Source organism: Panicum virgatum, chromosome 8N (genome assembly GCF_016808335.1).
Source record: "Panicum virgatum strain AP13 chromosome 8N, P.virgatum_v5, whole genome shotgun sequence".
NCBI lineage: Eukaryota > Viridiplantae > Streptophyta > Magnoliopsida > Poales > Poaceae > Panicum > Panicum virgatum.
In genome coordinates this window covers 22018160-22085338 of record NC_053152.1, presented here as the reverse complement: position 1 = coordinate 22085338, position 67179 = coordinate 22018160, and the positions used below count along the sequence as shown (strand labels likewise).

The 67179-nt window shown below is 47.1% G+C and overlaps 1 protein-coding gene across 2 annotated transcripts; it reads right to left on the bottom strand.

The window, feature by feature from the left end:
* Positions 1-26702: 26702 nt before the first annotated feature.
* Positions 26703-55827, bottom strand: LOC120685451 (2-(3-amino-3-carboxypropyl)histidine synthase subunit 2-like). 2 transcript variants are annotated; one of them, XM_039967373.1, is made up of 10 exons: positions 55628-55827; positions 55321-55517; positions 54441-54549; positions 53317-53713; positions 52966-53035; positions 52821-52888; positions 28007-28122; positions 27824-27930; positions 27539-27675; positions 26703-27421 (listed from the first exon to the last, which is right to left on the bottom strand). In XM_039967373.1, the coding sequence occupies exons 1-10, from the start codon at positions 55712-55714 to the stop codon at positions 27135-27137; spliced, it is 1575 nt and encodes a 524-aa protein (XP_039823307.1). In that variant the 5' UTR covers positions 55715-55827; the 3' UTR covers positions 26703-27134. The 2 variants fall into 2 exon arrangements, with proteins under 2 accessions (XP_039823307.1, XP_039823308.1); XM_039967374.1 differs by having other exon boundaries at positions 26703-27385; positions 55628-55825.
* Positions 55828-67179: the final 11352 nt, after the last annotated feature.

Below are 67179 nucleotides of genomic sequence, written 5' to 3'. Positions count from 1 at the left end.
TCTTGCCTTTATCTTGGTATTACTCGTACTGAAGCGTTTTTTATGGCAAGTAGTACTAGTTATCTTGATGTTCGTAGCATGACCTTTAGTAGATTCATTATGCTTTTGTTGTTTACCATCTACGAATATCATGTTTTCTCTATGTGTTCATGCTTGATCTTAAGCTAGTTCTCATCGTAGAGAATTAGTTGCATAGAGTTAACACCTTGCTTCTTTTCTATCTAGTAGATCCAATCTGTTACGGTTTGTTCTTATTTTATAAGAATTAGCTCAATATCTGCTAGGTTAGGCCCTGCAAACGGATTGGATGTTCCGGTGATGTAATAGATGCTTTACCTTAGCCTTGATAGGGATTGTTCCGGGAATCGGCTCTTGCTAGTTCTTATGCCTCTGTTTTTTGTTATGGTTTAGTTATCTGTTATGTTCGCTAGGCCTAGTTACATGTAGAATGTTCCGATCTAGCAGTGAAGCTTTTACTGTCGTGGATCGAATCAGCTAGGTTTAATTGAAGCAAGTTTTCATAATTATTTGCTTTATTCACCAATATCCAGATAGATGCAGATCCAATCTGATACCAGGACTCGATTGGCTCTTTAAAACTGATGCAAGAGTCGTCCCGGGGAGCCAACCATGGCTCAGACTTACGTTTCCACGTGTTTGTGTATGTAGGCAAATCGTTGCAAGCACGTTCGTACCTTCCTGATCGAGTATAGGTCAGGTGGCACGCCTTACATTCTCCGAAATCTTTGGCGTGTGCCGAATTGCGGGCTGTTGTCCGAGGAAGCAGTGCCTGCCAGCGCCCCGGCGACCTCCCGGCTCTTCGTGTTGCCTGTCGCTACTTGCCGGTGGGTTTTGACCGACAACACATTCTGGCACACCCGGTGGGACCATCATCAACAACAACGCCCGTCGCAGAGATGACTGGACCTCAAGACCAAGTTCCTGTTCCGCCGGTCACCAAACCTATCACGTATGAAGAGCTAACTCCAGAACATAAACAAAAATATGATGAGGTCAAAGATCAGTTCGAAGCTGATCTCATCGGCTCTTTTGAGAGGACCCGCAACCATGGCATCAGGTGGAAGGGGTTCTCACCAGAGGGCGCTCTCGACAACGTTGATCTGTCCATGCCGTCAGAGGAGTGAATCAGGGCCCTACGCCAGGAGATGAACTATATGGTGGCTCATATGCTCCATCGGCACTCAGAAAGCCTGGTGAACGAGCTTGAGTGCGTGGCACATCGCGTTGTCTAGGAGGTGATCAAGAACCAGTACTCCCCATCGGGACCAATTCTGGGGAGTCACAGGGGGGAAGCTGCATTGCAATCTAGGCCGCCAGTGTCCTACTCGCTCGCAGCAGCAGGACAGCAGAGTTCGCCGATCTATGTCGTCCACAAGATCAGCGGTGACCCCGGGGAAGGACAGTTCGAGCGAACCGCCCAAGGAGATCCCACACGACTACACGTACGTGTACATACCTGGCAATATCAGTGCAACGCGCGCGGGACAACTGGTGAGTACTGGAGCCTCAGGAGCAGATGCAGAGAAACAGGCATGGCTGGCAAAGTACGCTACCGGGCCGAGTGCTGAGCCCTCGGCCCCAGGAGTTCTTAGTGTGGAGCAGGTCAGTGCAATACTAAGGGACCAATTTGGCATCCTGCCCAAGAGAAAGGCGATCGGCTATTCCAAGCCGTATCCAAGTGATTACGATTTGATCCCGTTGCCACCCAAGAATCGGCTTCCGGAGTTCACCAAATTCAGCGGATCAGAAGGGGCCAGCTCTATTGAGCACGTGAGCCGATACCTAACGCGGCTCGGGATGATCTCAGTATCGGATCCTCTAAGGGTCCGTTTCTTCTCCCAGTCTCTCACGGGTTTAGCTTTTCGATGGTACACATCACTGCCTCCAGATTCGATCCAGACTTGGAGGCAGCTGGAAGATCAGTTTCACACCCAGTATCATTCAGGGGCTGCTGAAGCTGGGATTACCGACCTCGCTCAAGTCAGGCAGAAGCGAGGGGAAAGTGTTTCAGAGTACGTGCAGCGCTTCCGAGAGGTCAAGAACCGATGCTACACGTCGCGCATAACAGAAAAGGAAGCGGTTGATTTGGTAGTTCTGGGACTCGCTAAGCCGATCAAGGATCTGGCTTTTCAGTTGGAATTCACCTCTCTGGCACACATGGTGCAGAAGCTTACGGCATATGAACACTACCACCCTGATCTGTACCAAGAAAAGTTCAAGCGCCATGTTAATATGGCCCAAGCTGGTGTTTCCGATGATTCTGGCGAGGAACAAGAAGTGGCTGTAGCAGAGTGGACCCGGGGGGCGAACCCCATCCCGTGCAAATGGGTCAAACAGAAGGGGCTTGTGAAGGGCTTTGACTTTGATGTGGCCAAGGCAGAGAAGATATTCGATCTACTACTCAACGAAAAACAGTTGAAGCTCCCAGAGAGTCACAAGCTACCGACGGCACAAGAGCTGCAGGGGAGGCTGTACTGCAAGTGGCACCACTCGTTCACCCATGCCACAAATGACTGCAAGGAGCTACGTCGGCAGATCCAATCGGCTATCGAGCAGGGCCGATTAATTCTGGCCCAACACACGATGAAAGTGGACAGTCAACCATTCCCACAAGCTAACGTGGCGGAGCTGTCAGATTTTGGATCCGAGGGCCAGAATTTGGCATTCCAGATCAACATGGCGGGACCCATGCGCCGCCGTGACGAGCAGAGGAGAGAGGCCGCTTCTGGCAAACGGCCCCAAGATGAAGACAAGCCAGAGCAGCAACATGTCACTGAAGAACAAGTGCATCACATCCGCAAACCAGCTCCCAGCTTCCAATCGGCTTCTGGAAAAATTCCAGTACAAGTACAAGTTGCGCCGCCGATATGAATCGGAAGAGGAGGAGTACGAGCACCGCACAGGGAGGACGCTGGGGAGGCACCAGGCTATACGCGATCACTAGCATTGCCCATTCTTCAAGTACTGTTGGAACTCCGGCATGAGTCGATTGCCTACTATAGATGATTGCTTGGAGTGCAGGCCTCGGGAACGCCAGCAAGGCGAGACATCGGTGTTCCAGCGCTTGGGGCGCATAACACATCGCGATGACCGTGTGAGGCGGCCATCCAGGGATGATCTCGAGACAGAAGAAGAAGATAAGTATCATCATCCACGATGGTGTCCTAACGGGCTCAGCCGATATCAGAAGCGCAGAGTGCAGCGCCTGCGCAATCTCGAAGAGGCGGAAGCAAGGTACCTCGACGTGCTGAGGAAAGCACGTCCGGATCTCGCGGAGCAAGTCAGGCGACCGCGAAGGGAGAGAGGCGTCCTCCAAGGAGGGAGTGGCGCCCCAAGCAGCCAAGAGCAGATGAGAAGCCATCGGCTGATGTGAACATGGTGTTCGTGCTCCCGTCGGAGTTTCGGGCACCCCAACCGGAAGAATTGGCCATCGCGCAGCTGGATCTCGGCCCACAGCCGATCATCTTCGAAAAGCCTAAGGAGAAAAGCTACAAGCACCTGAAGGGATTGTATCTCAAGGGCCTCATCGATGGCAAACCTGTGAACAGAATGTTGGTCGATACTGGCGGCGTAGTCAACCTGATGCCGTACTCAGTGCTGTGCCGGTTGGGTCGTTCCACTGCTGATCTTATCAAGACCAATGTGATGCTCAATGATTTCAATGGTCAACCGTCGGAGGCACAGGGTGTCCTCAATGTGGAGTTGGCAGTCGGTCGCAAGACTGTTCCAACATCATTTTTCATCGTCAATAGTAAGAGTACATACACAGTGCTGCTTGGGAGGGATTGGATTCACACGAATTGTTGTGTTCCTTCCACAATGCACCAGTGTTTGGTCCAGTGGGACGGCGATGAAGTGGAGGCTGTCCGTGCAGATGATTCCAGCGAGGTTTCGCTTGCAGACATGAATGCCTGGGATGCGGAAGGGCAAAAGCCGATCTCAGGGATCGCGCTGGAGGACTGTGATCGGACTGAAGTGACAAAAAACGGACTGAGGCTGGTCTTATCCACTGGCCTCACAGAGTAGACACATCCTGGCAAGCTACAGAATCCAGCAAGGTTAAAGAGGCCGGTCCCAGCAACCGGCCCCAAAAAATGAGTAATATGTACTTGAGGTCTCAATTGTTACATTATGTACAAACAATAGCCTTTGCTGAGCATTCAGTTTTGAATAATAATGGGAATATGGGAACGGCCAGCCCATGCGGTTGGCCGGAAAATTTTTCTTGTTATCTCCCTGTTTTTGCTGTCGATGTCAATCTTTCAGACGGCGGTAAGTTAGGGTACGGGTTTACGCCTGCTGACGATTTGGAGGAAGTCGATATCGGTCCCGGGGATAAGCCGCGACTGACATTTATCAGCAAAAAGTTAGACCCGATCTTGCGTGAACAAATGATAGCACTGTTGAAGGAGTACCGGGACTGTTTTGCATGGGATTATACTGAGATGCCCGGTCTGGATAGAAACATCGTTGAGCATCGGCTCCCGCTTAAGAAAGGGTATCGGCCATTTCAGCAACCAGCACGGCAAATGAAGGCCGAAGTCCTGGAGGAGGTTAAGAAAGAGGTGCAAAAGATGCTGGATGCAGGGTTCATCAGGCCATGTCGGTATGCGGAATGGATCTCCAGCGTGGTCCCTGTACAAAAGAAAGATGGCCGATGGCGAGTCTGCGTGGATTTCAGAGACCTCAACAGAGCAACGCCAAAAGATTAATATCCGATGCCTGTTGCAGAAACATTGATCAACGCAGCAGCTGGTCATAAGATGATGAGTTTTATGGATGGTAATGCCGGCTACAATCAGATTTTTATGGCCCCAGAGGATGTACACAAGACCGCGTTCAGAGTACCAGGTGCAGTCGGGTTGTTCGAGTACTTGGTCATGACCTTTGGATTGAAAAATGCCGGTGCAACGTATCAACGTGGCATGTATTACATTTTTCATGATCTCATCGGCAAGTTGCTAGAGATCTACATTGATGATGTCGTGGTAAAGTCCACATCAGCTGGGGGACACCTGGAAGATTTGCGTCAGGTCCTGGAGCGGACTCGGAAGTTTGGGCTCAAAATGAACCCAAAGAAATGTGCCTTTGGTGTATCAACCGGTCAGTTCTTAGAATTCCTGGTGCACGAGAGGGGAATCAAGATCGGTTTGAAAAGTCAAGAAACCGTAAGGACAATGAGACTGCCTGCTACGAAGCAGGAGTTACAAAAGCTCATCGGCAAAATCAACTTTGTCAGATGATTTATCTCTAATCTGTCTGGGCGCATTGAGCCGTTCATGGGTCTGGTGAAAATCAAGTCCGATGCTGAGTTTCACTGGGGGGCAGAACAACATAAGGCTTTTGATGAAATCAGGGAATATCTATCGAAGCCTCCAGTGTTGGTTCCACCCCAGCAAGATAGGCCTTTCTACGTGTACCTATCTGTGGGTGACACTTCCATTGCTTCAGTATTGGTTCAGAAGCACGATGGCCACGAGAGGGTGGTTTTCTACCTCAGTAGGCGCATGTTAGACGCCAAGACCAGGTACCTTGAAATCGAAAAGCTTTGCCTCTGTTTATTCTTTACATGCACAAAGCTTCGTCATATTTTGCTCTCGGCGGAAATGATTGTCATCTGTAAATCGGATGTCATAAAGTATATGATGTCGGCTCCAGTTCTGAAAGGCCCGCTCGGGAAGTGGATGTTTGCATTATCGGAGTTCGATATCCGATATCAGCCTGCGAAGGCAGTCAAAGGACAGGCACTGGCGGATCTCGTGGCAGACAGGGTCAGCACCGATATAGCTGCACTGTTTATATGTGTCTGGGCCATGTTTTTTGACGGATCGGCATGTGATGATGGATGCGGCGTGGGAATTCTATTGGTATCACCACAAGGGGTGACTTATTCTTTTTCCATCAGAATGACTGCTCCATGCACCAATAATTTAGTAGAATATGAAGCTGTGCGCTGAGGGATGGAATTACTCTTGGAAGCTAGTGCAGAGGCAGTGGAAATATTTGGGGATTCGAAATTGGTGATTTCTCAGCTCACGGAAGAATATAAATGTGAGAGCGAGGCTCTTTTCCCAATATGGATGCAATGCCGTGAGTTGATGTCACAGTTCAGGTACATTAATTTCCACTGGATACGCAGAACTCTGAACAATGAAGCCAATGATTTGGCATAGATGTCTTCTGGATACAAGGAAACAGCCGATGGAGTCGATGTACAGGTTCAGTTTCCAGAACCCGGAGACTGGAGAGCCGATATCTTCAATTATTTGAAGGATTCGGCTCAGGGGGCACCCAGAAGGATAAGACTTAAAGCCATGAAGTATGTTCTGATTGGGGACGACATGTTCTACAGGACTTTGGAAGGGCTGCTGCTTAAATGTCTAGGACCTGCAGAGTCGAATCGGCTTTTGCATGAGATTCATGAAGGAGCCTGCGGCACTCATCAATCGGCTCATAAGATGAAATGGCTGATTAGGCGATCGGGATATTACTGGCCTACCATGCTTGAAGATTGCTACAAATATTACAAGGGATGTCAGGCATGTCAAAGATTCGGCAAGATTCAGATAGTGCCGGCGTCAGTAATGAATCCTATTATTAAGCCGTGGCCATTCAGGGGTTGGGCCATGGATATGATTGGCCAGATTAACCCGCCGTCTAGCAAAGGTCACCAATGGGTTTTAGCTGTCACCGATTATTTCACAAAATGGGTGGAAGCGGCACCCATGAGATCCGTGGCATCAAAAGATGTGATCAGTTTCATCAAAGAGCACATTATTCATAGGTTTGGGATCCCTCAGACCATCATGACCGATGGAGGATCGGTCTTTATATCGGAGGAATTTATGAAATTCGCTGATGATAAGGGGATTAAGCTGATCAGATCATCTCCATATTATGCCCAGGCTAATGGACAGGCTGAAGCATCCAACCAAAGCCTTATCAAGCTGATCAAGAGAAAGATCGATGAATATCCTAGGCGCTGACATGAGGTGTTGTCAGAAGCTTTGTGGGCATATCGTATATCATGTCATGGATCCATCAAGACGTCACCGTACCACTTGGTCTACAGCCAAGATGCTGTGTTACCATGGGAGATTACAGCCGGATCAAGGCGTGTTCAGTTTCAAAATGATCTATCGGCCGAAGAGTATGCAGCCTTGATGAGCGACAACGTCGAAGATCTTACAGAGCTGAGACTTTGGTCGCTGGAGAGGATTAAGGAAAACAAGGCTAAAGTTGCTCGTGCATACAACAAAAAGGTCAGGCCGAAAGAATTCCAGGTTGGAGACCTAGTCTGGGAGGCAGTGTTACCATTGGGAACCAAAGATAGAAAATATGGCAAGTGGTCTCCAACTTGGCACGGGCCGTACAAGGTTGATCAGGTTTTGCCTGGAAATGCCTACATGCTTGAGGAGTTGGATGGTGTCAAGTTTCCTGTGGCTGTCAATGGCCAACACCTTAAAAAATATTTCCCGAGTATGTGGGAGGGCGAATGACAAAAGCCGATGAAATCCATCCGGCTGTATCAAGAGAGGCCAACACGTTGAGTTGGCCAGTAAAAAAATAATAATATATCATGAAAGGCCAACACGTTGAGTTGGCCAGTAAAAAAAATAATATATCATGAAAGGCCAACACGTTGAGTTGGCCAGTAAAGAAAAAAAATATATATCATGAGAAGCCAACACGTTGAGTTGGCCAGTAAAAAAAAGAGATGATATATGAGAAGCAAGACAGCCGATGTGTGACCATCGACTTAAGATGTTTTAAACAGTTACAAGTTTTCCGGTTAACAGGCAATACTAAATGTGTCTTGAGCCTATCTATTAGTTCAGGAATTCTTCAATGGCATGGATGGCTTCTGTACGGACGGCGTCTACTCGTGCTATGATTACTTCGTCATCCTTGTCATCACCTGTTACTATCTGCCGACTCAAGATGCTTATCTCTGTAAACTCTGCTTGTATCTGCTCGGCTATTTCCTGGGTTTCTCGCTTGGAGTTTGCAATAGAAGCTTCCTCGGCCTGGATGAGTTTCTTGGTGGTGCGGACCTTTTCTTCGAGTTCCGCCAATTCTTTCTTCAGGAGATCGAGTCGGTTCATGTTGGCAGACACGTCAGCTTTGATATCTAGAGTTGCCTTCTTCTAGTTGAGGGCCTTGCACTTTTGGGCAATGTCAACTTTCAGAGAAGTTTGAGAACGACGTGCTTCTATTCTTTGTTGTGCTCTATTCACTTCTACCCGGAAGAATGGAAGATTGCTGGCTGGCCAGAGCTTGATTTGCAATGGCTCCGGGAGTTGGAATTCTATTTGCTCGAAGTTGTTCTTTATTTCGCTGGAATCACCAACTAGAGCAGTAATTGGAGCAGAGAGCAGACGCTTGATATTCTGAAGCTGATTTGTAACTGTAATCGGCTGCTGTGGTGACTGCACCTCTGCATTCGGTCCATTCAGTCCCATTGATGCTGGGTCAAAGGAGAGCAGGTCTGAAATATTGAAGCCCTGCCGATATGATAAAGATTATTTGAGCAAAGTTCATTAATGGAGTGATCAGCTGATTTAAATCGGCTCGTAGAGTTACCTGTTCTGAACAAGGAGTGATGATCGGTTCAAGTGTGGCCGATCCAGTTGGATTGGAGGTGACAACAGGGGCTTCGATTATGTCAGCCTGTTCATCATGCACATCCGTCAAAGCATTGGGAGTTTCAGTTGCTCCAGTATCAGCTTCGTGAATGATGGCTTCGTGTTGTACTGAGCTACTAGTGTTAAGGTTGTCTTCAGTTGTGTTCTGGAAATAAAATTACAATCAACCAGAGTATATATGTATGCAATAAGGGAGAGGTTTTGGTAAGATGGATTACCTGGTTGGTGTTAGACTCTGATGGACTTGGGGAAGCTTGTGCTGATTTCTTGATGACTCGCCTCGTGATCATCTTCCTTTTCTTAGTTGGCACTCGGGGGGCAGCATTTGCAGAAGTTTGTCTTCGTTTAGAAGCCGAATGGAGTAAGTCTGGCTGAACAGCCATTATTGCTTTCTTCATTGATGGTGATCCCTTGCAAAAGAGGACATCAGGAGCAGTTGGAAGAAAGTGGAATGGTTCCCCGTTACTGGTCACAGGTACTGGACCATCTTATTGCTGTAAGAGAGGTGAGCAAGAATTAGACAAGTAAAAGGATAGAGGACTCAGAAGGGATAAATTGCACAGATTCAGTACCTCTTCCTCGGGGATTACATATTCAGGATCAATTTGCTGCACTCGAGGACCTAGAGCTTTTCTGAAAACATGAGTTTTCCACATTCCCCACCATGTGCAGAAGTCGATTGATGAGGAAGTGAAGGACAAATCGGCTGGTATTGAAATGTGAAGGTTGTCAAACATGCTGTAGCATCTTGAACTGGTGAGACTGTCAGGCAGATCGGCTCTACTCTCCACCAAGTGGTGAATATGGAAGTAGGGAGGGGCCTGTCCTAAGCCAAATTGCCGAGCTGCTACGACTGGTTGATAGGTTTCATAGCCTGGTTTGATAATTCTATTGGAATTACTCATGCCAAAAGGAAGGAAGTCAGGTCGAATCATCAGGGAGTATAGATGCCGAGTGCTGTTGTCATCGGCAAAACTATCTAGTCTGAAGGCAGTTGGGTTCTCAAAAGCTTCAGATTCAGTGAATGGGAAATAAAGGGGATTCTCTCAGCCTTTATAGAAAACTCTGAACCAGTTTGCTGCATCTGTTGGATTCAGTTTGCTGCCAGGAAGACTGAATAAGGCTTGGCCATAGCTAGTGCATCTAATTGGCTTGCCATTTTCGTCGGGAAAGGAGTTCTTGGTTAGGCTTTGAAGGTTCGGGATCTGATGCTGAAAGTAAAGTTGTGCTCATAACTGAATAAACCACCAAGGGCCTCCAGTTCTGAGTTTTCTTTGGTTGAGTAAATTGGTTGTCATCAAGTGGAGACATCTGTATGTTTCTCCAAGAAAAAGTTTGCCTAGGCCGGTGCGGTTGCCATGGGCCAGGTGATAGGCTAAAGAGAGGTAATTCTTAGTTGGAGCTAAAGAAGGACCACAGAAGATGAAATATTCTAACCAAAAATTTAAGAAGGCTGTGTGTTCCTCTTCAGTCACTGGACCTTTTGTTTTCATGTGCTGGTTCATGTAAGTGCCCTAGTTTGTGCAATTTGCCTTGGATAAAGTTTAAAGGGGACTTCTATCATTTTGTGGGCAGCTGAATTAGGGGATCATGGTGACATCTAGTAGAGTAGGGGTCATGGGACTGTGGCCAAAGAAGAAATAGTTCAGGGCATCAGACCAAAAATAGCCGATGGTTTTCAGAAGATTTTCATCTTTGTCAAGAGGTGATAATGATAAGCTAAGTGCATCGGTTATGTTCAATTCCTGCCACAAGGGCATATAAGCTTTTGCTACTCTGCTATACCATGTAATCCAGCTCTCAGGGGGGTTAGGCCAGGCTCTTAAGCAGTCGGCCCAGAGGTTCAAATCAATGTTTTGACTTACGAAAGGGATCCTATTTGCTTCACAAGAGATCAAATCTATGGGATTTTCGTAAGCTCGTGGGCCAAGACAGAAAGATTTTGGATTGGGAGGATGCGGCAGAAGGATGTCTGACACCTGAAGTTCAGAGATTCAGAAATTTACATATGGTGTCATGTTTCAGAGTTTAATTTGTTTAGAGGCTTAATAAGCTGAAGAAAGTTAAAAGGATTGGGCTGGATGTTACCTTCAGGCCGCAGATTGCCGCATCATCGATTGCAGAATTTGTTGTCTGAGCTGCAGAGTCTGCCATGGTTTAGATCTGTTGTCTTAGGGTTTGGTTGCTGTGGGCAATGATTCGAATTTCGGATGCTTAGAGAGTTCTTGCTCGAATTTGTAGAGCAGGATTTTCGAATTACGCTCGGATTTGGAAGTGTATTTTGAGTTGGGTTCGAAGTGGAAGTGATATTCTACTCTTATGCGGGTTGCTTCCAGTTTGAATTTCGTCGGCTCTTAGATATTAATGGAAGCCAGATGCGTTGCCATCGGCTTTTTGGGGAATAATCCAAACACATAGAATTGAAAGACAATGAATTTCATTAAAAGATGGTTTTTTACAAGCGAAAAGCCGATTTGACAAAGGATAATTCCTTCGGCTTTACAGTCTTAATTCTACTCTACCACCTACACCTACTGCTCGTAGGTACCTAGTACCTACGGCGCTTGGGGCTTCGGGCCGGCGCATCCCCGCCGTCGCTGTCATAGTCATCGTCGTCGTCGTCGCTGGTGCCGTCAAAAGCGCTGCTGCCGCCGTCCGTCTCGACGTCGTCGCTCCAGCCGCTGCCGCCGCCGCTCTCTTCCTTGCTGTCCTCCTCGGAGGACCCGAGGAAACGGAAGGACTTTCAGCCCATCGGTTCGTCGCTGGAGGAGGAGCCGATATCCTCTTCCGAGGAGGAATCGGCTCCATCCGAGGAGGAGTCTTCTTCGTCGCTGCTCTCCAACTCCTCCTGGAACAGGAGTTGGATGTCTTCTCCTTCGGTTTCGGGCTCGTCGTCTTTGGAGACGATCCCGAAGTCGAACTCCTCTGCATCCCAATGCAGAGGAGCCAGCGCCTTGTATGGCGCCACCGGGTTGTGCTCCGGCGTCGGCTCCCGACACTCTGGAATGGAGTCGAGGGAGGAGGCAGAAAGGTCCGAAGAAGAAGGGGAAGGAGGGGAAGAAGAAGAGTGGTCGATGGTGTTGGAGCCAGAAGAGGAGGAGGTCGCCATGGCTACTGGTTGCTGGAGGATTGGGGTTTTATGTGCTACTTGGCTTTGGAGGAAGATGAGTTTGCCGTGAAGAGAGCCGATTCGGGGTGAGATTAAATAGTAAAAAGATGAAAGACGAATCAGCAGTTTCACATTCTACGAGGAGCCAGTTGCAGAGACGTTGCGTCTTCCTTGGTGGTTGCAGCGGTTTTTAATGAGCACTAACGGGAAGATGAAGCGATGAAGTGGTTTTGGAATTATCATTGCCAAAACTAGGGGGCTTGTGTTATCGCTATAAATTAACAGGGTTAATTACTGGGCCGCGAGTGAGTTGGGCTTCATGAAGAAATTAAAGAAGGCTTACGAATCGGCTCCTGCGTGAGCATTTGGGCCCTATGGGCCATGTATCTTTAGATTCAGTTTAGATTGAGTTAGAGATAGAGTCCGATATGGACATATTAGTTTAGATTGTATCCCAAGTCTCCGGACTACAAATATGTACCCTATGATATTCGTAGAAGAGAGAACGTCATCATGTTTTGCAACAACACCTTGGCGCAACGCTGCCCCTAATTCTAGGGTTTCATCCAAATAAGCGCCATGCTGCCCTGATAGTCTTCTTGCGATCAGGGCAGCATTGTTCTTGCCTTTATCTTGGTATTACTCGTACTGAAGCATTTTTTATGGCGAGTAGTATTAGTTATCTTGATGTTCGTAGCATGGCCTTTAGTAGATTCATTATGCTTTTGTTGTTTACCATCTACGAATATCATGTTTTCTCTATGTGTTCATGCTTTATCTTAAGCTAGTTCTCATCGTAGAGGATTAGTTGCATAGAGTTAACACCTTGCTTCTTTTCTATCTAGTAGATCCAATCTGTTACGGTTTGTTCTTATTTTATAAGAATTAGCTCAATATCTGCTAGGTTAGGCCCTGCAAACGGATTGGATGTATCGGTGATGTAATAGATGTTTTATCTTAGCCTTGATAGGGATTGTTCCGGGTATCGGCTCTTGCTAGTTCTTAGGCCTCAGTTTTTTGTTATGATTTAGTTATCTGTTATGTTCGCTAGGCCTAGTTATGTGTAGGATGTTCCGATCTAGCAGTGAAGCTTTTACTGTTGTGGATCGAATCAGCTAGGTTTAATTGAAGCAAGTTTTCATAATTATTTGCTTTATTCACCAATATCCGGATAGATGCAGATCCAATCTGACACCGGGACTCGATCGGCTCTTTAAAACCGATGCAAGAGTCGTCCCGGGGAGCCGACCACGGCTCGGACTTACGTTTCCACGTGTTTGTGTATGCAGGTAATCGTTACAAGCACATTCGCACCTTCCTGATCGGGTATAGGTCAGGTGGCACGCCTTACATTCTCCGGAATCTTTGGCGTGTGCCGCATTGCGGGCCGTTGTCCGAGGAAGTAGTGCCTGCCAGCGCCCCGGCGACCTCCCGGCTCTTCGTGTTGCCTGTCGCTACTCGCCGGTGGGTTTTGACCGACAACACCCTTATACTACATATACTATATACCTATACTATCTTATACAACTAGCCAATATTTTAGTAGTACAGAATAAATCTCAACCGTATGATGTTTACATACGAGTCCTTTTCAGATAATAGTATTTGGTAGTATTGTTGTTGTAAAGACCTCATAATATTATAGATCTACGTAATACCGTAAACTTTATATTCTTTAACTTCATGTACATATCGTCCCGTGATTGTATAAGACATTGATTATTCGTATTCTAATTGGGATTCCGATTGATTTATCCATGTTCCGATTAGGATTCCGGTTGACGGACCAAAGAAACATTGCTTTCTTTATAAATAGTAGAGATAGAGATTGATCTCTTCATGATGATTACATATCCCAATTACAAACGCACTATATTTAAGAAAGCTCTTTTTTGGTATTTTGTTTAATAACAAATTAACAGTATAATACTTTTGTATGATCATGTCATATTTTATTTGCTAATTTAACAATATAAGTCTCAGATTCATTCGGCAAGGTTGTGCTTCACGCTAGATAGAGATGTCCAAGATTGTGGATTCTACAGCAATGAAGTGTCGCCGTGCCGTTGCCTGAAATAGATATCCGTACGTAACTGCTGCTCTAAGAGTTGTATTAGTTTCAACTAAATTGGATTGCGATAGTGCAAGTCTGAACAAATCCACTACACTAGAACAACACTAATAGGTCGAGTAATTATAGATAATCTGTACATGTTTTTTTCCTGTTTAGACTGTAGTTAACGGTGCTCTCTATACACCCGCAAAAATAAACAATGCTCTCTATCGATTAATATACAATGCGGGGAAAATCTGGCACGATATAGCCATGTAGGCACGGTTACTGTTATCCACAAGGAGGCTCGACGCGCCTCCGCATACGCACAAAGTCAAATATATATTCAGCAAAGTATACTACTGTGCCAGATGTCCTGTACCTAATATATACTTCAATGAGGCATAAGGACGATTGAGAAAATTCCCTTGTGTTTCAATTGTGTCCACCGACAGCGTACGGAAAAATAAAGTCAAGGACGGTGTATGAATGATTGTTGTCATCCGCAGAGCTTACATCAGTACTACTAAAAGTCAAGGACGGTGTATATATATATATATATATATATATATATATATATATATATATATATATATATCAGGAGCAGTACTTCACTGCTTGCATCATTGTACGCTTAGAGGCTCCGCGGATGACAACAATCATTCATATATATATGGTTGCTCCATATATTTTAAAATGTAAGTTCTTTTAGTTTTTATGCTTTATAGCATAGTACCCCGTGCGTTGCAACAGGTAACATAAATTTTATAAATTTTACCCAGATCAACATGAGACTACTAAAATTTTTGCTCTTTTACTATGTGCATATTGTGACCACTGCACGCGAGGTATTGATTGTCCCGGTTCCAATTGGAATTAAAGTTAATCTATTCTTGTTCCATTTAGGATTTCGATTGATTTGTCCGGGTTCCGATTAGAATTCTATTTGATGAACTGAGGAATCACTATTTGCTTTAGAAATAGTAGAGATAGAGATAGAGATGTACCCTAACTAAGCTTGACTACAAGTGTTTGTAGTTATATATTTAATAGTAGGATATTTAATTTACCTAAGGTTTGAATTTATTGATGCCTGTGTGTGGCTGACGTGTATTAATATGCCAGCATATTTAGACTGACGTCTAATTAATAAGACGCCAAACTTCATGATAACATATTCAATCCAGTTTGACATTCCGCTGTTTTAAAACAGGCCACGTTTTTCACACCTTGTCTCAAAACATTAAACTTGCCTAGTAATGGTGTTATCTTTTCAGTTCTCATAATTCTTCATGATAATAATGCATTCCAGTCTTATAACATATTCCAGGCCTTTTTGGCATCATGTTTCTAGAGAATATAGACTATGTGGTTCAATGGTAGACTATGTATACTAGAAATGGTGTTTTCTTTCTTATTTGGATCCCTATATAGGTTAACACGTTACTACAGAACATGCCTTTGTTCTAGACCATTTATCCCGGCTGCTTTTGGGATCGGGACAAAACGTGGCTTTTATCCCGGGTCCAATGGCTAGCTGGGCCAGCGGGGGGACAGGGGCCTTTTTTCCCGGTCGGAGCCACCAACCGGGTCCAAAGACCCCCATTTTATCCCGGTTGGTGGCTCCAACCGAAACAAAAGGACCCGGTTGGAGCCACCAACCGGGATCAAAAGTGGTGCTTTTATCCCGGTTGTAGTCTTGCACCGGGACCGAAACCATTTACTAGTTTTTTTTCTTTCTTCCGCGTGCGGCTCTGTCTATATCTCTCTCATCTCTCATCTCGATCTCTCCTCCAATCCTTCCGTCTCTATCTTATCTTCTTCCCTCTCCCGCTCTTCCTCCTCTAGTTGCGCAGCCGGAGAGATTAACTGAGCGGCGCGTAGCAGGCGGCGAAGCACCCGGAGGCGGGTTCGGGCACGGCGGCGGTTCGGCTCGCGTCGCGAGCGAGCGGCGCTCGCGGCCAGCGGCGAGCGGCGCTCGAGGCGAGATGCGGCAGCGGAGCGAGATTGGGCTCGCGTCGCGAGCGAGCGGCGCTTGCGGCCAGCGGCGAGCGACGCTCGAGGCGAGCGGCTGCTAGAGCTGGACTTAGCGGCGGGGCCGGCCGGATTGGAAGCAGCGAGCGAGCAGCGCTCGCAGCAAGCTGCCAAGTGCGGACGGCGGCGAGGACCTGCTGCGCGGCACGCGGCTGCGGCAAGGACCTGCTGCGCGGGGTGCGGCGTCTCGGGTGGCTCTAGCGCGGCGAGCGGCGTCCGCAGTCAGCGGCGAATGGCCGCGCACCTGGCCTAGCCGGTGAGAAATTACAGATGAGTTCGTCTTGTGTTTGTCAATGATTTGTGTTCGTGTTTGTGAATGATTCGGTTGGGAGTTTCTTGTGAAATAGATGTTGTACTATGAATCAATCCGAACTCATGTGTTGTATGTGTTGTGAAACAATTGTTGTACAATGAATCAATTTTAACTCATATGATGGGAATATTATGTTGTATTTTGTTCTCGATTTGATTGCATCCCTATGGCGGTCGAGGTGGAGTTGGAGGTCAAGAACGTGGAGCTCGAGACGAAGCTGCAGGGGTGGCATGGAGGATGAGATTTTTTTATTCCGAAAAATCATATCGATCCCGGTTTAATAGGTGCCGGGATAAAAGGGATACGTACATTTGTCCCGGCTGGCTAGTCCCGGTTGAAAAACCGGGACTAAAGCCGGTTGGGAACCGGGACTAATAAAAGGTTCTGTAGTAGTGACAAGACGGAACTAATAATTCCATCACACCTAGTATATGGTAGTATTGTGTGTTATAAAAGTTTTCATTCAAGACACCCTAAAGTTGAAGCTCGGCATCTCTAGTGTGTGTCACCAACGACTTGGGGGGTCTACTAAAAAAACGACTTGGGGGGTTGCATGACGCGGATGGATGATGGGATTGCACGATGCAAGCAAAAGCCCGCATGTTCAATGCACCAGCACGAGAGGACTAGGGCGTCCTGGCGCGCCCTTCCTGAGGTCACCAATGTATATTTCTTAGGGTATGGTCTATATCAGTCCATGGCTCATAACAGAGGTGAAAGTGATCCAGTCAGTATTTGATTTCCACATCTTGGGGAGTGTAGTGGATTGGATTTGATTGTTCTTCTCATCATATAAATATCAAATGTTTTATTTCATTTTGGTTCATCCACAAATTATATTTCAATACTAGTCAGCGTTATCTAGTGGAACCATTCTGATACCAAGTTTAACATAGTTCTAGGCTGATTTTTAATTCGATTTTGATTAAAAAATAACTCAATAATTAAATGGACAATGTAGGGACTTAGTGGGTCATATTTGCTTGCTCAGAATCGACCAGAACTATATTTTATACCTAGTTGTTAAAACAATGTTTGAGAATGTGGTATGGTAGTATGCTATTATAGGTAATAATGTTGATCTGATCCCTCCTCCATGAGTAGGATGAAACCACTATTAAAAGTAGTAAAAAAGTGTTTAAACTCTTACTTCAAAGTTCAATTGTGATTTTACTCCTACTTTTCAAATTTTGTGATTTTGCCCTTTAACAAAGCAGCCGTTTACCCCTACTATGCAACATTGTTTGCTTTGCTGGACTATATAGAAGAAAATAATAAAAAAGAAAAATCACCTAGAGAAAAAGATAGTTATGTCCATGACCTTATCTTCTCATAAACGAATGAGAATCTCACAAACCCGGAAGGGTTGGTAGGGTTTGGAGGTCTGGGCGGCGGCCACCCGGCAACTTGCGGCTCCCTCCCCATAGCGCTCCCCCTCCTCGTCGCCCTCCCCCTCCCTGTAACGCCCCAGTCCTAAATATGGCTAAGTTCTACTCTGCACGTTGAGTAAAACACGCACTCGCACCAATCCGCTTACGCTTTCGTTCTCGCTTCACGTAAAAGGGTTAACCCGGGGGTTGAAATGCACTTGGCACTTGGGTTTATATGTTGGTGAGACTCACTCTCAACTAGCAAGGGCATGTGACAAACACGTACCGGAACTACCGGATTTGCTTTCGTTTTAGGTGATTTGTATTGGTCAAGTGCCTCTAGATGTGGATTAGCACGTGGTGTGTCAAGAGACGGACACGTGCTAGCCACGAGGGCCGGCTCTGATACCAATTCTAACGCCCCAGTCCAAAATATGGCTAAGTTCTACTCTGCCGTTGAGTAAAACACGCACTCACACCAACCCCGCTTACGCTTTCGTCCTCGCTTCGCGTAAAAGGTTTAACCCGGAGGTTGAAATGCACCACGTGTATGTCACATGCCCAGGATTAAACACACGTACCGTTTACAATAGATACATCACTAATAAATCATAAAGAGCAATTTTAGTCATTACATGAATTCAACATTAGAAATACAAGTTCATAACAAGGATAGTTCAAATCTGAAATTAAAGGTTCAAACTTTCATTACAAGCCTTGGGCTCATGAATGACATAAAAGATATATGAAATTAAAATTTGGTGTTTCAATATGCTCTCACGAAAGATAAACTACGCAGCGGATAAATCGATAAAAGCTTAACAAGCAATGGCGTCTTGCTCAAGGGCACCATTGCGGCCACATCGATCGAACACCTTCTGGCTCACCTGCAACTTAGTTTAAATAGAAAAGCAAGATGAGTACAAAAGGTACTCGCAAGACTTACGCAATTATATAAATAAGGAGTATGCAAGAGGGCTCAAATGAGGCTTTAAGGTTAAGTTATTATTGCATATGCATGAGCTCTCTAACCAACATCTAGCCCTCTAGCAAAGTTAATTAATCTTGCCCAACCCACCATAAGTTTTAGTTGATTATGATAAGAATAAAATAATTCAATATAGAGATGCCATAAACCATTACCAACATAAATGAAACTTTCTACGAAGAGTTCATGGGATAGTGAGCGTGCTCATGTCCGAGAGCGCGATAATTCAAATTGATTATAACTTTGCAAGGGTGTACTACTTTACCCACACGACGCAAGGACCATGCGACTTACCCAACCGGCCAAAGTTGGATAAGGGGTACTTGCGTCAACCGTTCCCAACAAGGCTCAATCGATGAACATCACGCCTAGATTACGCGTGGAGTAACTTAGGTCCACCGGGGACACCTCTAAGTCTCCTTGCATAGCCCCTTTGCCACGTATCTAGGACCGTGCATCAAAGACCAAGTCAAAGAAGGTAATTGGCTCATCCATACCATTATTTAGGATATGTGGTAGCACACAAAGTTGCTCAAAACCAACGTCATCCACGGACGGTCCTTAATCAGTTCAAGCGGACTATGCCTCCGAGACTCCTTTCTCTAGGCCCTATCCTTCCGCCCAAACCACGAAACCAACTTTCCAACAAAACCAACCCAACCTTTCCAACATAGTCTAAACCGAACACGTGCGATCAAGGGTAACCAAGTGAGTGTGATGACTCTAAACCATTCTTTTCTTCTCTACCAAGTGATATATACAATACTCTAAGCATGGCTAAGCATCTAGTCAAGTTGAGTATTCAATTAACTATCATGTGACAAGGACAAGGATAAAATAATCTCAAGGAAAGGTAATGCATAAAGATAGGTACAAAAATGCAATATATAACATAATATGCATAACCCATAAATACCCAAATGAGATAACTAAATTAACTCAATTTAAATAGGTGCAAGGAATCATGTTTAGCTGCTTGTCTTGGTTTTCTTCCGGCTCAACAAGGAACTCAACACCGGGCTCGGCTTCGGCAACTTCGGTGGGCTCAACGGACTCGCTCTCCGACGGTTGAGTCACTAGAATGCATGAATGAATGTATGTATTAGAATGATGTCATATTCGTGCATGAAATGATATGTCATGAATAATGAATGATTCACCATGCAATGATGCACAACACAAACAACACCAATCATGCACATCTAGCACTTAAACAAGAACATCCTAACAAGAATTGACAAACGAATTCTTAATAGCAAGCATAAATCATGAAATAAATCTAATGCACAGAGGACATCAAAACAAACTCATGAGAGTTGGTTTTACAGCAAAAGCATTTTTCTAGAATTACTTATAAATATTACAAGTTTCATCTAGTTCAAACAAGTTAAATCATAAAACACATGCAAACTTCAATGAAAAAAATCTCAAGAAACTACCACATATAGTAGACATAAATACAAAGCTAACACAACTGGATTTACCATGGCCGCCGGCGCCTTCCACATCAGCCCCGTCACAGCAGCAGCCTTCTTCCTCTCCGCCGCCTCGTCGACGGTGGCAGCTTCTTCCATCCCGATTGATCTCTCCACGCTGGCTCCAACAGGATGGGGGGGCGATGCAGCTCATGGCGGGTTGACGAGGTTATAGTCTTGCGGAATGAGCTTCAAACGCTGGGAGTGGAAGGATGGACTTTTATATAAAGTTTCCTGGTTCTGTCTTTTCTCCCACAAGAAGTTTTGTTTTTTCTCCAATTAATTTAAGCAGTAGTTACAAGATTTGCATTGATATTATATTGTTGTGTTTTGCAAGAAAGAGGAGGCACGTGGCACATATATAATAGATAATATGGGAATATATTTAGACTGACGTTTAAGGGTCTATTTGGCAGGGCTCCAAAACCGGCTTCAGCTGGAGCCGTGCCAAACAGTTCATTTTGGAGCAGCTCCAGGCAAAGAGCTGCACCGCCTGGAGCCCCTTCCGGCTTCCACCGGAGAGGTGGTGCAACGAAATGTGGCTCCAAGCAGCTCTGTGAGTAGACACCAATACTAGAAGCTGTTTTCGTAAATGTTTTTCAAAACGGCTCCAGCTCCACCAGAGAAGCCACTCGACTAGAGTAGTCAAAGCTGGAGCTATTTTTGGAGGAGCCGGAGTCCTGCCAAACAGACCCTAAGCATAGATGATGTCAAGTTTCATGATAACATAATACTCAGTCTTGAGCCCAGTTTGAAGATCCTACTGTTTTAATTAAAATATATGGATGCCTCACTTTTGCCACCCTACATGTCCCAAAATAAGACTTGCCTACAGTAGTAATGATGTTTTATCCCTTTCTATTATCACTGTGCCCCACAATACTATCATTTGTTAGTATGTAGTATAGAAAAAGACCCAACCATCCATTAAAAAGAATAAGATTGTCATTATTAGTTTAATATAAATTGAGGACAACTTTTATAATTTTTGCAATTTAGCCCCCTCTCCTCTCCATGTGTCCTCTCCCTTCGAGGCCGCAGCCCCTCGCAACGACCTTGTCTGCCTTCAGCCTTCCAGTTCCCGGCTGCCGCCCCTTGCGCCGCTCCCGCCTCCTCCCTTCCAAGTTGCCGCGAGTCGTGGTCTCCTCGCCGTGCTGGACATCCTCGTGATAGAAACGAGGAGAGGAAGGAAAACAGGAGAGAAATAAAGAGATGAACAATAAATAAATTATAAAAAGACAATGTTAATTAAAAAGAAATAGGAATACAATCTTTTCATGTCACCCTTATACTACATAAACTATATACCTATACTATCTTATACAACTAGCCAATATTTTAGTAGTACAGAATAAATCTCAACCGTATGATGTTTACATACGAGTCCTTTTCAGATAATAGTATTTGGTAGTTTTGTTGTTGTAAAGTCCTCATAATATTATAGATCTACGTAATACCATAAACTTTATATTCATTAACTTCATGTACAGATCGTGCCGTGATTGTATAAGACATTGATTATTCGTATTCTAATTGGGATTCCGATTGATTTATCCAAGTTCCGATTAGGATTCCGGTTGACGGACCAAAGAAACATTGCTTTCTTTATAAATAGTAGAGATAGAGATTGATCTCTTCATGATGATTACATATCCCAATTACAAACGCACTATATTTAAGAAAGCCCTTTTTTGGTATTTTGTTTAATAACAAATTAACAGTATAATACTTTTGTATGATCATGTCTTATTTTGTTTCCTAATTTAACAATATAAGTCTCAGATTCATTCGGCAAGGTTGTGCTTCACGCTAGATAGAGATGTCCAAGATTGTGGATTCTACAGCAATGAAGTGTCGCCCGTGCCGTTGCCTGAAATAGATATCCGTAACTGCTGCTCTAAGAGTTGTATTAGTTTCAACTAAATTGGATTGCGATAGTGCAAGTCTGAACAAATCCACTACACTAGAACAACACTAATAGGTCGAGTAATTATAGATAATCTGTACATGTTTTTTTTCCTGTTTAGACTGTAGTTAACGGTGCTCTCTATAAACCCGCAAAAATAAACAATGCTCTCTATCGATTAATATACAACACCGGAAAAATCTGGCACAATATAGCCATGTAGGCACGGTTACTGTTATCCGCATACGCACAAAGTCACATATATATATTCAGCAAAGTATACTACTGTGCCAGATGTCCTGTACCTAATATATACTTCAATGAGGCATAAGGACGATTGAGAAAATTCCCTTGTGTTCTAATTGTGTCCACCGACAGCGTATGGAAAAATAAAGTCAAGGACGGTGTATGAATGATTGTTGTCATCCGCAGAGCTTACATCACTACTACTAAAAGTCAAGGACGGTATATATATATATATATATATATATATATATATATATATATATATATATATATATATATATATATATATCAGGAGCAGTACTTCACTGCTTGCATCATTGTACGCTTAGAGGCTCCGCGGATGACAACAATCATTCATATATATATGGTTGCTCCATATATTTCAAAATGTAAGTTCTTTTAGTTTTTATGCTTTATAGCATAGTACCCCGTGCGTTGCAACGGGTAACATAAATTTTATAAATTTTACTCAGATCAACATGAGACTACTAAAATTTTTGCTCTTTTACTATGTGCATATTGTGACCACTGCACGCGAGGTATTGATTGTCCCGGTTCCAATTGGAATTAAAGTTAATCTATTCTTGTTCCGTTTAGGATTTCGATTGATTTGTCCGGGTTCCGATTAGAATTCTATTTGATGAACTGAGGAATCACTATTTGCTTTAGAAATAGTAGAGATAGAGATAGAGATGTACCCTAACTAAACTTGACTACAAGTGTTTGTAGTTATATATTTAATAGTAGGATATTTAATTTACCTAAGGTTTGAATTTATTGATGCCTGTGTGTGGCTGACATGTATTAATATGCCAGCATATTTAGACTGACGTCTAATTAATAAGACGCCAAACATCATGATAACATATTCAATCCAGTTTGACATTCCGCTGTTTTAAAACAGGCCACGTTTTTCACACCTTGTCTCAAAACATTAAACTTGCCTAGTAATGGTGTTATCTTTTCAGTTCTCATAATTCTTCATGATAATAATGCATTCCAGTCTTATAACATATTCCAGGCCTTTTTGGCATCATGTTTCTAGAGAATATAGACTATGTGGTTCAACGGTAGACTATGTATACTAGAAATGGTGTTTCCTGTCTTATTTGGATCCCTATATAGGTTAACAAGACAGAACTAATAATCCCATCACACTAATAATCCCATCACACGTAGTATATGGTAGTATTATGCGTTTCATAAAAGTTTTCATTCAAGACACCCTAAAGTTGAAGCTCGGCATCTCTAGTGGTGTGTCGCCAACGACTCAGGGATGCATGACTCGGAGGGACGATGGGATTGCACGATGCAAGCAAAAGCGCGCATGTTCAATGCACCAGCACAAGGGGACTTGGGCATCCTGGTGCGGCATCTCCAAGAGTCTTTGCAAATTTCACTCTCTAAATCATTATTTGGAGAGTCATGTACATAAAAATCACTCTCTACACATTTTCACTATCCAACAGTTTTTCTATATCTTGTTTATACTCTAGAGAGCCATTTTTGTTATCTATCTTTGGCTAGCGAGAAATCTGGAATAGATTATGACTACATTTGGATAACCACTTAGAGAAGCTCTTGGAGACTATTTTTTCATCAAAATCTCTATTCTAACAATTAGAATGAATATAGAGAGTCTCTTGGAGTTGCTCTGAGGTCACCAATGTATATTTCTTAGGCTTGGCATGGTCTATATCAGTCCATGGCTCATAACAGAGGTGAAAGTGATCCAGTAAGTATTTGATTTCCTCATCTTGGGGAGTGTAGTGGATTGGATTTCATTGTTCTTTTCATCATATAAATATCAAATGTTTTATTTCGTTTTGGTTCATCCACAAATTATATTTCACTATTAGTCAGCGTTATCTAGTGGAACCATTCTGATACAAAGTTTAACATAGTTCTAGGCAGATTTTTAATTCGATTTTGATTAAAAAATAACTCAATAATTAAACGGACAATGTAGGGACTTAGTGGGTCATATTTGCACGCTCAGAATCGACCAGAACATTTTATACCTAGTTGTTAAAACAATGTTTGAGAATGTGGTATGGTAATATGCTATTATAGGTAATAATGTTGGTCTGATCCCGCCTCCATGAATAGGATGAAACCACTATAAAAAGAAGTAGTAAGAAAGTGTTTATACCCTTACTTCAAAGTTCAATTGTGATTTTACCCCTACTTTTCAAATTTTGTGATTTTGCCCTTGTAACAAAACAGCCGTTTGCTCATACTATGTAACACCGTTTGCTTTGCTGGACTATATAGAAGAAAAAAATGAAAAAGAAAAATCACCTAGAGTAAAAGATAGTTATGTCCATAACCTTATCTTCTTGCACCCTGAAACGAATGAGAATCTCACAAACCCGGAAGGGCGGTAGGGTTTGGAGGTCTGGGCAGCGGCCACCTGGCGACTGGCGGCTCCCTCCCCATAGCGCTCCCCCTCCCCACCCGTCGGCGCCCTCCCACACCCCTGCGTTGGCGCGTGCTCGCGGCCCCCCTACGGGCCCCCTCCGCCTACGGCCTAGCCTGGCCTGCTGCTATCTCCTGTCGGCACTAGCGGAGCAATGAGTAAACAGCATGAACCGCAAAAAAACTAGTCTAAACAATGGAGCAATGATTAATTCCTGAGTGCAGGAAATAAACGAGAGAAGTTGAAAAAAGCACATCCTTTTGCCCCAAAGAAGTAAGCCTTAGATTATCCAAACGCTAAGCTACATGTGTTACCAAGATATAAGGCATATATTATGTACATGTTAGTGTAGTCATCATGTACTTGAGAATTATCACAGCAATGAGTATTAGTAGAATAGGAATTCCAATATCGTGCTTGTCACCAAAACCATCCTCTTTGCTTAGAGTTCTTTCAACTTCTGCGGAACCAACGGCAGACCATTGTTTACGAGATTATTTAGGATTTCTGTACCTATAAAACTAGTTGAATACTCTGCGCGTTGCTGCGAAATTTTAGAGCAAAAATATTGAAGTTCAGTGTGCCGAAAAGATATAAAATTGCAGCTAATTTTCATTGGAGATATAGGGCATGGTTGTATATAAGAAATGCTTAAATACTGAAGTTGATGTATATATAAGTTCTAGTTGCTGAACCTGATAAAAGAGGAACCATAATAGTTACGACAAGGACGCTTCAATGTTGAAATGGAAATGTCTGCATTATTTTGCGAAGCAAGAGATTGGACTTTGCATTGATTCTCTTGGATAAGTGAAGTTTCTGCAAACTTTTAAAAAAAATTAAGTGTGGGCAACACAATTGTGTAAAATGCTGATAATTGGAAAGAATATATTTTGTTTAATAGTTCCATGGGATGAATGTAGTTATTTGAATTGGTTATGGATTCTCCACCATCGTGATCCACATTACTGTAGTATAATAGAATGTTAGAAATGGGTGTGATAAAAATGAATGATGGATGTTACCCCTTACATTTTTTTTTACGTTTTGTTTTCTGCAAACTTTTTTTAAAAAATTAAGTGTGGGCAACACAATTGTGTAAAATGCTGATAATTGGAAAGAATATATTTTGTTTAATAGTTCCATTGGATGAATGTAGTTATTTGAATTGGTTATGGATTCTCCACCATCGTGATCCATATTACTGTAGTATAATAGAATGTTAGGAGTGGGTGTGATAAAAATGAATGAGCGATGTTAGCACATACATTTTTTTTTACGTTTTGTTGCTAATTCCGTCATATGACAATAATAAAACCAAGTAAAAAGGTAAAAACTCTTAGTGGATTGTGGAAGGCCAGGATATGGGGTTTCATTCAGATCCAATGATGGAAATAAAATGATGATGTGGCTTCACCACGTGTGAGAGAAATAGCTATTAATGACTCTTAGTAGGCTGCACTTATATAAGATATATAGATGCATCAAGTACAACTTTTTACGACTTGTATATATACAACTGAAGTACTAGCCACCAAAATTTTTCTTGTGCTACAGTAACTTCAAAGATTTGACCACTAATTAGAAGTATTAAATGTGGATAACTGACAAAATCCATTCCATAACCCCCAGGTGAAATCACGAGACGAATCTAATGAACCTAATTATACAATGATTAGACAATGTTGTGCTACAATAAACAACCTCTAATGATAGATTAATTAGACTTAATAGATTTATCTCATGATTTTCCATCCATCCATGTAATTAGTTTTATAATTAGTCTATGTTTAATACTTCTAATGAACCTAATTATACAATGATTAGACAATGTTGTGATAGAATAAACAACCTCTAATGATAGATTAATTAGGCTTAATAGGTTGTCTCATGATTTCCCATCCATCCATGTAATTAATTTTATATAATCTATGTATAATACTTCTAGTTATGTTGCAAATGTTACCAAAAAATTTTGCCCAAATTTTTTTGATAACTAAACAGGCCCTTTATTTCTAACAAGTACGTGTATCAAGTGCGTACACGATCGATGTCAAAAACAGTTGTCACTTGTCAGCATGGACGCCTCACATCTGTTCTGGCAATAAATGCAAACAAAAGCAGGTGTAAAGGATTACCAAATGGTCCATTAAGAAATTGCCAATAAGAATATATAGGGCAAATTGTCTTGTACAAACATATATAGGGACAATTACAGAACGGGTGGCAAACCACGTATATCTTCTGTAACTTCTGAAATCATGCCAGTTTCTGGAATCTGCAAGGCTGTTTGACTATCAAAACTGACTCTCCGAATGCGCTAGTTTCTAACAGAAAAAGTGCCTCCTGAGAGAACTGCATCCAAAGGTTTGTTCCCCTTCCCCTTAGAAACAGGTATTGCACACCAACGATAAATGCACGGTCGTCTGTAAATCTATCTTTCCCAATAAAAATAAAACAGGTATTGCAGAATGGTGAACCTTTCAGGGTGCAAGTGAACTCTGTGTGTTTTCCTCACCAGAAACCTTTAGTAACTGATTAACTGCCAAATGCCATCATTGTGCACTTCGTGTTTTCTCGTCATTGTAACCAGCTGCCCTCCCCGTTCTGCCCACCAAGATTGAATCAGGTGCTGGACCCTCATAATCTCCAGTTAGACCACGGTATGAACGTGCCTTGAGGTAGTCGATTGAGGACATTGCTCTTCCTTGGTAAAGGACAGCGTCGTTGTTCTGGTTTTGGATGCTTAGTGCCTTTTCTGTTACCTCAGCTAGTGTAAGTGATGTTTCTGATTGTTCCATACATTCTGTTGGGGGCAAACAATTGAATGAAGAACATGTGACTAGCAAAATTAGTTCAAGAAAAATGAAAGATTATGAGCAAGCCACAGTCACAGAACTACTAAAGTACAGAACTTGTTCACACAGTGATGGATGCATAGACTAAGCATATGATGTACCTTGAGTGCAGTTATCTTCCACATAGGCACCTTTGATAAAGGAAAACCGTGCTTCTGTTGCGCTTGTAACTTCTTGTTTCTCTGAAGTGATCAAATCCTTGAAATCCAAAAGATATTCACCAGTCCACTCTCTTCCCCTAAAAACATTTTGCTTCTGGCATCAGAACCATAGTAAAATTCTGCAAACTGATGCCACATCTGGCACTTCATATAGATTTCTAATCAGGCTAGTAGAGTGACAAAATTAACTCAATGGTGCTAGTAGAGTACGTTAATGATGCATACCTGCTAAAAGCTAATACAGCTTCAAAAGGTGTAATAACTGGAGCTAAAAAATCTTTGCTATCCAGTAGAGCAGTTTGGGCACAAGAAACATAAACAAAAACTTCGCACTGCCAAAAGGAAAAACAAGTTGTCAGTGGAAATAGATGGGGACACAGAAAACAGTTCAGACTTGAAGAAGCCCACCTCAGGAAAATTTGCAAGTTTTGCAGAATTAGGCCGGCCCATGACCAATGTATAAGATTTCTTTCCAGCAGCCCTGATCACTTCTTTCAGATGTTCAATTATATGAAGATAACCAGCTGCATCATCAAAAGAATAGAATGCACCACATCAAGAAATCTATGTGTTTGTGCTAAAATTCTAAGCCAGCTAAACGTGAGAAAATAAAAAATAATAATACTCCAAGTGAAGTGACAATATTTATGATCATTTAACTGGACGAAATCAGCAGATCAGTAAAGAAAAGAGAAGCGTCTGGTCCTGCCAAACCATCAACTAGTTATAGAGTTCCTGCACATCCCACTTGAAGTGCTTCCAGGCCCAACTAAACCTGCCTTGGGTCATCTAATCAAGGCTAGGACCAGGTATTGCATAGTCTGATGTCTTTCTATGGCGCACCAAAACATCTAGGCAAAACTCAAAGCAGAGGTCACTATTTGATAAAGAGCTCAGCATTCTAACAGCACCTCAATATTTGTTAAAGAGATAGTCCTGCTCTAAGTCACCGCATTCCCAGGCCGATTGGGTCAAGGAAAGGGGACAAGGAATGTGGAACACTGCATTGGAAAAGTATGTACGATAGGGGTAATACCTCTTTGGGATGATAGTTTGGGAGGGAGGAACGCGATCCTAAAAAAACCGGAACAGAAACATGGAATGATACCGAATTAATACACATCTTGTTATGCACACGCTGGAGATCAATTAGATCTTCGGGCGTCTTGTGTCTCCCCTGCTCTCTCATACACGCTCCTCTGCTCGACGCCGGCCGTCAGGACTGCGTCGCGCCCTTGCCGCCGCCGGGAGCCCAGCCCGCGGCCTCCGACCTCCCACTCCTACTCCCTGCGCAACATTAGCCCTGACAATCTGGTATCAGCAGCCTCATCGATGTCTGGGCACCCCGCCGCTGAGCCTTCCACCGCCGCCGCCGCATTCACCGCCATCCCCGCCACCTCCGTTCCGCCCGCAGCAGCCAACACCAGTCCTCCGTTCGATCCCACTCTGGAGCCACCCCATCCCGCGCCGGCGCATGTCGATCCGGCCGCCGCAGCTTCGATTCCGGCCACGGCCCTCGACACGCCCACTACGGCGATCTACGAGCTCCAGCGGCAGATGGGCCAGTTCGCCGCCCGCCTCACCGAGGTGGAGCACCGTCCTGGACCGTCCGCGCCACCACCAGGGGAACCGCCACCTTCGACAACCACCGTCTACGGCCTCCAACGCCAGGTGTATCCGATCTCCTCTCGACTCGCAGAGGTGGAGAGTCGGCCGTCAACAACCGCCGGGGCACCTGCCGCCGCGCCGTACCCCACCCTGGGGCTCGGTGCCCCACCCCTGCCGCTCCTCCAGGGGCGCTGCCGTCCTCCGCGCTCCACTCCGCCGGACCTTCCTTTCCTCTTCTGCCAGCCCCAACCACGGGTATGCCCAATTTCCATGGCCTGTATGGCCAATTTGTTGCGCCGGCTACTATACCCAGTCCGTCCCCGCCACCTTCCCACCCACAGACAGCAACGCTACCCGCAAGCTTTCCATATGGCCTGCCGGGCTACGGCGGCACGCCCCAAGCGCCGCCGGCCACCTCTGTCGTCGTCCACGTGTCCACAGCAAGCCGCCCCATCCCAATTACACAAATTCCCTTTCCACACTCCCCATCACCGATTCCATCACTGCCATACCAGCACCCAGTCCACCAACCTCCTGCAGCACACTCAAATGAAGCTCTCAGCATCCCCCGATATACCAAGCTTTCCTTCCCCGCATTTGACGGCAAAGAAGACCCTCTCGGTTGGCTCAATCGCTGTGAGCACTTCTTCAGAGCACAGCGTACCAGAGACAACGACAAGGTCTGGCTTGCATCCTTTCACCTCACAGGCGTTGCTCAGCATTGGTTTTACATGTTAGAGCGAGATGCAGGGGATATCAACGCTATTTCCTGGGCCTTGTTTCGTTCGCTTTGCCAGCAATGTTTCGGACCTCCGTTGGGCACTAATCATTTGTCCGATCTAGCAAGGCTGCAATTCAGAGGATCAGTGGCAGATTATCAAGAAGCTTTTAAGAACCGGATGGCTCATGCAGGCTATTTATCACCTGAACAACAAGTCCAATTGTTCACCGGAGGCTTACCGGATCCCATCCGCACGGATGTGGAACTTCAAGCACCAGCCGACCTACAACGCGCCATGTCTCTTGCTCGTGCATATGAGCGACGTGCCTCTTCGCTAGAGTTCACCTCACCCAAACCTCCACGGCCACCACAACAAACACCAACTCTGTCTCAGCCACAGCAGCCAGTGTCGACCACAGCTCCGTTGGCGATCACTCCAGCCCAGTCAGCTCCTTCACGGCCATTCCGCCGTCTGTCGCCACAAGAAATGGCAGAACGCCGCCACCAAGGACTTTGCTACAACTGTGATGAGCAATACACTCGCGGTCACAAATGTCCACACCTCTTCTATTTGGAAGTGACTGACTTTGATGATGAAGATACTGAAGTTAGAGATGACGATCCACAAGAAGACCAACCACCTCTCATCTCTCTACACGCCATTGCAGGTCTCACAACAAATGACACAATGCGCATCCGTGTGCAAATTGGAGACCATATACTCACCACACTCCTTGACTCTGGATCCACTTCCAATTTCATCAACAAAGATGTGGCCAAACAAATTGGTCTTTATTTCCATGACAGTACAGGTGCTAGTGTAATTGTAGCCAACGGGGACCGTGTACAATGTCAAGGACTGGCTCGTGACGTTGCAACCAAAATTGGTGCTGATTTCTTCGCCTTGGAGTGCTATGCGATCCCTCTTGACTGCTTCGACATGGTGCTCGGTATTGCATTTCTCAAAACTTTAGGCCCTATCCTTTGGGACTTTGATGAGCTCTGCATGTCCTTTTGGCACCTTGGACATAGAGTGCTATGGAGAGGCATCGATTCCCCACAGCGAGAATTGTTTCCTGCAGGCCGGGAGTACTCACCCAGAATACACAGGCAGTCAGCATTTGATCGCCTCAGTTTTATAGGCAAATATGACAATGACACCCCTTTGCTTGATGAGCTGCTCAACTCATTTGCAGATGTGTTTGATCCCCCTACTGGTCTGCCCCCTCAGCGTTCTTGTGACCACAGAATTCATTTATTGCCTGAATCACAGTGTGCTACTATGCTTCAGCAAGTTATAATCAGGCCAAGCAACTCAACCTTTTCAGCACCTGTAGTCTTGGTCAACAAACAGGACGGATCTTGGCGCTTCAATGTCGACTATACAGCTCTCAACATTCACACGGTGAAGGACAAGTTCCCTATTCCTATTGTGCAATAGTTAATTGATGAACTCCATGCAGCATGCTTCTTCACTACACTGGATTTGCGTGCCGGGTACCATCAAATTAGAGCTCCAGACCGCACCCTACGCTCCCAACTGCGTAGTGACCAGTGGTGCATTCTCGTATAGTGGTCAAGCCTACCATCTGCCGCAGCTCCATGGGCGCAAGTTGCAGAACTTCGCACGGCCCCTCCTGAGTTCCAGCTCGAGGACGAGCTGTTTGCCGAGGGAGGGAGAGATGTTATGTACGGCAATGTGTATTAGAGGCGTCGTCGTGACTAGTACATGGCACGCGCCCATGACGCCCAAAATGCTAAAGCAGTTAGTACCGTGCCTACCAGCGAGAAACTCTTCATAGGAGATCTCAATGGCCATGTGGGTGCGACTAATGTAGGGTTCGAGCGAGTGCACGGGGGTTTTGGGTATGGTAGGAGGAGTCAAGAGGGGGAGGATGTGTTGAACTTCGCGTTAGCCTACGACTTGTTGATAGCGAATACCGTGTTTAAGAAGAGTGAATCCCATCTTGTGACGTTTCGTAGTGGACAACACTCGAGCCAGATCGACTTTATCCTTGCTAGGAGGGAGGATAAACGTGATTGCTTAGATTGTAAGGTGATACCTAGGGAGTGTGTTGTCCCTCAACACAAGCTTGTGGTGGCGGACTTTCGTCTTCGGGTACATGTCCACCGGGACAAACGTGCCAAGATTGCGAGAACAAAGTGGTGGAAGCTTAGAGGGGAAGCGGCACAAGCGTTTAAGGAAAAGATACTAGGTGAGGGGCCTTGGGAAGAAGAAGACGCAGATGACATGTGGCTAAAGATGGCAACATGTGTTTGGAAAGTGGCCTCAGAGGTGTTTGGCGTGAGTAGGGGAGGCAAACAGGAGGGGAAAGACACCTAGTGGTGGAATGACGAGGTACAAAGGGCTATTAAGGAGAAGAAGGAGTGTTTCAAGTGCCTCCACCTTGAAAAGAGTGCAGCCAACATCGAGAGCTATAAATTAGCGAAGAGGGTTGCAAAGCGAGCTGTGAGTGTAGCAAAGGGTAAAGCGTATGATGACCTGTATCAGCGGCTAGGCACGAAAGAAGGGGAGAATGACATTTATAGGATGGCTAGGATCCGCGAGCGGAAGACAAGGGACATCAACCAAATCAAATGCATTAAGGATGGGACAGATCGACTGCTAGTGAAGGATGAGGAGATCATGGATAGATAGAGAGAGTACTTCGACAAGTTGTTTAATGGGGAGAGTGAAGGCCCTACCCTTGAGTTAGATGACTCTTTTGACGATACCAACATACATTTTGTGAGGAGAATTCAGGAGGTAGAGATCGGGGAGGCTTTGAAGAGGATGAAGGGAGGTAAAGCGATGGCCCCTGATGGTATCCCCATTGAAGTGTGGAGATGCGATAGAGCAATAGTATGGTTAACTAAGCTTTTTAATCTCATTTTTGGTCAAACAAGATGCCGGAAGAATGGAGGAGAAGTATATTAGTACATATCTTCAAAAACAAGGGCGATGTCCAAGTTGTACTAACTACCGTGGGATTAAGCTGATGAGCCATACGATGAAGCTTTGGGAGAGGGTTATCAAGCATCGACTAAGAAGTGTGACAAGTGTGACCCAAAACCAATTTGGGTTCATGCCTGGAAGGTCAAACATAGAGGCGATTTTCTTAATACGACAAATGATGGAGAGATATAGGGAGCAGAAGAAGGACTTGCACATGTTCTTCATTGACCTTGAGAAGGCATATGACAAAGTACCGAGAAATGTCATGTGGTGGGCCTTGGACAAGCACAAAGTCCCAACTAAATACATTACCCTCATTAAGGATATGTACAAGGATGTGACGACGTTTGTCCGGACATGTGATGGCAACATGCCGCCGGGAGCCCAGCCCGCGGCCTCCGACCTCCCACTCCTACTCCCTGCGCAACATTAGCCCTGACACATCTCCATGATAATTTAGGCATATACCACAAATATATAAAAAGATAGAATCTAATAGTAAAATGGGTTGATTATCTTTCCAGCCCACAACAAAAGAATGCACATAGAATTGAGCCCCTGACCCACGTTCTTGCCAGCCAATAGCATCCAAGAAGACCCACATCCTTGCTACCAGGCACCGTCGTCCTTCCTAGTTCCTGTGCTCGTCGGGTCGCATACCAGGCGCGATCGAGGTAGCGGCCCAGGCCATCCCAGACCCGCATTGTCACAGCCCAGAAAAGAAAATCCTTCGCCGGGCCCGCTCGTCAGCCTCCCCTTCCCTCTCCTCCTCTGTTTTGCTCGGCACTGCGGACGCACGCGTCGCCACGCGCCGGCCATCCCCGGCTTCCGTGCCGCGTGCGCCCTCCACTCGCCCTTATCTGCACCGGCCGCCCGCTCCCCCTCCCCTCTAGCTCCCGTGCCCGACCGGCCCCCTCTCAAACCCTAGCTCATCTCCCCTCCACCATTACCGCCGCCCCCAAGCTCTACTCGCCGCCCGCCGCCGCGATTCGCCATCTCCGGTGAGCGCCGCCTCGATTCCTCGCATGGGGAGCTTCCTCGCGTCGCCGTCCTCCGATTTCGCCCCTAACCCGGCCCCCTCTCCTTCCCTGCAGGGCCACCGGCGAGCGCCCTCGCCGCGCCGCCGCCCCTGTTCGTCGCGCCGCTCCTCCGTCGTCGTTTCCCGCCGTCCAACCCGCCGGTGAGGCTCGCCGCCTCCTCCTCTTTCCCGTGCGCGCCTCCCTTGGCCTGTTCCGGCCTTGCTTCGTCACGCCGCCGTCCGCCGGAGCCGCCGCGCACGCGATGTCCGCGCGCACCAGCGCGCCGTGGCCGCGTCCCGCCGCGGGTCAACGCCCCTGGTCGGCCTTGACTCGGGCTGGTGGGCCGCTGGCCAGCGGGCCCCACCCGTCAGCGCCTGCGGGTGTGGGATCCGGGTGCGTTTAGCAGTTTAGCTAGGGTTTTCTTAGGTTTTATATTCCTGCAATCTTGCAAAATGTGTAGAAATTCGTGTATAGCTCCAAAAATTATGAAACTTGTTTTGTTGGATTCCTCTAGCTGAGATCTACTTAGGAAAAATATTGTTTTGCATGTTACTTTGCTATAGATTTATCTATAGTTTTATCTTGCAAAAGTGAGTTTAATGCTTATTTATTTGTGTATTGCTCTAAAAATTTCAAACTAAATTTTGTTAGACTCATTGTGAGGTGTAGTTTTCAGTGGTGCAACTTGTTCACATGCTTCCTTGCTGTTTATCAAAGTTTTAGCCTGTTTGCTTATGCTTTATATGAAAATGGTTTAGTATAGAACTTCTTGCTGGAAAGTAAGAAAATAGTAAAACAAGTTTTGTTAGCTTTGCTTTCATGCCTTGTATCTAAGATAATTTTCTTGAATTTGTTTAGTTTAGTTTGCATTCCTTTTCTGTTTTACCTTGTTTAGAGTGGCTGAAAACTAGTATATTTATGATTAATTGTAGGAAAATGATTTTACTGCAAAACCAATTTTCATGAGTTCTTTGTGATGTCCTCTGCATGCTCAAATTATTTCATGATTTATTCTTGTTGTTTAGTTCATTCCTTAATTCTTGCATTGCATTCATGCATTATAGTGACCGAGCCGCCGGAGGTCGAACCCGTGGAGCCCGCCGAGCCCGTTGAGCCTGAACCCGGAGTCCAGTTCGTGGTCGAACCTGAAGTTAACCCAGGCAAGCAGCTAAGCATATTCCTTGCACCTGTCTAACCTGTTTTAGTTTAACTATTCCATTTGGGTATTGTGGGTTATATATGTATATAACGTATGTATTGCATTTTTATACCTATCTTTATGCATAATCCTTCCTTGAATTGTTTAATCATGTCCTTGCAACATGTTAGTTAGTTAATTACTTAACTTGACTAGATGCTTAGCCCTGCTTAGAATACTTACATTGCTCGCTAGACAGGAATGGTTTGGATGATCACACTTACCGATAATCCTTGATCGCACTGATTCGGTTTGGGTGGTGATAAAGTGGGAATACCGAGATTCGAGCGGAATGCTAGGGCCTAGAGAATGAAGTCACAAGGGCATAGCCCGCTTGGATCGATTAAGGACCGAGTGGACGACGTCGGTTTTGAGCACCTTTCCGTGCTACCACATATCCAATATAATGGAACGGATGAGCCAATTATCTTCTTTGACTTGATCATTGATGTGCAGTCCTAGATACGTGGCTACGGGCTATGTAGAGAGGCTGATTGTGTCCCCAGGTGGACCTATGTGTAGGAAAGTTTAGAGATATCCCTGGTGGAACTAAGTCTCTACTCGTAAGCTAGGTGTGAGGTTCAATGATCGAGCCTTATTGGGAACGGTTGACGTGAATACCCCCTTGCCCGGCGTGATCGGCTGGGTGAGTCGCATGGTCCTCGCGTCGTGTGGGCAAAGTAGTACACCCTTGCAAGGTTATAATCAATTCGAATTGTCGCGCTCTCGGTTATGAGCAAGCTCTTTAACCCATGAACTGCTCATAGAATATCATTTATGATGGGTTTGGTTCACGTTACAGCTATGATCAGTCATGGATTTTATTACTCTCTTAATCAACTAAAAGTGTTTGGGGTTGGGCAAGATTAATTAATTCTGATAGGTGGTAGTGTATAGAGCTAATGCTTATGCAATAATTACTTAACCTTAAAGCTTTTACTTGAGCCATGGCATGATCCTTGTATATGTAATTGCGTAAGTCTTACGAGTACCTTTTGTACTCAGGTTGCTTTCTAAACCTAGTTGCAGGTGAGCCGGAAGTGGTGTTCGGCCACTTCTACCCCGCTAATCCAAACGCGGGGGAAGAGTAGGTCGTGGTGGCTGTAATGATGTCCTTGAGCAAAGCGTCGTTACTTTAGTAAGTCTTTATCGTAATCGAGCTTTGTGAGAGCATGTAAATGCAATAAACTTTACGTTTCTGTTTAATATGACTATCGTGAGCCCAAAGATTGTAAGTGAAGCTTGAAACCCACCTATATTGAATTTGTAATATTAAGTTTCGAACTCTGTTTTTGTAAAGCTACTCTTTGTGGATTTTTGGCGATGTATTCGTTTGTAAATGGTATGTGCATATGCTGAATCCTGGGCGTATGTTGGAGCATATACCGGGACTACCGGATTTTATATTATTTTGGACGAATGACGTGTCGGTTATTCGTGTCTCTAGATGTGGGATAACACGTGGCACGCTCTCCGGTAAGCACGTGTTAACTCTCATCTGGATGATAATGACCGGCGGTTCGTTTAAAATACTATCAAATTGGACGGTTCTCACAACGGGTATCAGAGCTAAGGTTCCATGAAGTGAATCTAAAATTTGCTTAGTGGGGTGAGAGTAAAATAAAATTTGATCACTTGCACTAAGATTTACTTTGGTTAAAAAATTGAACATAAGGTGAAATGCTACCTTTTTTCCTTGGTGTTAGAACTAATTTCTCCTTATTGCTTCACTTGTTTAATTAAGATATGCTTAACCCCTCTTGTCTGCATGAGTAGCGGGAGCGTAGGGAAAACCCTTACCTGCTGGAAATCTTTTGAGCCTTTTACCGGAGTTGAGAAGATGGGAATCACCTATTGTCCTAAGTGCTAGTAGGAGGGTTGTAGCGCTGCTGGGCAATGCGGTTGTTTCGGTCGTGAGTGCTAGAACATTAAGGCGTGCTCACGATGTGAGGAGACGTCATGTTGCATTCATATTTCGCATGCATGCATACCATTTCCTGTGGTTTCTAAATTTGTACTTGATCAATCGAGTGTGTTGTTGTTAAGATCTTGCCTAGTTGGATCTTGTTAATTTTAGTGGGCCAAATCTACCCTTTCTCTTAGATATGTTTTTCTAGTGTTGGCATGTGTTAGATTTTTATCTACACATTGTCATTCCACTCTGCCTTTGAGTATCATTCTCCCTCTTTCATTCCTAACCGCTAATCGTTTTGTTTATTAACAGGATGGTGTTACGTTCGGGAACCGAGAGGGATGGTGCCAATGGTTCGGGTGGCAATAACAATCGCAACAACGAGGTTCCCCTTCCTAATCCTCCCGCTCATCCAACCCTCGCGGACGACCTGGCTCGACAAACTGAACTCATGGCGCACCTAGTCAATCAGATGGGCAATGTCGGCAATAATGGCCCAAGAGCTGAGCCTCAAGTGAACAGGTTTGGGGATTTCTTCCGCACAAACCCGCCCATCTTTCGTGGCTCTAAGGATCCTCTTGATGCGGATTTCTAGCTCAATGTCATTGAAGAGAAACTGGGTCTCATTGAGTGTGAGCCATATGAGAAGGTTTTATTTGCTGCTCATCAACTTCATGATGCCCCTAGGGTTTGGTGGCGGAACTTCAAGGCATCTCACCCTGCCAACCACCGCTTCACCTGGGAGGAGTTCCGCATAGCTTTTCGCTCCTTCCATATTCCCAAGGGTATCATGGATACCAAGAAGAAGGAATTTCTGAATCTCACTCAAGGATGTCGTGATGTGATGGCATATGTCAATGCCTTCAACACCCTCTCCCAATATGCACCTGAAGAAGTGGCCACCGATGCCAAGAAGCAAGAACGCCTGTACGATGGGCTCTCTGCAGAGTTGCAAGACAAGCTCTCCACTACCAAGTTTGAAGATTTTAATGACTTGGTGAATATCGCTATTAGAACTGAGCACAAGATGAAGAATCTTGAGGCAAAGAACAAGCGTCCTGCTCCTACCTCTGCGGGCGGTAGCTCCTCACGTCACGTCTGGGGCCTTCTCCTTTTCCACCTCGGGCACCGGGTGCTCAACCTCCCCGTCCTATGTGGATTGTGCGTCACCCTCAACCTCCTCAAGGACAGGCTCCTAGGCCGGTCAATGCCTATTGGAGCAATCCAAATGTTGCCGCAAAGAGTCCATGCTACAATTGTGGTGGTATAGGCCATTTCTCCAAGGATTGCCCCTCTCCGAGGCGTGGTGGTGCCTTCAATGCACCTAGGCCTAATAATCCTCTACCTCAAGCACAGCATCAAGAAGTTAAGCCACAACAAACTCCTAAACGTGGCCACCTCAATTACACCACCGCCGAAGAAATTTCGGAGAGTGCCGAGGTTCTTATGGGTACGCTCCTAATCAATTCTCATCCTGCCATGGTTTTTTTTTATTCTGGAGCAACTTTTTCTTTCATCGGCAAGAAATTTATGCTGCATAGTAAGCTTGAGATGCAAAACCTACAAATGCCATACCATATAGAATCACCGGGTGGGGAAATCATTGCCAGACACTTTACTAGTGAGGTTCCAATTCTCATTGAGGGAGTTACTTTTCGAGCCAATTTTCTCATTCTAGACAAACTGGGGTTAGATGAGATTCTTGGGATGAATTGTTTGAGTAAGCATGACAGAGTTATCAAATGTGGGCCCGCACCATTGATCTTTTGCACCCTTCTGGGAGTAGAGTTTTTCTGTCTCTTGCCAAGATAGAATCTTGTTTATATGCTTTGCCGAGTACCAAAGCCACGGCGTTGTAAGATATTCCCGTGGTTTGTGAGTATCCGGATGTCTTTCCAGAAGAATTACCGGGTATGCCCCTGATCGTGAGGTTGAATTCGTCATAGAGCTCAAGCCCGGAACAGCTCCTATCTCTAAACGGCCTTATCGAATACCTCCTAATGAACTGAGGGAATTGAAGGAGTAACTCAAGATTCTGTTGGATAAGGGTTTCATTCGTCCGAGCTCCTCTCCTTGGGGATGCCCGGCTCTTTTTGTGAAAAAGAAAGATGATAGTTTGCGGATGTGTGTTGATTACCGTCCGTTAAACGAAGTCACTGTCAAGAACAAATATCCTCTTACTCGGATTGATATCTTGTTTGATCAACTCTTCGGGGCTCCTTATTTTTCTAAGATTGATTTAAGATTAGGTTATCATCAAATCAAGATCCGGAAAGAAGATATTCCAAAAACGGCTTTTTCAACCAGATATGGTCTCTATGAATTCACTGTCATGTCCTTCGGCCTCACCAATGCGCCGGCTTATTTCATGTATCTGATGAATAGCATCTTCATGGAGGAACTTGATGTCTTCGTGATCATCTTCATTGATGATATTCTCATCTATTCCAAGACCCAGGAAGACCATGCTCGTCATATTCATATTGTCCTTCAAAAGCTGAGAGAACATCGTCTTTATGCCAAATTTAGCAAATGTGAGTTTTGGCTTGAAGAAGTATCTTTTCTGGGTCATATTCTCTCCAAGGATGGTATTGCTGTAGATCCTAGCAAAGTGCAAGATGTTCTTGATTGGAAGCAACCTCAGAATGTCTATGAGGTTCGGAGTTTTCTGGTACTTGCGGGATATTACCGCCGGTTCATAGAGAATTTTTCTAAAATTGCGAAGCCTATGACCGAGTTACTGAAGAATGGGATTAAATTTGAGTGGTCCCCAGCCTGTGAAGCAGTCTTTCAAACCCTTAAGGATCGCCTCACTACTGCTTCAGTTCTTGCTCAGCCAAATATTTCCAAGAGTTTCGATGTTTATTGCGATGTTTCTCGCATCGGTCTTGGCTGTGTTCTTATGAAAAAGGACGAGTGGTGGCCTATGCTTCTCGTCAACTCAAGAGACATGAAGAAAATTATCCTACCCATGATTTAGAGCTTGCGGCTATTGTCCATGCTCAAAAGTTATGGCGTCATTATCTGCTTGGCAATCATTGCAACATCTATACTGATCACAAGAGCCTCAAGTATATTTTCACTCAATCTGATCTCAATATGAGGCAACGTCGATGGCTTGAATTAATTAAGGATTATGACATTGAAGTGCACTATCATCCCGGTAAGGCGAATGTCGTCGCCGATGCACTAAGCCGAAAGGCTCAATGCAACTGCTTGACTATAGCTCCTCCTGTGCATACTCTCTGTGATGATCTTCGGAAACTTGGAATTTCTATGGTCAAAGAAGGCTATCTTGCTACTCTTACAGTCAGATCTGATCTTTATGATCAAATTAAGGAAATCCAAAAGAAGAATAAGGGTATGGCTCGAATTCGGAAATTAATGAAGGAGGGCAAAGCTCGGTGTTTCTCTATGGATAATGAAGGAGTTCTATTCTTTGGGAAGCGAATTGTGGTGGCTAAGGATCATAACCTCAGGCGAATTATCCTTAATGAAGCCCATAGTTCTCAATTCTCCATTCATCCGGGCAGTACCAAAATGTATCAAGATCTCAAGCAAAGGTTTTGGTGGACTCGCATGAAACGAGAAATCGCTCGATATGTCGCCGAGTGCGATGTTTGCCAAAGGGTTAAAGCCGAGCATCTCAAACCAGCTGGTACCCTTCAGCCCTTACCTATCCCATCATGGAAGTGGGAAGAAATTGAATGGATTTTATCACCGGGTTACCCAGGTCTTCTCAAGGGTATGATTCTATCTGGGTAATTGTGGATCGTTTGACAAAGTCGGCTCATTTTCTTCCGGTGAAGACTATTTATCTTGTCAAGCAATATGCGGAGTTGTATCTTACCCGCATCATTTGTCTTCATGGTGTTCCTAAGAAAATTGTCTCTGACCGTGGTCCTCAATTTGTTGCTCACTTTTGGAGAAGTCTCCACGAAGCTATGGGAACCGATCTCACTTATAGTACTGCTTATCATCCTTAAACCGACGGTCAAGCCGAGAGAGTCAATCAAGTCTTAGAAGACATGCTGCGAGCCTGTGCTCTTATATATGAGAAGAAATGGGTTACATGCTTGCCATTCGCAAAATTTTCTTACAACAATAGTTATCAAGCAAGTATTAAAATGTCTCCATTTGAAGCTCTCTATGGAAGACGGTGTAGAACTCCGATCAATTGGTCCGAATCTGGGAAAAGACCTTTCTTTGGTCCGGATTTGGTAAAAGATGCTAAGGATCAAGTCAGAATTATTCGTGAGAATCTTCGCATTGCTCAATCTCGTCAAAAGAGTTGTGCTGATCGTCGTCGCCGAGAACTACATCTCAAGATTGGTGATTATGTTTATCTCAAGGTTTCCCATTTAAGGGCACTCGCCGTTTTCAAGTCAGATGAAAGTTAGCGCCATGCTATGTCAGACCTTTTCGGATTATCAAGAAAGTTGGAGCAGTGGCTTATCAATTGGAACTTCCTCAATCACTCTCCGCAATGCACAATGTCTTTCATATCTCTCAATTGAAGCAATGCCATCGTGTTCTAGTCACTTGATCTTCAACCGGGCCTTACCTACGAGGAGCACCCAATAGCCATTCTTGATCGTGATGAAAGAAAAGTGAAACGTAGCATGGTGAAGTTTATAAAGGTTCAATGGAGCAATCATTCCGAAGATGAAGCTACTTGGGAGCGTGAAGATCGATTACGTCAAGACTACCCGGAATTCTTTTCCGATGAGTAAGTTCTCTCCCTACCGCACTCCACTTCCTTTATGAAGTTCATCTTTCTAGATGTTATATATGTGGACACAGTCACCATCAAGAAAACTCTAAGAATGTTTCATCACGCCACATCACCCCTTCCCTTTTGGTATGTGCAACGCTGCCGCCCACGCCTCATCAACCAGCGCTAACTTCATCGAGCATGAGGATCTGCCAGGTCATCATCTTCTGTCGATCCGCAGCCTCATCGCGTCATCTCCTGACGAATCCTACCCCGAGACGGCGAGCTCGATCGCCGACGACGTCGACTTCTTCATGAACAACTTTACGGCCGAGAAGGCCGAGGACTACTCCGGGGTCCGCGACCCCGACGCTCTCCGCCCGTTCCAGCTGGCGACGGCTTACTGCCTCACCTGCTCCGAAGACTCCAACGAGGGGGATTTCGATCCTTCCCGAGAGTGCTTCATGGCGGACCTCGCGGACGAGCAAAACGACAACGCCCCGAGCAACCACGGGGATGGCGGGGCGGACGCACAGGCAAACCCACCGTTGGTGCCGCTTGCAGCCCTTTCTTCGTCAAGCTCGGCGGCGCGACAAGCTCAGCTGGCACAGCTCAATGAGCTTCAAGCCAAGCTCGACGAGCAGCGTCAACAAACCCAGGAGCTGCGCGCCGCACTCGAGCAGCAGCGTACCGCGCGTGGTGCACACGCCCAGGCGGCGGGACGTGTTGCCCGGGAGCGCATCCTGGCCGACGACAACGTCGACAAATCTCCGGAGCTGAAGACAGCCGGCGAGAAGCTCGTCGCTGCGGCTTATCTACTCCAAGCTATGCCCGAACCATCGTCACCTTCGGGCCGCAACCTGCGCCGCGAGGCACAGGAGCTCATCGAGCAAGCTGCCGTGCAGCAGGCCGAGAGTTCTGCGTCTCGTATACGCTCGAAAGCCCCTGAGCAGCCGGATGGGACTGCGCATCAGGACCGCGAGGTTTCTGTGCACACACCCCCAGCAGGGAAGGGCAAGGCAGCCGTAGCGCCCGGTGCGAAGGCGCCCTCGGTGCACGAGGGCATCGGGAGAGTTCCCGTAAGGGAGCGAATCCGCGACACTCGTGGGCACGCTGGCGACGGCGACGCCCGCAACGTCATCGACGGCAGGAGGTACACCCCTCGACGGGGTGGACGCTTCGACCCCGAGCACGACAGGGGTGAGTCCCCGGAGCCTCCGGGCACCCGGGTATTCAGCCGGGAGATTCGAACTGCATCTTTTCCCCCGCGCTTTCGACAACCCAACACCCTCGTCAAATACTCGAGCGAGACTGATCCTGCAGTCTGGCTCAATGACTACCACCGAGCGTACCAGCTAGGCGGCGCGACGGAGGACGCGGTCATCATCCGCAACCTTCCTCTTCATCTTGCTGACGCTACACGAACGTGGCTCGAGCACCTGCCTGCGGATCAGATCCACAACTGGGCCGACTTGGTCCATATCTTCGGGGGCAATTTTCAGGGCACATACGTGCGCCCTGGGAACTCCTGGGACCTCAAAGGTTGTCGCCAGAAGCCCCGCGAGTCCCTGCGTGACTACGTGCGACGCTTCTCCAAGCAGTGCACCGAGCACCCCAGCGTCACCCACGTCGAGGTCATCAACGCTTTCCTCGAGGGTACAACCTGCAGGATCCTGGTGCATGAGCTCGCAAGAAGCCGACCCGCCAACAACAATGAGCTGTTCGACGCTGCCACCAACTACGGCGCCGGCGAGGAGGCCGTTGGTGCCATCTTCGACGACAAATCGAGCAAGCGCAAGGACGATGCGCCCGCGGAGGGCAGCAACGCCAAGCCCAACGCCCCCGCCAAGAAACAGAAGCGGGGGAGGAAGGGAAAGAAGCCGGTCCCACCGAACCAGCGAGGGTCAGGGCAGACAGAGGACTCCGAGGAGGCCTTCGCCGCCACCCCAGACCGCAAAGGACCTCGAGGCCCCCCTCGAGGCGGTGGTGGCCAATTCGACAACATGCTCAAGAAGCCGTGCCCTTACCACAAGGGCCCGGTCAATCATACCCTCGAGCAGTGCGAAATGCTCAAGAAATACAACAACCGCGTCGCGCATCGCGATGAAGACAAGAAGAATGATGCTGGCGACAAAGGTGGAGATGACGAGTTCCCCCAGTGGAGAACGCCTTCTTCATCTTTGGAGGAGCAACGACGAATATGACTTCTCGGCAGCGCAAGCGTGAGCGCCGCGAAGTCTTTTCCGTCACCAAAGCCACGTCATCCTACCTCGACTGGTCGAAGGATACCATCACCTTTGGCCACGAGGATCACCCCGACTACATCCCACATCCAGGACGGTATCCGCTCGTTGTCGACCCCATCATCGGCAACACCCGCTTCTCCAAGATGCTCATGGACGGAGGCAGCAGCCTCAACATCAAACTATTTGTATATTGTTCGTACTCGCATTTTCAATTTCCCGAAATAATAAGGAAGTACGCTTTACTTATTGATTTTTGGGAACCTTTTGGACCCTCAAGGGCTCGGATGTGCACGAACATTAAGGTACGCTCGGTTTTTCCCTCGGCAAAGCCGAGCCTCCCTCGGGGGCTACTACGGGGGGAACCCCTGAACGTCCCAAAAAGTCGCCAATATTTTTACGAAATATTTCCGTCTCGACCCTAAACTTCTCGTATCCTTGGAAAAAACGGACGCGAGGCGTAAGCAACTACGGTACAGGGCTGGCCAGGTCGTGGGGCCGCCTACGCCTCCGGGATACGGCACCCCCCTCACCACCCTACGCATATGCTGCTTATGAACGCGAACTTCCTCGCAGATGTTTATCTAAGTCGCATACGAAGAACACGGAAATAAAATAAAGAAATATAGGCTCGAACGCACAAGGCCTCGACGGGCCACACATTCAAATTACAAAAATAAAATCTCTTATATTCATAGGATGCGATTATAAAGCGCGACTATGATATATTCACTAATCGATTACATGGGCTTCGAGGCCCAGTTTTCCTACAGACTATCATCCCCCTTGCGGGCTCTCAGGGGAGTCGAATTCGGCGATAGGAGGGATGTCTGCTTCGAGCTTCTCGGCGAGGACGGTGGCGAACTCCTCCGCGGCTGCATCGGCTTCGTCCATAATGGCCGACGCGGCGTCCGCATCCGCATCATCGGGAACGACGTACCCCAACGACACCCTCTGGAGATCCATGAGGTAGTGTGTCGAGGCCATGGCGAGAGCCCGCAGGACACCGAGACGGAAGGTGCTCTTGGCGTGGTGATCACCGAACTGCCCGAGATGGCACCCTCCCCCTCGAGCTCTTGACACACGCTCACGGCGGTATGCTCCAGCTCAGCAAACTCCATCTGCGCCGTCGTGAGCGCGGTGTGGACCGCTTCCTTCGCCGCGGTCTCGTCCGCCACCTTCTGCCTTTGCTCAGATCTGCCTCAGCTCTGAGCAAAGGAAATCAACGTCAGCTACGAAAAGAAACAAATCGACGAAAACTCGCGTCGAAAACTCGAAGGTACTCACCCGTGATGTTCCTCTGCGCCTCCTCCCTCTGGGCTCTAGCGGCCTCTTCGAGCGAGGACAAGGAGGCTTCCTTCTCCTTAAGGGTAGCCCCCATGTTCTGGAGAGACACCTCCTTCTCCTCGAGGGCCTCGCCCTGTTCCTGGAGGGTCCCGGAGAGCGCAACCACGGCTACCTCCTTATGGAGGAGCTCGGCCCTCAGCCTCCCGAGCTCTATCCTCGAGCGCCGTCCGAAGGCGCTGCAGCTCGGCAGCTTGTGCCTCGGCCTCCCGGGCCTTCTCCTCCGCTGCCGCCTTCTAGGCGTCCCGCTCATCGGCAGCCCGCGCCAATTCCTCCTCCAGCGCCCGCTGACGCGCCCCCAGATCCGCCATTTTCGTATTGGCGTCAATGTTCTTGAGCACCAGCTCGGCGTTGTGCTGCCCGAGCTGGCGCGTCTGGGAGTACAGCCGGGTCATCTCGGCGCTCTTTTCGCGCGAGATTTCCCTCAGCTGCTGCAAAGGGGAGGACGTGGGTGAAGACGCGTAAAAGTTAAACCGAATCCAAGCAATTTTCGGGAGGGAAGTATTTACCTGGCTGACCTGGTAATCCGCATTCTGGTGAAGCGTAAAGGCGCGGTCGAGGGCTTGCAAGATCTCGCGACCCACGCCCATCTGCTTGTTCTAGGCTTCCTCCTCTTGCTCCTTGCGGAGGAACTCCGAGGGGACCCCGGACGGAACGATCGCCCCGAGATGGCCCCCCTCGGACGTCCCCGCCTCGAGCATGCCCGCGCTGGCTGACGCGAACTCGGCGATGTGCGCGGCGGCGCTCGCCGCAGCAGCGGGGTCGATGTCCATCGAGTCCTCGTACTCCTCGCTGCTGTCCGGCAGCTCCACCACCGCTGTCACACCCCCTTGCGCCGTTGGCACGGGCACTACTGCGACAGTACCCTCGTCCCGGGCCTCCGCGAGCCCCGGGACGGGGGCTCCTTCCACCACCGGCGCCTCTTGCGCCGTCTCCTCCTCTGCGACGCCCTCGCCCTGTCTCCTCCACATGGTCGGCAGGGCGCTCCTGCGCGCCCCCGCCGGTCTCTCCTCCTGTGCCCGGTCGGGCGGCGCTAGCCGCATTGCCCTGACCGGCCTCAACTTCAGTAACTGCCAGGGCGGCGTCGTCCACGCCGCTCTGGCCGGTCTCTCCGGCGTCGGAAGCCGGAGCGACTGCTTCGGCACCGCTCTGGCCGGCGTCACCCTCCTCCTGTGCCCGAGCTTGCTGCGCCGCCTGGGCGCCTCGAGCCATGGCCTCCCGTAGCCTCGCGGCCACCGCCTCGAGATCCACAGCAGGCAGGGGCTGCGGCGCCGTGTGCGGCGTGCTGCGTGCCCCGGTCTTGAGAGCCTTGGCCGGGGCAAGCTGCACCGCATCTTTGGGAACGGCCCCGGGGCTGGAAATCGAGAGACACGAGTTGAGGACAACGGGATCGAGAAAATTCACCAAACACGCAACGAAAACGAAATCCAATTCACTTACCCAGATCGAGCACTCATGCTCCGCTTCCTCGTGGCGCTTCTTCGAGCCGGGTCACCGAGCCACCCCTCGAAGACTGCCCCGAGGGCGCCCCCCTCGTGTCGGCCTGGTGACTCAAGGCCGGCAGCGCGAACAACTCCGCTCCCGCCGCAGCCTCGTCGCCACGGATCGGCACCTCGGGCGCGGGCGTCTCCTCACCGGTTGCCGGAGGCGACGACTCCCGGTCCGCCCCCTCGAGGGATGGGTGCACCAAGGCAACGGCCCTTGTCTCTTCCGGCGCCGCCGGCTCCCCCTCGTCCTCGTCCCACAGGTAGAACGGTGGGGGGCTCGCGCCCGCACCTTCCTCATCGCCCCTCAGAGCGTGGTCCTCGGCATCCGAGGCCTCCTTCTCGTCCTCCTCCGAGGACTCGGGCGTGGCGGGTTGCGGCTTCCCCTCCGCGCGAGCGAGCTTGCACGCCTTGTCGTGCCTCGCCTTCCTCTTCCTTTTCCTCTCGACCTTCGCCTCCGCCGCGTCCTTCCGCCTTTTCATCTTCTCCGCGTGGAGCGATTGATCAGGCGCTGTTCCGGGACCGGAGGCTTCGAGATGCCGCTCCTCAACCCCTGTAAAGCACGCTCGAGATGGAGTCAGGAAAGGAGGGCTACACAAGGCACGCCGGGTTCGAAGCCAAAACTTACCAGAGAAATGTACCCCGGCTCGGGGCGCATTTTGATCCTCCAAAGATCCTCGGGATTTTGGGGGAACTCCGCCACCGCGTACCTTGCCTTCCGGGCGGCGGTGGTGCGGGGGAGCAGCTTGTTCGACATCCTTGAGCCCTCCACCTGGCTCCCGGGGTGAGCTAGAAAATCGGCAGGGCCCTTTCCACGAGCGGAATAACCCTTTGCCGGTGGAAATTCGCGATGACGGCCGCTGCCGTCAGCCCCTTCTTCGCCAAACGCACCAGCGCGTCTATGAGGGCTTGTTGCGATGGGGGCGACACCCCCCAATCCCACTTCGCCGGTCGCTCCCGGAGCACCCTATTGGTGAACGCCGAGAGCGCGCCCCTGTAGTTCCGAAGGAGAACCACCCTCGACTCCACCCGGCGTTGTTCGTCGTCATCTTGCTCGAGATGTAGAGGTCCCTCCGGGTCGGGCGGACGTGGAGCGTCAGGCCGCCGGCACGCGCGAACCGCCTCGGTTGGCCCCGCGCGTTCTCGACGAAGAGTTCGCCTCGGAACAGATGGATCCAGAGGTCCCAGTGGGCTTCGATGCCGAGGTACCCCTCGCAGACGGCGACGAAGACCGCCGCCTGCGAGATGGACTTGGGGCTGAAATTGTGCAACTCCACTCCGTAGTACTCGCACAAGGCCCTCATGAACCTGCTGACGGGGACGCCGAAGCCTCGCTCGTGAAGGCGCACGAAGCTCACGACGTAGCCTTGCGGGGGCTTCGGCTCGGTCTCATCCGGATGCGGGGAAATCCACGCCGGTGCCCCCGAGTCGGTGATCCGCGGCAGCAGCCGGTCGGTGACCAGCTGCTCCAGGACCGCCACGGTGGCGGAGGACTTCCCCCATGGCAAAGGCTCCTGGATGTCCGACATTTCTTCAATCCAAGGGGGAAAGTGGGAGCGAAGGCTCTGGGATGGCTAAGGTGCTCTTTCTCCCTTCTCTCTCTTTTCTCTTCCTCCTTTCGCTCTTGGCTGCGGGCTCAGGATGCAGGGGAGGCGGAGAAGGTGAAGCAGGAAGGAGGCAAATGGCCAGGTGAACCCAAAACACCCCCTTTTCTCTTCATTTTTATTTGCCATGGCGGGCGCATCCGCAGCCAAGGCCAAAATCTACCGCATTGAATGCGGTAGATTTTGCTATCGCTGACTGATGGGCCCCACGACCGCGGAGTCTCCCACGCGCACACGCAGCAATAAATGCGGCACGATAACCGGCAGGCGCGGCGCGACTGTTGCGCTATCCCATCCGTCAGCCGCCGCCCACGCCGCTTCGTCTGCCCGAGGCTGTCGCCTGAAAAGGCGCGCCCACACCGCACCGCACGAATCGGGCCACGTCGCCCCCCACCAGCGGAAGACCCGCGCGCGTGGCTCGCGACTCTGCGACGTTTTCGAATCACGACGAAATATTCCTTCAAGGGGTCTCTTTACCCTCGAAGGAATCGCATTTCGATGCCTTACTGATCAGGGGGTCGAAGCCTGGCCCTTCAAGGGGTTCGACAGGCGCCCCAGATCACCAGAGTCAGGGACTGCAGGGATGTGCCGTACAAGCTACCCTCGAACGCGGAGTTCGAGACATCCTACGAAGTGTTCAAGGCCAGTCGAGGGTGCCTAGAAGGGGATCCCATCGAGGGAGAGCATCGAGCCCTCGGACCCTATCGAATGGGTCCGAGCCCCGCCTAGCGAACCTTCGCAAGCGCTCTATGTGACGTGTCTATGGACCACGAGCCGACCCTTATCGAACGGGGCACAGATGTCCGCTTGAACAACCCGCTAATAGCTCATTAAAGCAGCCATAGCTCGCGGCCCGGGCATGGGTAGCATGGCGCGCTTCACCCCTCCTCCCTGCGGAAGGGCGACGAGGGTCGTAATCGAAGTCGAGGGTTCCCCTGAACGCCTGCACACGGGCCTAGGCTCGGGGGCTCCCCGCACACCACGGTTCAAACCGCACCCTCGAATAAGTCGACGACCGTCAATTGTGAAGCTCCACGTGTATAACCAAACCCCCCCCCCCCACTATTAGCGTACGTTCCCCTAACGGCTAAGCTGAACGCTGGGTCGCTGTACCAGCACTGAGAGTGCCGAGGCCGGCTGAAAAAGTGCTGATGCCGGCTGAAAAAGACGCTGGACGGCCATCCCAGTAGAGCTACCCAGTGGGACAACGTTTGTAGCCCTTGGACGAGCACAAACGCTCCTCCAAGGCCTCGGGGGCTACACCCGCGGGTGCGCTGACGCGCCCCCGCGGAGGAGACTTCACACATGTTCGAGGGTCGTAACTCTCTGTATACCTCTATACCCTCGGTAATCCTCCCCGTAGAGGAGAAAGGGGACTTTATTGCTCAAATACAAATAAAGATTACAAAGGGTTACCGGCGCGAAGCCATCGAAAGATACAAACACATTGCCACCTATGTGGTAATTTTCCCTGTCTTTGGGAGGAACAAGCGACAAAGAAAGGCACCGAGCCCTTGGCTGACGCAACGGCCAGGCTGCTAGGGATGCGAGAAGCAGCCCCCAGACCTCACGGGTCCAGCGAGACGCTCTCCTCGCAAGACTTCTTCTAGCGTCTCCTCCACAGAAGACCACGCGGGGGGTCAAGCTGGCGGACAGCGCCCTCCGCACCGTCTCCCCGAGAGCAACCTTGTCGCCGGGGGGACGATGCGAAAAACAGCCGCCAGACCTGGCGCCAGCGCCACGGTCAGGCGTCTCCATCCCTCTTCAGGCTAGGGGACATCGCAGGAGCAGGACCCCATGGGCCCGATGCTCTTCTGCTGATCCCACTGAAGCTGAGGGATGGTGCGCATGCCCACTCCGGTCTTTCCCCACCGCTCGCAAGCTTTCTTCTAGCGCCAAAAGCCTAAAAAAGCCAGGCCGCCCCATCCGGGGGCCGGTCACAAAAGGGCAGAGTAAACATTACAAAATTAGGGCGATACTGGAAGAAAGAGTTGAGAGGTTGGAGAAGAAAGGGAACCCCATGACTCCTATTTATAGCTGCGCCGGGCACAAAACTTCAAGCTTATCAAAGAGCGGAGGCTTGTATCGCCCGTGACGAAGTGGCACTCCACGAGCGAATGATGCTCTCGGTCACCGCGCCGAGACACAACTGAATGAAATAAAGCGGAGCTGAGCCCCTAGACGCTAAGCGGTGCAGCATCGGCTCTCGCCGGCTGCCCTCGAACGGCGCGCCGCAAAGCAACCAGGAACGCCGGGGCCAAGGCCCTACGTGCGGGACAGCGCGATGGGAGCACCAGCTGCCAAGCAGCGGGCGCAACCGTCGCCCTGGCCCCCCTTAGCACGCGGACACGTCTTGTCCTTCAAACAAATAAACAAAGAGGCGCGCGTCTCGAAGTACTCCCGCCGCGGGCGTACTACCCCGACCGGCGTGTTGTCACATCTGCTGGGCTGGCGCTCAGGCGCGTCTGGCGGGTGCGCGACATTGACTGATCACGTCAAAGGGGAAATCGCCGAATCACCCTTTGGCCGAATCCATTGACTCGACCAAAGCCTCAGGGGCTACTGTCGGGTGCCACGATTAGGGACACCCTAATCGAGGTGCTAAGATCGCTTTAAATACGAACACCTGTAAAGGCGACTAGGCCCACAACCTGCTTCCCAGCCGGAAAAAAGGAAAGGACTCAAAGAAGTCCAGCGTGCGGCCCATTCGCATCCCTCTAGGGCCCGCTGGACAAAACCCCGCCTCGCTCGAGGGCTCCCCTCGGGACCCTCGACCGCGCGACACATCTCCGCCTCGCTCGAGGGTAGCGGATCTACCCTCGAGCGGGTGACTCATCTCCACCTCGCTCGAGGCCGTCTCTCGGCACAAGGGACAAACGACCCCGCCGCCCAACCGCTCGCCGTACGAAAGCATTAAAGGCCAGCCACTCCGCCACGGCACCAAGGGCGGGCGGCGTCAGACCGCCACTCCCACAATGGATGTGATCGGGGTCCCATCCGCTGACCTCGGTCACCGCTCCACCGCCCCAGTTGCTGTAGCAACACTGTGGGACCAGCGACGCAGGATAAGACAGGCTCGGCACTGCTCCCGAGTACTATTCTGCCGACACCGACCAACCGGACCCGCCTCTCGCTGGGGAAGGGGTCCGGAGACGTCACGTGTCCTTCAGGAAGGGGCGCTCGGCACGCACGTACGGAGTCCACCGGACCTCCTAGTGTGCACGCCTGCACTCCGACCAGAGGGTCCGGGGGCACCGCGCGTCCCACCACCGCTACCGCTGGTGCATGCAGGACCCTAATCTGCATGGCCCACCGAATGCCACTGCGCCGTATATGGAAGACCATGCACCAGCGACGACCACGCCGCCTGCAGAGGTTGGCAGGGCGACCGGCGCAATCTTCGCAGGACCAAGGACGATATCCAGGACGACTGCGACGCACGCCGCCTTCCCACAGTGTACTTCCTACAGTATCCGACCAATGTACCCCGCGATTCAGGGGAAAACGACGACTTCCATGCCCCCACTCATGTGCCCCACCCCTCCTTGTGACTATAAAAGGAGGAGGTGGGCTTCCTTTAGCCGGGCTGGCTCAGCTCTGGTTTTCTGGCTTCCCCCTCAGAGAACTCTCAGCACTACTGAGCACTCATCTCAGCCGACTCCACTTCTAGCAGAGACTTGGGAGCTTCCCTCCCTCTCTCGCCTCGCTTGTATCACCTGCTACAAGCACTCCGAGTGCAAGATAATACAGTGCCCTCGCACACCCCCTTTGCTGGACGTATGGCCCCGCGGCCGGAACCAGGATAAACCGTGCATTACTGTGTTGCCTCTTGCATCATCATCTGGGACGAGGAAGCACGCCGCATTTACTAGTTGGGATACGGGCCCCCTGGGTCGGGACACCGACAGTCTTTATCGTAATCGAGCTTTGTGAGAGCATGTAAATGCAATAACCTTTACGTTTCAATTTAATATGACTATCGTGAGCCCAAGGCTTGTAAGTGAAGCTTGAAACCCACCTATATTGAACTTGTAATATTAAGTTTCGAACTCTGTTTTTTAAAGCTGCTCTTTGTGAATTTTTGGCGATGTATTCGTTTGTAAACGGTATGTGCATCCTGGGCGTATATTGGAGCACATACCGGGTCTACCGGATTTGATATTATTTTGGACGAATGACGTGTCGGTTATTCGTGTCTCTAGATGTGGGATAACACGTGGCACGTTCTCCGGCAAGTACGTGTTAACTCTCATCTGGATGATAATGACCGGCGGTTCGTTTAAAATACTATCAAATTGGGCGGTTCTCACACGCATTACGGAACTTTCAGCAGAACACGGATCGCTAAGTCGTCCTGCGTTCCCAGTGCCTATGGTCATGCTGGCATAATAATTTTTTGTTTAAATTAGAAAAGCGTACCAACACCAAGAGTTCCCACTAAAATGCCAATAATATTTGCATCCTTTGCCTTCTCCACAAGGTAATATCTGCAAGTACATGTGCGCTTTGTTATGAGTACCACATATTGTCAGGAAAAAGTATATGAATGCTGAAAACAAGGTACCTTCGCCTAAGAACTTTCATCAGATGAGAGACATCTGTTGAGAGTTGATTTTTTATTGCATCATGTCTAACTGCAAAAGAAAATATCAATATTCAAATGCATTACACTATAGAAGATTCCTGTATTAGAGCAGTTACATAAAAACGATCAATTACATAAAAGGAATTTTATGCAGTTGTAAACAATACAAAGTAGGGAACTTTAATAGCTACATCACGAATTCCATGAGGTTCAAGTTGACAACTGAGCACTAAAGACCAAGAATTGAACTTTTAATTGTAAAAATGACTACTCGAAATACATCAAATTGGTATGCATGTTAGCGACAAAATGAGGAACAAGAAAACAAACCTATTTCACATTTATTGAAGGTCAGCACAATGTTGGCAAATGCCGGATTATCTTGTCCAATCCAAAATATTATATAGTCCTCCATTTTTTCCTGAGGTGAAATATTCCATGTAACACCACCAAGGCTGTATTTGTGTGTGGAACTAGAACATTCCATGGTAAAACGATTACTAAGAAATGTTGACACATCACTCTTTATTGACAAATCTACATGGCAAGAGTTTCCACTCGATTGAGGATAATCATTTTCATCTGCAGTACTTGATGATGGGCTCATAACTGAACACAGAACGTCTGCATACTTGACTTCAGAATTGCAGGAATTTGATTTGTGTAACTCTTCAAAAGTTCGTCTAAGGTCATCCAATGCATATGCATACTCCAGTCCATATACAACCTATTTGGTAAAGCATGTTAGCAAAGAATATTACAAATAGAACAATATAGACGATCAAACACGCCAGCTGTACTGGAGAAAATCTAAATCAACAGAAACCAAAACTGAGCAGAGTCTTTTTGGACATTATGCAAGAGGGGTGCATATCTTTGCATTAAAAAGGAAAAATGAATGAAGTTCATTAGAACGTGAGTTATGTACTCGTATGTTCAGGATCAACGAAAATCCTAAACATGACAACATAATAATGGAAAGAGCAAGATGTTTTGCAAATATTGCACTATGCTAATATACCATTACTGGCACCATAATAGGAAGAGACGAAGAGCACAGGGAAACAGTAAGTTGTACTCACCTTCTTTTGAGCCTAGATTACAAGCAAGTATAGGAATGATGACCTAAATCAAAACATGTGTTTCCCAAAAGAAACAATCTCAGTACTGATCTAACTGATATTGCTCTCAATGCTAACAATAATAATCTCAGAAAAAAATGCTTTGACTCGTGAAAGAAATATGAATCCAAGCATGCCCGTTTTTTCTCCATTTACCTTAATACAGTTAAGAAGAGTCCTTACATGGGTAGCAAAAGCAATCATTTCTTAGCATGTTGATCTGACAGTGTGATTTAGCAGATTTGTCAACTCGAGAATTCATGAGAAGGTGCTATGCTTATTCTGTTGATTAAAGAAAACTCATTTTAGAACAAGAAATAGTTTGGTCCATACCAGAATATGCTTATTGCCTTTCCTTGAGCACTCCAGCATTGAGCTGGCACAGGCATGGACATCCAGTGGTGCCTTCCCAAGTACGAAGAAAGCTGGCAAATTTGATGTTCTACATTTCAAATTTGCAGTATGAAAGTGTTAGCACAAACATAGTTAGCACAAACAACTATCAACATATAGAAAAATATGTCATATTAGATTTGTTCTAAGTCAAACTTGAGTAACTTTGACCAAGTCTATAGAAAAATATAGTAACAATTATACTATCCAACATTAGCACTATCAACATATATCTCAGGGTAGATTCAATGAAACGAATTTGGTATTGTAATGTTACTGGTTCTTTCTATAAATTTGGTCAAAGTTGTATAAACAGAGGGAGTAGCAAACAGTAAATGGTTCCAACAAGTAGAAAAATTGGTGGAAACAAATTCTATCTTACTATCAACAGGTTTCTCCTAAATTTTGTGCAGCTAAGCACAATACTTTTTTATGGCATGAGGCGTGATTAACCAACAATGTTGGCATGCCCATCCCACCGACTGAATAAACCAGGAGCATCGAATTCATCAGTATCACCATCAGTACGATAGAACTCTATCCCCAACCTCAATGTTCCTGCTTTCTTCAGTCAATGGCATATGAAAAATTTGATGAAACCCATAGAGAGAGAAATGGAACATCCAAGTGTTTGTCCCCCGAAATAAAACTTGTTTACAGAAACTAGCTAACTACAAGACACTAAAACTCCCCCTAATACGGTAATACTATACATAAGAACCCCCATCCACCACTGATAAAAAAAATCGGAAGATAAAATGAGGTTCAATCTTTCGAGAGGAAACGCAAACAGTAGAGGTGGGCGTGCGGGTTTGCTCACGGGCTCATGCAAGCGTGGCCGTAGTGGACGACGCACTGCGCGTCAATGTGTGACGCGCCCACCTCGTCGACGCAGCAGGAGTTGTACGCCGTGTCGGCCATCACGAACACCCTGACCCCGCCGCCGCCGGAGGAGGCGAGCTCCCGCCGCAGCGCCCTTGACACCGCCGCGGCGTCCTTGAGCATCTCGTCGGGGAACTAGGGCGCCAAGAAACCAAGCCGACGAATCAGACGCGGCCACGAACAAGCTCTCGATGAATCAGGAAAGAGAGCACCGAATCGGAGAGAAATGAATTGGGCTTGGTTACCTGGAGGGCGACCCTGGTGTAGGCGCGCGCCCGGAGGAACTCCGCGGTCCGGGGAATCTCGTACCTGGAGCCGATGTCGGCCTCCATGGTCGACGGGGGTTCGGGAGGTCGCCCGCCGCCGGAAGAGAAGGGGGCGGCGCAACGGGGAAGGAGAGAGCAACTGAGCAAGACTGCTGCTCCAGTTGTGAGTTGGCGTCTCGTTTCCGCCGTTGAATCGAAATATTGGGCCCAAATCCGTATGCAGTTATGTTACTTTCAGATACTTTTATCGAATTTTTTCTAGCTGTTGATCGATGAGAATTATTTATAAAAATTAAATTAAATTAAATTAGTATTCGGTCTTATTTTTTGGTACTTTATTCCACATTTTAAAAATATCAAGTACTTTATTCTAGATAGTTCTAGGTACTTCCTAACTTCATGATCGTAGGATTTTATAAGATGAACGGCTCCTATTTTTTCCAATTATTGTAAAATTTATTTTTAATAATTCTTTGTGTTTTCTTACTCTATTTTTGAGCGTAATGTTTATTTCTTTCTACATTTACCTCTCCCCTATCACAAATTGTTAGTCGTGTCGGCTTTTCTAAGTTGAGAAATTTCAATATTTGATATGGTACGGCTCACTTTTTTTAACACTCATTTTGCAAACTTTTTAAAATATAATACTAAGCGTGCAAATTTTTTCGATTCGGAGTTTTCTACTATTTCTCTATTTTCTATTTCTTTTCTTTTTCATTTTCATTGAGCATACAAATATGATGCTGAGCGTGTGAATAGATTGAGCTCTCTTTTCTACGCTTGGCCCTTATGTTAAGATTCCTAGCTATGGATCTATCCCCTTGCTGCCCTGGCTAACGATGTCCTTATTGTCTCTTCCGTTGGCAAAACTATCTCCAACAACAATCTATCCAAGCCTGGCAATGGTGAATTCCCCTCCCTTAAACCACCATTACCATTGTTAAACTTCAATCATTCGCTAGTTGGGAGATATGGATCTACGGATTTGTAATTTTCATGTGTAAGGTAGATGAGCCATGAATGAGCCGGGACAAAAAAAATTAGAAAAGACATTTAGCTATTAGAACTAAATATTTATTATAATCCCCATACATTCATATATTACTTGTCAACATAATATACAACAAAAGTCAATAAATTTTTTTTCTAAAGAGAGAGTTGAGGACAAATGATTTGATTCTAATGTAAGATGACTTCATCCATCAAATTAGAGTCAATTTGGATCGCCTTTCTAGAGCAATCGAATTAATTTTAGCTCTAACTGATCTAAATAGGCTCTCCTGGTCAGCTCACATAGCCAGCCAACACCTATCTTGCAAACTACCTTACCGAGAATCTCAACGAACCATTGGTTCTAACTAATGAAATAAGAGTTGGTTCAAAAAAACACACTAATCAAATAAGAGCATTAATACGGAAGAAGATATCATGAAATGAATCGATGATACGAGTAATTATAATGACGCAAAATGATATGAGTTCTCAAACCCACCGCCCACGTAATCACTTTTGCAACGGTGCTAGGAAAGGTTGTGCTACCTCCGCCGCTCACCGCGGGCCGTGCCGCGGGCCACAGCCCCGAGCTGGCTATGGCTCGGTTTTGGCCGGCCTGGCCACCTGGTCAGAGACAGAGTTTAAGTTTTTATGTTGTAAAATGCACAAATAAAAATTAAGAAAAAATGGTGCAAATACAAAACCACTTTTGTTATATTGGTTAGATCTGAGTCTACAGAGGAAAAATGTTCAAGCTTTTGCAATATTCTTTTTGCCCCTACTAGATTTTAATTTGTGCTTCAGCTTGCTTATTTAGTTTATTCAGTTCCGTTAGTCCAAAAATTATGAAATTCATGAGGTAGCTTATTAGTTTTTGCATGTATAGCTACCGTAAAAATTTCATCTCCATAAGCTATGTCTATGTTTGTAAATCTTTTTTTGTTCAGTTTATCTTGCTAAGGCTAAAATAAATAGTTTCTGTTATTAATAATTGTTGGTAAATTTTTGTTGCTTGTCGAATCAGTAGCTTATCATGCTGGTTTATTTGTGTTACCGGATTATGGTTGTATGTCATGTTTTTGCATTTGTTTAGTTTCTAGATATAGTTTCCTTTGATGTTGTTGCTAAATGAGTTCTTTTATGCTTGTTTAATTTCAGCAAGTTGTTGGTTCAATTATCTTTCATGTTCTTGCATTTAGGATCAGAATCTGGCTTGCTTTTAATTAACTTGATTCTATTTACTTGATAGTTAAATAAAATCCCTAATTTACTCCTTACTTTATGTATGTGTTTAGCCTTTCTAAATAAGTTTAGTAAGGTTTAATTTAAGGAAACACTTCAGGCTCGCTCAAATAAGTTGGAAAACTGAACTCACACTTCAGCACTAAACCATTTCCTTTATAAGTTTGTTTGTTTACCCAGTCATGTCATTTTCTTTCAACTGCATTGCGTTGTATAATGAGAACTCATGCATCACATCATTGCACCACTGTTCTAACCCTTGCATTGCATCATTTTTATTCATGTAGATGTAGTAAATGATGTAGTCTACGAGTTGGTTGCCGAGCCGGTCCAGGAATAGCAAGCATGAGAGCAGTAGGAAGAAGCAGTTGATCAAACTTTGGAAGAAGTTGGTAACCCCACTAAGTTGCAAGGCAAGCCCCAAAGTATAACCCACACTACTACAGAACAGGCCTTTGTTCCAGGCCATTTGTCCTGGCTGCCTTTGCGCCCGGGACAATAGGTGGCTTTGTCCTGGGTCCAATGGCTAGCCGGGCCAGCGGGGGGACAGGGGCCTTTTGTCCCGGTTGGAGGCACCAACCGGGACAAAAGGGCAAAAGGCCCAACCCTTTTATTCCGGTTGGTAACACCAACCCGGACTAAAGGGTGACCCTTTTGTCCCGGTTGGTGTTACCAACCCGGACAAAAAGCCCCTCCACGTGACAGTTCAAAAGGAAGTTATTCTATACTGAGTCACATGTACTACTTAGGTGAGTTGGCAAGGAAATCATGCACTAGACAAAAAAGAGGTCTTGGGATCGAATCCCTCGGGGTGCAAAAATTTTTTTAGCGTGTGGGACATTTAGTCCCGGTTCTGCCACCCGAGACAAAAGCCTCTAGCCTTTTGTCCCGGAAGGCGAATCCCAATTCCAAAACCAGGACAAATGGCCATTTGGAACCGGGACAAAAGGCCGGATTTTGTAGTAGTGCCACAACTTGAAAAATATGCAATATTTTAATTATTTATATAGTGTGCATTTATGTTTCTACGTGTTGAATGAAATCTAGTATGCATAATTCTCCCTAGGTACCTATGATCCTTACTAGTATGCATAAGTCGTTAGAAATGCTTTGCTAATTACGAACTTAGTAGTGATTTCATGTCACTTGGATGATATAGGATCTTGTTATCTATGGCAAAAATGCTAGGTGTTCACTTGGTGAAAGCCGGAGACCGGACGAGGTGTTTACATGTTCATGTAATCTTAAGATGACCCCATCTCTGTGGGTTAAGGTTCGTTTGTTGTTAATAGGGTCAAGTATTAACAGTACTAGTCATATGGTGGGAAAATGGGAACCAGTAAACTGATGTACATGACTTGCAACAATACTTTGAATCACGACCCATTGAAAGTGCATCTAGGCTCCTAATAGGTTTTGGTGAGTTGAATGACAATGTGATTAAAGGTCTAACATGTTTGTTAAAGAGTTTGTTGAGTAGGAATTTATTTGTAAATGAACTTATGACAATGGCTCATGTCATATGCAATCATATAAAGGAATATATCAATAAATGGCAGGCAATCTCTAATAGTCGAAACCCCACCCTGGGATCGGGCGGTTCTCGGGCGCTCGATGTGCCACGTCGCCTGAAATTTCTCAGTCGTCTGTTCACGTGCTAGCGCTCGGATTTCGTCGCCCGTGTCTGCCTCCTCTAGAAAAACTTCCAGAGTCATCGAGAGCTTCTCTACGTCTCGTAGGGAGATATGCCAGAGATTTTAAATCAGACCAGAATACTCCATCCACCATCGGCGCTCTTTGTCGGCGCAGTGCCCGACCCCATCCGCTAGGGCCAGGAGCTCCCACTGCCCCATCGCCCGTCGGAGCGAAGGATAGCCTTGCGGGCCGCCGGCTTCGGCACGCACCGCCAGTGCCCGGGCAACAACGGTAGCAGAGACAGCCGCTGTCGCGTCCTACTCCTCCGTGACTGCCCTTCGTCGTCCACGTCGCCCCCTTCGGGCGCACCGCCGCCCATCCGCCCGCAGGGCCGGCAACCGTCGTCGATACCTGGAATGCCAGGATCGATCGGCTCGCACGCTGCCGTCCCTCGCCATGGAGTCTCGCTACAGCTCCATCCGCTCGCCTGCCCCTTCTCTCCAATGGGAATATGGGATGTTGATTGCTGAAGGGAGCAACCGGACCACCCAGCGCTGCTGCGCTCTGCGCCTCTACCATTCCCATTCAGCCAAGTCACTGTTGTACTCTGCCTTGCGGACAACGAAAAAGAAGAAAGGAGAGGTGGAGAACCAGCGAAGAAAATGTGTTGCATTTGTGCATCCTTATCTAGTCAAGTGGACCCTGCGAGTGCAAAAACTGCATACAAGCTCGCTGTTGGTATTTGTTAACGCAAACAGATAAATCCGCAAGCGCACGGATACCGTTATAGCTTTCACCCAGAGTATTCCAAGGTATCGATTTCCACGGAGAACAAGAAGTGAACTAGAAAGGTGCCAAGGTCATCCAAAGAAAAGGTAGAAAGAATATTTTTTGTAGGAAGAGAGGGTCTCCTAAGGTATTTCTAAGATTACCAGAAGCTAAAGGGTCAGGCTCACTAAACTACATTTACTTCGGAGCGACGGTACCTTTCCGATCCTCAAAAAGACTGGGAAAAGGTGATCGGGGTCAGGCCGCTAACAGCCCTACGAAACACCAACCTGAACGTAGTGGAATACAATGGCCTAGTCGGAGCTGTCACCTCCGGGGCTACCACAACTATCCGTGGGGTTGGGCGCAAACTCAGGTAAGCACAAGCCTAGACACCACGTCTATGCTAATGATTACTACTCTAACCCGGTACCTGGACTAGAGCACTCGGTCGAGCGGAATTCCCGTAAGTGAAATAAAGCAAGAACTGAATTTAGACAAATAATAAGCTCAGAAATATCGAAAGATAACCTGGATGCAACTCGAGTTGAAGCAGATCTGTAGAGGTACTAAAGCTGAGGAGATTCCGACAAGCCCGGCTCCTCCTCCTCTCTTCTACTCTCACTCTCCTCTTTTCTAAATATACAACTAGGTGGAGAACACCTAGAGGGACACTACTGCAAGAATATGATGGAGAAATGAAGCTCAAGTGTGTAGGTGTGTGTTGTGGGAGGAGGAAATGGCCTCTATTTATCGGGGAGAGGTGATAGGAATATTCCTAATAGCTCCCCTGCATGCAACCGACCTCTATGGGTCGGTATCATCCTCCTCCACCGACCTGTTATGAAAACCGGACGAAAACCACGCTCCAGGGGCAAGAACCGGAGCTGAACCGAGAAGAATATGCACTATTGTGTGTTTCTGGAAAAAAACCGGACTCCTGGGCAACTGAACCAGCCAAACCTGGGGGCAAACCCCGCCTTGGGCGCTTGGACTGCCAACTGCCTTGGGGCGCTCCATTTGCAGGCCGCCACGTGGCCCTATAGGCCGGTCTGGCGGAGCGACCGCACGCCCCCGCCTCCCGCGCGGGTGTGGCCGGGCCCGCCTGCCAGCTGAGCGGAACGGTGCGCCGCTCCCGCGCGTTCCCGCGCCTAGCTGCTGGGCCCGCTTTGAATCACGTTGCCACACATCACGCTCTGGCGTTGACTTCCAGGAGTGCTGACGTCAGCGATGACGTCAGAACTCCTTTTTAATTTGCTGACGTCAGCGATGACGTCAGAACTTCTTTTTATTGGGCGCTCCAAAAATAGTAAATTATATATCCATTTTGATCAGCGCAACGAGCTCTTCACAATTGTGAACTTTGTTTCCTCATTTGAGATAGTGTCGGTGTTTACCGTCAAGTCTGCTCCGGGATACCCTTAGCAGTAAGGTTTGTAGGTAGGGATGGACTGCTCTGGAACTCGATGGTGCAAGGAGCACAAAGATTTAGACAGGTTTGGGCCGCGAGTTGCATAATATCCTACGTCATGTGTGGTTGTTTGTATTGCCTTAGGTGTTGATGTGCTTCGAGGGGGTACCTGCCCGCCCTTATATATCCGGGGGGGACAGGTTTACATAAAAAGTCCTAGCCGAGTATAGTTGGAGTCCTACTACAGCACGATCGGGTAGTTTTCTTTGTACTGTAGCTAGTTCTACACCTATCCGGGTAGTTACAAAAGAGGTAAGGTACATCCATGAGCTATCCCTTACTCTAGAACATTCTATGCCTATAAGCAGTCCCACTGCCCCAGGTTTGACAAGCCCCCAAGCTCTTCGTAGCTGAGTCCTGCAGGCATCGAGTACTTGGCTGGTCGTCTTCGAGTACTTCAAGTAGTCAGAACATCTTTCGGGCCTTCCCTTGGATACGTCAAGTAGTCCTCCAAGTACTCCTGGTTGCTCCGAGTCTGTGAGGTGCTCAAGCCTCGAAATCTTGATCGTATATGGTGCGCGAACTACTCACGCTCCATATGGAGTAGCCCCCGAGCCTTAGGTTGAATCGCAGAATCAGACTGAGGGTCACTTCAATCTTTTTGCTTCACATATCCCACAACCCCCGAGTCTTGAATTTAAATCTCTCCATTTAGATTTAAGAATCAAAGAAAACTCATGGTAGAATAAGTAATGAAAACTTCCTTAAAAAGTATATAATCCGTTGATCTCCCAAATATTCATAAAATTGCCACCAGAAACCATATAAATCCGTCTGGTAACTTGTGAGGGTTTTACCCTTGGAACTCCTGGCCGTCGTCAAATTTAGATCCACACTTGCCCACTCTTAGTGTCATCCCTAGCCCCTCTCGTAGCTCCCGAGCCTAAACTCGTGACGTTGAGATGGCTCCCAAGAAGGACAAATCAAAGGTTGAATAGGAAGCTGTTGCCAATCTTTCAACGGGTTGGCGCAAAAGCAAAATGTCCGAGTCAGCGGTGCAAGAACTGGAGAATTTGGGTCTCCTCCAAACTCAGGGCGTCATCCAATGGCGTGCAGGGTAAGGAGAAGATTACCCTATGGAAGGTACCCTTGAGACCGTTGTATTCCGTGATTTCGTGGAACGTGGCCTTGCATTTCCTGTGTCGGAATTTTTCTATGCCCTTCTGCAATTCTGGGGAATCCAATTACATCATCTGACTCCCCAATCTATTTTGCATATTTCTATTTTTACTCATTTTTGCGAAGCATTCCTTGGCATTCTTCCCCATTTTCACCATTTTCAACATTTCTTCATCCTTGTTCCCGTCCCAAATGCCACCAAACCTGCCGTCGTTGGTGGATGTGAGCTGATACTCCGCCCTGAAACTCGGGACGAGTACTTAGCATATGATCCAGCGGGTAAAGGACTCGGGTGGAAGAAATTCTGGTTTCATGTCGGGAACTTTGAATCTCCTCTTCCATAAAGAGTTCCTAGTGCCCCCCAAGTCCAAGAAAACTGGACAAGTATAGGACCTGGTGGCCAACAAGTCGAGTGCCTCCTTAGAGTCATTGCACAGGTGAAAAACAAGGGAGTTACTGGAGATCACGTGGTTTTCTCCTTTGTGAGCCGTCGGATCCAGCCTCTTCAGCATCGACAACATCCATCCTTTAGATATGAAGGGATAGAAGACACTACCAGAATGTCACCAGAACCAATGGCTCATTCTGAAGTAATCAGAAGATGTTGTAAAGTTCTCGATAATTTTAACAAATCTTTGAAGCTTCCAATACTCTTCTGGGCCAAGAATCCTCCCGAAAATGCATGGGTAAGTGTTGAAAAACACTGCCGAGTACTTGTAAAAGTTTTTATCTTCTGATGGACCCTTGCTTCTTTTTGCAGAAAAATTATAAAACATGGTATTGTATGCCTCCAACTTCGGTAGATGGTGCTTCTGATGATAGCAAGAAACAGAAGGCTGCTCCCGGTGCTTTGCTGCGGAGGAAGATACCTCGTGTTGACGCTGGCCAGTAAGAATCTAATATTCTTTAATTGTATCCTATTTGCCTTAGCTTCCTTATTTAGAACCTTGCTTGGCTAGGATCCAATATCTTCTAGCATATGAGAAAAACCAAATCCAGGACTTCCGTAACTGGATGGAGAGTAGTCCAGAAGCAAGTACTCGGTCCACCCCTGATTCTCCAGTAATTGGGTTAATCGAGAACTCGACTACTCTCTCTCCAAGTGTGGACATGCCTGGGATGTCAAAGGAGCCGACTCTTGAGGTACCCGCGTCTACTCCTTCTGCAGCTGGTGAAGGTACTTCAAGTGTTGCTGGATGTGGAGGTGACAAAGCTGAAGGGTCGAAGAATCCAACTGTTCGACTAGTACCCTTTCAGTCGATGCCGCAATCTACCCAAGAACAATTGGGTAAGGAGCTCTTTGATGATCCATTGTTGTTTGTGGACAATATGAAGAAGCTTGCAGATTCCATGCAATGGTGTTTCAAATATACCAAGATGAGCCTTCTTATGCTGCTACTTGCATGCGTCGAGTAGTTTGGTGACATCTAACCAATCTTGCCTTGTATGATACAGGATGTTGCCAATCGGTCTTTCTTGAAGTCTCATGCTTTATATAAGACTATTGACAACCGAAAAAACCTTGGAGCAGCAGAATGCCCTGATTGCCAAATGACTAGATGAATCCCTTGCCACTCGGAACAAGCTGTATGAAGCAAACCGAAAGCATCATCTAGAACTTTGTGACATGAAGCGGCAGATCAAGGGCCTTGAAGAAGAAAGATCAAAGCTCCAGGAAGAAAATTCAAAGCCTCAACAACAGTTGCAGATTGCTCAAGCTTGTGAGTATTCGATCTTTTGTCTTGATATTGCTTTGTCAATAATAATCACTGAAATACCTTTCCATCAGGTTCTCCGGATGACCATACTCGACTGGTAGCAGCAGCTCAGGTCATTGTGGACATGGTCCATTCGGAAGAGGGGTCGTCGAATAGCAAGTCCTTGGTAGAGCGTTTAGAAGAGGCTCCCAAGAAGATCTTTGATGTCATGACGGCTACCTCCAAGAATTATCTGACACACATGATAGGAGTTGTCATGTCTTACTTGCCTCAGTTTAATTTAGCTCCCATAGCTAAAGGAAAAGCTCCTAATTGTTCTGATGAGAAATTTCAGAACTATTGTAAAGAATCAGAAGTGATTGTTGAGGAAATTCTGAAGAACTTAGCAGAGTAAACTACTTGTAACAAGTCTTGTAATCTTCAGTAAGATTTTGACATTGTATATAGCTTTTATCCTGTTGGTGCATCTTCAGAAGCATGATCTGATACCGTAGGATAAGTACAAGCTACTCAATCAATTGAGTAGAATGCTCACATGGAGTAATCTTTATAGTTGATCAGTTAAGATGAATCCCGTCGGACTACCCAAATAGAAAAACTATAAAGATATCCATAAACTACTCGAGCAAGCGAGTAGGGTGTCTTGACCAAGGACTGGAGTAACTTCTAAGATAGATCTATTAGGATGAACCCTGTCGAGTTATCCAAGATGAAACCATCTTAAAAATATCCAATATCTATTCAAGCTTGTGAATAGGGTGTCTAACTTGTAGACTGGAGTAACTACTAAGGTTGACCGGTTAGGATGAACCCCGTCGGGTTACCCAAGATTGACAAAATATAGTAGTATCCATAACATACTCGAGCAGGCGAGTAGTTTTGCCTTTAAAGTAAGGCTGGAGTTCCTTATAGTTGACCTATTAGGATGAACTCCGTCGAGTTACCCAAGATGGACAACTAGAAAAGGTATCCATATACCTTCTCGAGCTAGGTGAGTAGGTTGTGCCCTTATGTCAAGGACAAGGGTGTGGCTTGTGTAGTTATCCTGATGGAAAACTATGTAAGCTATCCTGAATAGGTTATCCAGGTCGGTATGAATCTGTAGAGATTACCCTGGTTGGATGAACCTTTTTGTAGGGTAGTGATGATGCTACCAGATTGAAAGCTGCCTTTAATGTAGTCGACAAGCTAATGAAAACCTTTGCTTTATTAAAGAGATTCAACTAACATCGCCATGTTACTTTGATCAAGGATGAAATCTGTGCAAGTGCTCAATATTCCAGGAATTGGGTACCTCCTTGCCATCTGCATCAGAAATTCTGTATAATCCGGGTCTTGTAACCTTAGTTACAATGGAAGGACCCTCCCATTTGAAATTTAACTTGTGCAATCCTGTTTCATCTTGAATCCTTCGTAATACCAAATCTCCAACGTTGAAAGATCTTTGCTAGACATTGCGATCATGATAGCGTCTGACTCCTTGAAGATATCTAGCCGATTGGATTAAAGCATTGATTCTGGCTTCTTCGACTGAATCTAACTCAAGTTGTCGAGCTTCATCTACTTCTCTTTCTTGATAGACTTCTACTCTTGGAGATTTCCACATGATATCTGCAGGTAGTATAGCCTCTGACCCATAAGTGAGGAAGAAAGGAGATTGCCCAGTTGCTTTGCTAGGCTGCGTTCGTAGCCCCCAGACCACATGGGGTAGTTCTTGAATCCACTTGCCACCTTTCTTGGTGTTAGCGTCATAGAGTCTTTTCTTCAATCCGTCGAGTACTAAACTATTGATGCGCTCTACTTGACCATTTGCTCGAGGGTGAGCTACTGAAGCATATTTGACCTCAATGCAGGAGTTGTCACAGAAATCCCAAAAAGATTGTGACGTGAAGTTAGAGCCAAGATCCGTAATGATGGTTTGAGGAAATCCGAACCGGTGAATGATGTCAGAGATGAAATCCACTGCTCTATCGGATGAGATCTTGACAATGGGCTTGTACTCGATCCACTTGGTGAACTTGTTGACTGCTACCAGCACATGATTGAATCCTCCTGGAGCTACGGTTAATGGTCCGATCATGTCCAAACTCCAACAGGCGAACAGCCATGATGGAGGGATTGTTATCAAGTTGTGTGCTGGGATGTGAGTCTTTTTGCCAAAGAATTGGCAGGCAGGGCATCGTCTGACAAGGTCTTCTGCGTCTGAAACAGCTGTTGGCTAGAAGAAGCCTGACCTATAAGCCTTGCCGACTAGTGTCCTTGATGCGGCGTGGTTGCCACAAACTCCTTCGTGTATCTCTCTGAGGATGTCTTTACCTTCTTCAAGGGTAACGCACTTCATGAGGATGCCAGAAGTAGAACGCTTGTATAGGTTGTCGCCGACGAGGACGAAATCCTTGCTGTCGGTGTTTACCGCCAAGCCTGCTCAGGGATATCCTAAGCAGTAGGGTTTGTAGGTAGGGATCGACTGCTCTAGAACTCGATGGTACAAAGAACACAAAGATTTAGATAGGTTCAGGCCGCGAGTTTGCGTAATACCCTACGTCCTGTGTGGTTTGTATTGCCTTATGTGTTGATGATTGTTT

What these genes read in the sequence shown, in the direction of transcription:
- LOC120685451 (XM_039967373.1), bottom strand. Translation starts at nt 55,714, where the DNA reads ATGGAGGCCGACATCGGCTCCAGGTACGAGATTCCCCGGACCGCGGAG. An exon ending in GGCCACGCTTGCATGAGCCC is followed by an intron (nt 54,550 to 55,320) that starts GTGAGCAAACCC and finishes TTTGAAATGTAG; the next exon opens with AACATCAAATTTGCCAGCTT. An exon ending in AGTGGGAACTCTTGGTGTTG is followed by an intron (nt 28,123 to 52,820) that starts GTACGCTTTTCT and finishes TTGATGATGCAG; the next exon opens with CTGGTTATCTTCATATAATT.